Raw genomic sequence first — 72089 nt, forward strand, 5'->3', positions numbered from 1 at the left:
TAGTCTATTCAAAAAAGTTCTCCTTCCTTGTAGCTTCCCTATCACCTGGTCTTTTATTAATGCAAAACCATTGTTAGGTTTGCAATGCACCAGAGCATCCCATGTAGGACCACGTTACAGTCTTCCCTCACTGGGCCTGGAATATTGTTCATAACTATTCTGATGTTATGGGTTATAGTCAGTAATTCATCTTTTATACAGGGAGTTTCCAAGCTCAGGAGGGCTGAGGGACACTCCCTGCTATCCTCCTTCAGTTCAGTACCAAGATTACATATGAAGTGATGCTGGAGGCCTTCAGGAGTACAGTTATAGCGCTTAAAAGGTCAAGTGGGGCCTGGGGTCAACTGCTGTATCTGGAACCCTGTTTTTGAAGGATGTTTATTGAGCAAGGGCTGGATTTTTCAAATACGTATAATCTACATTTTATTACCAGTAATTTTCTATCATGTTTGATTTTATTCCAGCTAGGAAGTTTAAGGTTTTCATTGTACCATCAGTTATATCTTGCTGCAGAACATTTTTTTTTCTTTTATTTTTTTCTAGGACATTGTTCCATAGTGATTTATCTTATCTTTTCTATTGATAGTAGGCTTTTTGTGGAATGAGTTTTGACAATTCTTTTAATTTATAAGGACAAAAAGGATAATAATTTTTATTATTAATACTTGTTTTATTAATATTGTGATCAAAGACAAAAGTCTGAATAAGTGGTCAGAGTAATTAAGCTTTAGTCTTTTAGGAAAGCTAATGATTATAAAATATTATCGTGGCCTGCTTTCATTACTCTGTGTACTAGATCACAGGAATTTATTGTTTGTTTCAAGTATTGTACCCATAAACATCTCTCCAAGCCCAGCACAGAGACCCTAATGATCACCACTTTATTTGTTTCTATGCATCAGCATTTTTAGATACCACTTCTACTAATACCATTTAGTATTTTTCTGACTAATTTCACTAAGCCCAATTCCCTCAAATGTCATCCAAATTTGCAAATTCAGTAGAATTTTCTACTTTCACTAGTTTGAATATTGTGTCTTATACCACACTGTGTTTAACCCATTAATCCTTTGATGGTCTTTTAGTTTGCTTCTGTATCTTGTACCCAGATATGTACAATTCCTTTTCGTATGTACCCAGAAATGAAGTAACTGAGTTAGACAGTAGTTATAGTTTTAATTTCTTTTAGAATGTCATGTTTATTATTTATGTGTACATAAACAGTAGTTCTATTCTTATTTTTGAGAACCTCACCTTTATGGATATGTATTAATATATATATGTGTATCAATTTCTATAGACAATATTTCTATTTTAATTTTTGAGAACATCTTATTTACATATAAATATACATATTTATATATACATTCATACACACACTCACATGCACACTGATTTGCTTTGACCAGAGTATACAAAAATACTCTTTCATATCTTCACCATTATTTTCCTTTTTATTTAAAATTGATATATCTTTAAGGTTTGTGGATTCTACCCAGTGTTGACTACTAAGTGGCATACTCCTATCAAATATTTTTTGCTTTTTTATCTGTACATTAGTCTGATGCAATATCAAAAGAGCAAATTCTTTTTTTTTTTTTTGCTTTTTGGGTCACACCCAGCGATGCTCAGGGGTTACTCCTGGCTCATGCACTCAGGAATCACTCCTGGCGGTGCTCGGGGGACCATATGGGATGCTGGGAATAGAACCTGTCAGCCATGTTGGCTGCATGCAAGACAAACGCCCTACCCACTGTGCTATTGCTCCAGCCCCAAAAGAGCAAATTCTTAGCTACTGTTTTGACCTAAGAGTGACAACAATCCACAAAGGAAGCCCATACATGAATATCAGTCCAGCCTAGTAACCTAGACTGAAAAGTGATTCTGGTGAATTCTGGTGAAAAGGGTAAAGTGATTCTGGTGCAATTATCACAGAATACCTTGTTTCTTCATTAAGTAGTGCCTTCAGCTAGATCAGAACCACTTGTTGGCCTCTTAGGTTTACAACTGACCATAGACAGAAACACTAGCTAGATCATCTCTGATCTGGAGCTCAGCCTCTATCCCAGCCACTTTGGCAACTACAAAGTCGTTACTGAAGAGCCCGAGGAGCTGAAAAATGAGAAATGGAAATTACCTATTGACCTCGACAGTCTGGAAATTGTGCACATCTGTGCACGTCCTTGTTCACTACTCTTTTTCCAGTGAAGTTTTAGTAATGGATATTAACTTGTAGGGAAATTCTTTGCATTCTTCATACCTATTCCCACAGATCTCTCAATTTACCACCTTTTCAGAGTGGTGGGTGAGGTGGGGATGCTCTCTTAGTCTGTGCTCTGGGTATCCTGTGGTGCCTGGGATGCAATTCAGAATAGGCTGCATGGAGGACAAGCTCCTTAACTTTGTGCTGTCTCTCTAGCCTAAGATTATAGCATCTTAAACCTTCCTCCTTTCTCCTTCCAGACATCTTTTAGACTAATCTAGTTATTTGTCATTTACATTAATTTTTAGGGTGCTATAAGAGAATATCACACTGCATGACTTAAAAAGCATAAATTCAATTTTCTCCAAATTTTCCTAGCCTAAGAATAAAGTGCCAGATCATCTCCTTTTTTTAAATGCTTTCTTTGGGGTTTCTTCCATTATATCCTACATGACTTTTTGTCTCTGTGTATGTTCTTCTAGTGTCTCTTCCTCTTTTGATAATGTCTCAACAGCTTTGGTTTAGGATGCTGGCTTAAGACCTAATTTATAAAGAAGACTATATTCTAATGTAGTGGAATTTTAATTTACACAATTGGGAGGGGTAGAAATCCACCATCAATACTTCTTGATGAGTTCAGATATTTTCTCTTTTTGTTTTTTTTAAATTTTTTTCCTTAATTTCTTTTTTGTAATTTTTTTGTATTTTTCCCAGTCATGGGACACTTCTCCCCATCACACAAAATAGAATACTATAAGTCAAATGCAAAGATTTATGCATCAAGACATTTACTTACGAATCTCTTGGGCCTCTTTGAAATGGTCCCATGGTATAGCTGTTAATGCTTTTTCTGCTTGTACTACACAGTATGAATCTACCTAGAATGAAATTTAGACATTTTCTTCCTGTGTTAACTATATTATATATGTAATTCTGGTGTCACAGGTATGAACTAAAACAGAGGCTATGGCTATGTCAGTTGCCACTGACATGGGAATATGAGCCATCTTAACAAAGGAATTGCACTGATCTTCTGATACTTTTTTTAAAACTTCTGATCACAGATGTATGATCTATCAGACAATATCTGCTGCCTGGTCTACCAAAGTTTATGCTCTGATGAGTCTTACAATACATACCTTTGCAATGGATAATTATAATTATCTGATCACTAGATGTTTCATGGTCATAGAATAATTCATACCAAGTTAATTCAGAGCCACCTACTTCAAATATCTCTCTAATCACTTCAATTCTGTTTTATTATGTTTCATGATATCTGATATTGTTCCTTTGAACATAGATATCACTTGTAAAGGACAGCTTTGGGTTAGTAAAACATACTGGAAGAGATCTTGAATTATTTTATTTTTTATTTTATGTAGAAACAGTTTATAATAGACACTAATTTAAAATTAAAAGTAATGACTTGTTTTAAAGGTTACTCTCTAATTCATCTACATCTGTCATGATTCTGTTTTATGATTGATCTACTAGTCATAAGAAAATGTAAGAATTTTATTAAATTATTAAGTCATCAATATACTGCATACCTCTTGCATGATTGCAAGGCTAAATCAACCTCAGGTTGATTCATTAGGCTATAAAGCTAAGAATCCTTGTATGAGGAAATAACAGAGCAGATGCTTGGTATTGACTTATAACCACGTTGTAAATAGCTGAATAGATGCTGTCCTCTTGGGAGATTAGTATTTAATCTTTTACAGGAAATTTCAATGCATTCTCCTTCAGAACAAGTCCACGGTTGTAAAATACAAAAGTAGAATACTTCCGACAGAGAAATATTCTATTGGAGATTGCTCCTTCTGAAGACTTTGATAATTGAAATGCATTTTCCTGAATAAAATGTTTCAGGACTGCTTCAAAATAGGCAATGAAAATTCATATCAAATGAGTTCTGGCAGAGGGCTGGGTAAAACTTGTCAGCAACAACTGTTAAGATCTGATCAAAATTTACAAATTTTGATAATTCTTAAGATTTTATAATTCTTAAAAGAGTTTTTTTTTAATTTATTTATTGAATCACTGTGGGAAAAGTTATAAAGCTTTCAGGTTTAGGTCTCGGTCATGAAAAGATCAAACACATTTCCCTTTACCAATACTTATTTTTCACCAGGAAGAACCCCAATAAACCCCCATCTCCCAACCCTCCCAATGCCTGTGAGGCAGATGATTTCTAGTTAACACTCTAGCTACTTTGACTAGATTCATTGTTTTGATAAAGGATGCACCATTATTATTTAGAGTTTACACTCCCAAATCATACATGCTGAAAAGGCATTGTGAAATAATTTGCTTTCTACAACTGGGTTCAAGAATTAAATGATGTCACACAGCCACTCCGCTATTGTGGCAGCAGGGTTTTGGATTTCTCCTATTTTACTTTTTAACCCTGGAAGTATTTCTGCTGAGAGTCAGATAATTAAGAGATTGGTTTCTGTGCTCTGGAGCCATGGCCGTGCCGGAGAGCTTCTCGTGGGGGGCAACTGGTGACCTCGGTAGAGCATGAAGGACTAGCCGGGAACGCCCCCTTTCCCATGAGGTTTTAGTCACCCCAGCACGACCAGCTCATACCTGGTTTTCCACAAAGCTCCCAAGCAGCTGCCATCTTTCTTTCCAGAAGGAAGAAAGTGGAAGGGACCAACACCATTTCCCCTCCGGGCAGGCATAGTGGCATGGATTAACGCATAGTCTGTTCACTTTTCTGCTGCAAGCTGCTGGGCTCTGCATTAAGTCCTTGTGCTTCTGGCGCCATGGCCGTGCCGGAGAGCCGCTCATGGGGGGCCTTAAAAGAGTTTTTAAGAAAAATTCTTAATGAGGCTGGAGCGATAGCACAGCAGTTAGAGCCTTTGCCTTGCAAGTGGCCAACCCAAGTTTGATTCCCAGCATCACATACTGTCCCCCAAGCACCACCAGGAGTAATTCCTGAGTGCATGAGCCAGGAGTAACCACTGTGCATTGTTGGGTGTGACCCAAAATGCTAAAAGGAAAAAAAATCTTAAAAGAGAGCAGCATTTCTCTTAAACTGCAATAAGCCTCTTTGCTTTTTCAGAAAAGTATATTTTGTTGTAGAGGATACATATTAATCAAAACACTCAATCTGATCAGTGATAATAGTTCTCTAGATGTTCATAACCCAGTTTGTGCTTCTATGTAGTATTTCCTAGTCCCCTTGATATGTTTCATCTAACAGAAAAGCAAAATAACAAATTAGGATAAATAAGTAAACATATAACTGAAATTAATAAAACCAAAAGAAACGGAAGAAAGCAAAAGCACTATCTTCGATTTGGAGAGAAGTTTTCAAATGAAAAGAACTTCCATTTTAAAAAGTTGGAGTTAGAAAGTTAAACTCAAGTTACTGTCATTTTTGAGTAGACTTTTACATCATTATAAAGATAATGGTTCCTATTCTCACATTACAATATTCTTTTGGGGAAAAAAAGCAGTAGCTTCATAGGATGTTACACTATCTATGCTTTCTGATAAAACTCTACAGTTCTCTTCCAAAAAGGCATGGAAAAGTTGAAGGCCAGCTGCAGTCCTGGATACAAAGAATATAGGGCAGATATAATGAAAAATAAGCATGTAAATCTGTCATAGGAGCTGACACATTTCACACATTTCAGTGAAGAATAATAGCAGAACATACACACACACACACACACAAATATATATATGGCAGAACCTGCCCATGTTCCATGTTCCAGTCTTAAAATATTTTATATGTAGAAGATAACCACTTGTTTCATGGATGTAAGCAGAATATCATCAATATATCTGAAATTTTTATAAAATGGTTAGTTTTATTGTCCCTGATGAACGCAGAAGTGATTAATTTCAAGAATTAATATATATTTTTAAACCTTTTTATTTAGTCACTGTGAAACTACAAAGTTATTCAAGATTTGTGTTTCAGACATACCAATGTTTAACACCGATTTCTTCACCAGTGTCCAGGTCTATCTCCAAATACTCCAGTCCTCAAGTCCATTTGCCTCTCACCCTCCAGATTGCTTCTACAATAGACCCATATATGTGCTTTTGCACCATGTTTAACCTTGCTGTTCCTGATAGGGTTTCATGCATAATACTTTACCACCATCACCTCCATCTCCCAGTTGAATGCTCCCCTCCACTATGATAAATTATATTCTTATATTTATAATATATTCTCCTCTAACAGACAGATATCTAATATTTGCACAGAAATTTGATACTTTTAGCACATCTTATTTCTTCAAATACTCTCCTAATTATTATGTGTGGCATGTGGACAGTTATTTTTGTCACTGTTATTTTAATAAGATTTACTGTAGCAAGAGAATTTAAGAAATCATTAAATAACAACAGCAGGGTCCTGAGTGATTTGTGTGAAGTGGGGATTCACCTCAGCCACCCAGGATGACAGGGAAATCTAGGACTGTGAGCCTGGCTCCTTGCAGGAAATGAAAGTCAGTTCTAGACTTACCCAGGTCTTTCAGGTTCTTGCTTTCCTTCAGAAAAGAATTTCAGAAGACAATCAGTGAAGTGTAAGAGATTTTATTTGGCAGTTTTGAGAGAGGAGAGAAGGGGGTGGGGGGGGAGAGAGAGAGAGAGAGAGAGAGAGAGAGAGAGAGAGAGAGAGAGCATATTCAAAAGAGAACAGGGGCTTTCGTCAAGCCATAGAGAATTCCAGTGGCGTATACACCCCAGCATTAGATATGGAGCTACACATCTCAAGAGGAGATATGTGGATGACACGTGTACTCAGGAACCACAAGCAACACATGGGCTGGGGTAGAATATACTTGTGCTTCCTTTGTTCAAGTTGGCTTTAGAGGGTTTCTCCAAAGCTTCCCCACATGGGGCTTTCTACCTATATAGGAATCTGTTGCTAGTGGTTGCCAAGGGGGTAGAAATTGGTAGTAGCTGATGGCCTTTGACATTTCTTTTCAAGCCTTTGTTCCTGATAGAACTTCTCTTAGAGGAGGTCCAGTCTTCTATGGGACTCAGGTAAAGACCTTATCAAGCCTTAGTTCCTGTGTCCAGAAGGTGGGTTTTTGCAGCCTTGGGGCTATTCTTTTTTTTTTTTTAATTCCCCAAACAACTGATTGCCATGGTGTCCCTTCCTTATCTACCTTCCTACCTGCTCCAATAATTGCAGCTATTGTGCATATGTATATAAGTGTACATGATTTCAAAATCTTGATCTGGTAACAATACTGTGTATGACAATTTAAATATGTTTATTCATTGAAATAGAGATGTCAGAATTCAACAACTGGATGGATATTTTGAGTGCAGCCTAAAAGAAAGTAGTTTTCCAAAGAGTATAACGTGAAACCTAAATAATAAGTGAAAACTCTAGTTTATGTTTTTAGAAGAGACTTTTCAAGAAACAAAATTAAAGAAATATACTAAATTGGATGTAAGTATGTTTCCCATTAGGGTAACGGATCCAAAATAAATAAGTACATTAAATCTCATTTTCATATTCATTGAGCATGTTTCGTAAAAAAGAGAAGAAAACGTAAGTAAGCATTAAAACGAGATTGTCCAGGAATGCTACGAATACACTGTAGCACTATAGCAGAGACTTGTTGTCATTGTTTTTGACGTATCGAATTTTCCACAGGGAGCTTGCCAGAGTCTGCTGTGCAGGTGGGATATTCTCAGTAGCTTGCCAGGCTCTCCAAAAGGGATGGAAGAATCGAACCCAGGTCAGTCACGTGCAAGGCAAACACCCTAGTCATTGTGCTATCGCTCCAGCCCGCTATGAACACAAAGGAATGTAAATGGTGCTAAGAATGGGTGTAAAGTCTATGACTACGGAAGCATAACCCCCCATGAGCAATGAAGCTGAGTAAGTCAGCACTAAAAACTTTATATGATCCCTGAAAAGACAAACTTACGTTAGTGCTATACCGTGTTTCTCTCATTCTGGCAAGTTTCTTTTCCTTTGACTTACTTTTTGATAAACTTTTTTATCTCCTAACTCCTGCTCCGCCATCAGCGAGGACTGCCACCGGCTGGGCCTTCAGGCAGTGACTTGGGGCATCCAAGCACCTTGACCTGGACTGAAATAATATCAGCAGGATAACCAAGATGGACTTTGCTGGACTCAAGAATCTCCAAGTCTTGCATCTGAAAGACAACCAGGTCAGAATCATCAAGAGAGGCGCATTCCAGGATCTGAAGCAGCTGGAGCGAATATAAAAATTAGAAATTTTTAAGTATGTGGGACTACTCACCAGGCTTTTTTCACTCTGGGTGCCCCAGAGGAGGATGGGTGAGAGCCCTCCCCGCCCCAAGGGACTCAGCCCGGCAACCAACCTCCACTACCCAACCACGGCCATGCTCCAGGTGACTGTCCACACAGTCGGCCAGCCTCATGCCTGAGTGAACATATTCCTGGACCATGTGGCCACAACTCCCTACCCATGTTCCATAATTACCACACCGTATTTGATGGGGTTCAGACAGGGGTTCAATCATAGAGGGAAATATATATATATATATATATATATCAGAGACCCCCTGCAAACTTTGTTATGCCATAACAATAACAGGTCTCATTTCCCTGACCCTGAAAGAGTCTCCAATCATTGGGAAAGATAAATAAGGAGAGGCTGCTAAAATCTTAGGACTGGGACAAATGGAGACGTAACTGGCAGTGCTCGAGTAAATCAATGAACAATGGGTTGACAGTGATACAGTGATATAGTGATCTCCCAACTTTGAGTTTGGACATCCTTATTACTTGATATTTTGATTCTTGAATATGTTGAAGAACCTGGAAACCATGGAATAATACAGAGATCTACCATCACTGTTCCTGCACCAATTATTGTAAATAATAATATTACTAAGAATCTATTGACAAGAATACAGTAATTTTACTTTATTTTGTTAATATGGTGAACTTAAATTTATTAATATATCTTTTGTGAAAACTTTTAAAGGCTTAACTGATTTACACATTTATTTATTCTTATCTAGCCACCATAGTTATTGATCCACAGCAGATATGTTTCTTTTACACCCCCTTTTTATCTCTTACGAGATTATTTTCTAACCATGCTCAGGAGTCATTTGATTTCAAGGTTCTGTCACATTTTTCAAGTTGTGGCAGGAAAATGCATTAGTAGAGCTGTAAATGTGATCACATCTTCTGTTACAAACTCCATCATTTGGTGAGATAATCATCAGTTTCACCATCTTAGTGGTCCATGTGTATCTCAGTCATTTTCCATAGAAGAAGGCAGCTATATAGGGGAGGTGTCTTTGGTAATCAGTTTTTAGGATGTAATAAAACCAAGATGGGATTTGAAGAAGGTTAATCTGTCACTAGTCTTAAGGTAGTCAAAAATCTTTATAGGGAACCACCTTTGTGGACAAAAGAACTGAGATCTCATAAGACTCTGGCACCAGCATAAGCTCAGAGAAAGCTGCCCACCCCAACTGCGCACTGCCCAGAGACACTTTAGCAGCAACAAAGGATTGTGATTAGATCATGAAGGTGGACACAAAAAGTTTCAAATTCTTCCCGCCATAGCAATGGATTCTTAGCTTCATAGAAACCATCTTATAGGGAAGTTTGTGAGAAAACCTCTAAAACCAACACTGCAATGTCAAGTGGTATATCCCAACTTCAGTTCTGGCCCACACCTCCATCTGAGTTGTATCCTTTCAGGCCTTCCTCCTGGAGAAGTTCCTATTCTCTCTTCAATGTGTTGCTCTCTCTTCCCTTTCTCACAGTCTCAAAACAAAACTGTGTGGCATCACCACTCTAAGTCTCTTTTAGAAATGTTTTTTTTGGGTCATACCTGGCGATGCACAGAGCTTACTCCTGGCTCTGCACTCAAGAATTACTCCTTGAGGTGCTCAGAGGACCATATGGGATGCTGGGAATCAAACCCAGGTCGGCCGTGTGCAAGGCAAATGCCCTATCCACTGTTCTATTGTCCATCCCTCCATTAGAAATTCTTTTCTCTGAAATATTTTTCCTTGGATCTGATCTAGGTGGGTCCCATGGTGGCTCATGGGAATTGAAGAGAATAGAAAGACAGTCAATCACCTTCTCCCACTCCTCCTCTGCCACCTAGGACCTGCTGGGAAGTCTAGAACTGGTAAAATCTGCGATAAGCCCCCGCTAAGCATGGCCCAGTGTACCGCCAACCCCACTGGGTGGCCGTCAAGACACATCTGAAGTCCACTTCATCTTCCAGGCACGTGAGTTGATCTCTATCACCTGATTTCTTGGGGAGTTACGGATTCAGGTTGGAGCAAGTATTTTCTCTTTGCAGGAAAGGAGAAACCAATCCCAAGCTTTACCCAAGGTTTTTGGAGTTCTTGTCTCTCCTTGCAGAAAAGAATTTCAGGAGTCAACAAGTGGTGAAGTAAAACATAATTTATTTGTAGGTTTCTGAAGGGAAGGATGGAGAGAAATTGGGAGAGGGTAGAGTAAACCAGTCAAGGAAGAGTGTAGGCTTTCCCAAAGACAGAGAACCCCTGAATGACCTTTAAGACGGGCTTTTCTAAGCATATTCTTAGGGATGCCTTACTCTGGAGTTTTCTGATAGAGGGTTGATCAGGTATTGTATCAAAGCAACAGCTTTGAAGTTTCTGGTGAGTCTCTTTCAAGTTCTTAATTGTGTCTCTGTCTCTGCTGAGGTTTGTCATCTCTGGAGGGGTCCCGCCTCCTCAGGGTCTGGACTGGAGACGGGTGAGGTTTTATCAGACCTTAGTTCTTATTTTCTGCAAGATTGGCTTTCCCGTTCAGGGCACAGACTGAGTTTTTATTTCATCTATGGAATCTTTTATTTGTGACATTTCTGCTCTCATTTCTTCCCGTAATTTCTCAATTGTTTCAGTATTGACATTCTTCAAAGAAATGGAGCAAACGCTCCTGAAATTCATATGGAACAATAAGCCACCACGAAGAGCTAAAGCAATTCTTGGGGAAAAAAATGGAAGGAATTGTTAGGGTTCGAGCTCAGAACAGCCTCACCTGTCAAGGAAAACTCTGAGAGACCAAGTCCATGCAAAAGCAAGAGGTTTATTTGAGCATGCTCAGGCTCACAGCATGACCACAAACCGTCAGTGACTGAGAGCCCCGAGCCTCTTCAAAGGGGGCTTTTTATAGGGCATCTTCCTGCACATTTCAGAAAAGCCCGCGCACAAATCACCCAATACATTTGAATTATCACATTAGATGCTGCACGCAGGCAGCCAATCATTTTGCAACAAGCCATCAGCACCAGCCACTCTCTTCCAGGCCATCCAACCGGGCAGTCAATTAGGCCTTTTCGGGCTTTATGGCGCTATTAGGTGAATTCCAGGGCAAGAAAATACCTCATTAGGCCTTCTCCAACATTGTGGCCTTATCTGGCGAATTCCAGGGGCAAGGAGGAGATGGGGGTACCTGGTGTTCTCAGCCTGCTGCAGCTGCAGGGCAGGATATGGGCTGGGACTTGCTTTGCTAGGGCAATTGTCATGGGGCTATCTTTCAGAATCAACCTCCCTAACTTCAAACTCTACTACAAAGCAGTAATAATTAAAACAACATGGTACTGGAACAAAGGCAGAGCCACATACCAATGGAACAGGGTTGAATATACTGACATCTACCCCCAAACATACAATCATCTAATCTTTGATAAGGGAGCAAGAATTGTGAGGTGGAGCAAGGAATACCTTTTTACCAAATTGTGCTGGCAAAACTGGACAGCTACGTGCAAAAAATGGGCTCAGATCTCTGCCTAATACCATGTAAAAAAGTAAGATCAAAATGGATTAAAGACCTCAACATGAAACCGGAATCCATAAGGTACATTGAAGACAAGGTTGTCAAAACCCTCCATGACATTGAAGCTAACAGTATCTTCAAAGATATCACGCCACTGGCCAAGCAAGTGAAAACAGAGATATACAAATGGGACTATCTTAAACTAAGAATCGTCTGCACTTCAAAAGAAACAGTGACCAAATTACAAAGACAGTCTACAGAATGGGAAACGATATTCTCTGAATACACATCCGACAAGGGTTTTATATCAAGGATATACAAAGTACTGGTTGAACTCCACAAGAAGAAAACATCCAACTCCATCAAAAAATGGGGCGACAAAATGAACAGAAACTTTCTCAAAGCAGAAATTCGAATGCCTAAAAGGCACATGAAAAAATGCTCTACATCGTATTAATCATCAGGGAGATGTAGATCAAAACAACAATGAGATACCATCTCACACCACATCCAAAAGAACAAAAACAACCGGTGTTGACGCAGATGTGGCAAGAAAGGGACCCTCCTTCACTCCTGGTGGGAATGCCGACTGGTTCAGCCCTTTTGGAAAACAGTATGGGCAATTCTCAAAAAATTAGAAATAGAGCTCTCATTTGACCCAGCAATACCACTCCTGGGAATATATCCCAGAGAGGCAAAAAAGTATAGTTGAAGTGACATTTGCACTTGTTTTTCATTGTAGCACTGTTTACAATAGCCAGGATCTGGAAAAAACCTGAGTGCCCGAGAACAGATGACTGCTTAAAGAAACTTTGGTACATCTACACAATGGAGCACTATGTAGCTGATAGAAAAGATGAATTTATGAAATTTACATACAAGTGGTACTACATGGAAAGTATCATGCTAAGTAATATGAGTCAGAAAGAGAGGGTTAGACATAGAAAGATTGCATTCATCTGGGGAACATAAAGAAAAAAATAGGAGACTAACACCCAAGAGTGGCCGGGATTAGTACCAGGAGGTTTGCTCCATGCCTTGGAGGCCAACCACACATGCTAGGGGAAAAGGGAGCTCAGATAGAGAATGGAGCACTAAATAAAGGGTGTTGGTAGGATCCTCCCAGGATGGGAGATGCACGGTGAAAGTAGACTATAGACCAAACATGATTGCCACTCAATGCCTCTTTTGAAAACCACAGCACCCAAAAGGAGAGAGAGAACAAAAGGGAATGCCCTGCCACAGAGTAAAGGTAGGATGGGGGAATGGGGATGGGGGGGATACTGGGATCAATGGTGGTGGAGATGGGGCACTGGTGGAGGGATGGGTACTCGATCATTGTATAACTGAAACCCAAGCACAGACATTTGTAAGTCTACAACTGTACCTCATGATGTGTCCCTAATAAATTTCTTTTTAAAAAGGGTCATATTCAGTAAAATAAGTCAGTAGAAGGCAAAAAAAATTATTTTGGCTTTCCCAACTTTGGGTCAATTACTTCCCAGGAAATCTTCTGCCATTGACTTGGGAGTGACCTTCCCTATCTGCATGCTGGTCTACATCAGATTCATTTTTGCTTTGAATCTGGAATTCTGTATCAAAAAAGTGCTCCTGGATCCTGAGAGAGGCTTTTGTTTCAAAGATCTTTATGCCTCTGGGTTATATAACTTATGTAAAGAATAAAATTATTTTTTAAAATCCTGTGATAACTCAACTATAAAAATGAAGCTTTTTATTTAAATGTCAATTTCAATAAATACCCTATTAGAAATAGCTTTGTAGGATGATAAGCAGATTATGCTCTGTTCCTTGTTCTTGGATGTTTCAGTTGTGAATACCAGAGAAAAGAAGCAAAGCCAAAATGCTATGGGGCATTCCTGCATGAGTGCAATGGAAAAGAGAAGCCAGCACCAGAGATCTGAGAACCATCTGTAGAGATAGTCAGCAAAAGCAGAAGACTAGCCCTCCAGCTGTGCTTGTCCTAGTGTTACAAGATAAGCTATGTAAATGGGATGACTTACAATAAGAGATGAGGAGCTGAGGTCCATTGTTGAAATAAAAGCAACTGAAGATGAAGTGCAAAGCTTTAAACCAAGGCTATAAGTACCTAATGGCTCTGTTCTTAAACTAGCTACATTTCAAGCTGGGTGACATGATAGTTTCCACAGGGCACTCTCATAGCAATAAAAATACTAGCTTTAAAAATCGAATGTCCAGTAAATCATATATATATATATATATATATATATATATATATATTTTGCTCGAGCGGGCCCAGTAACGTCTCCATTGGAGCTTTGTTGTTACTGTGTCTGGCATATCGAATACTCTCGGTAGCTATCCAAAAACTCTGGTAAAGATAAAGCATGTCCCTAGTTAAATCTAAAATGTTAATTGCTGGGTCAAAAAGATTGCACAGCAGATTAGGTGTCCGTCTTGCACACAGCTGACCTAAATTCTATTTGAAAACCAAGGCCCAGGGTCCCCCAAGTATTTGCCAGGATTGATCCCTGAGCCCAGCGCCAGGAGTAAGTCTTGAGCACAGCTGAATACGACCACAAACAAACCAAAATGAATTTCTCTAGTGCCAACATTTAAAAAGACATTGGAAGTGTCATGACCTCTGCTCAGAAACAAAATTCATCCAACGAAAGTAAGAAATACAATTAACTTTATGGAACCAATGACATAAGTTCCACAGGTGACTTATGTGAAGTGGGAAGGACAGACAAGTGAACCTCAAAGTGATCTGCTGCTTTCACTCAACCTAACTCTGTCACTCTGGGAATGTCTGGGGAATCGGGACTGAGAAAAGTTTGCTGTGAGCTTGCTCCTTGCAGGAAAGGCAAGTCAGTCCTAGACCTCACCTAGACCTATAAGTTCTTTCCTTTGTTGCAGAAAAGAATTTCAGGAAAAAATAAGTAGGGAAATAAAAATAATAATTCTGGAGATGACAAACATTGAATTAAAAAAACACCACCACTACCACCACCACCACCAGCAACAAAACATGTTTTATTTAGAAGTTCCAAGGAAGGGAAGGGAGAGACAAAGAGAAAGAGAGAGAGAGAAGGAAAGTGTTGGTTATAGAGCAATAGAGGGGGACTGGGAGAAAAGGTGGCAGGAGAAAAATTGGGGTCACTGGTAGTAGGAAATGGACACTGGTGGAGGCAGGGATGTTGGATCATTCTATGACTGAAATCCGATCATGAAATGCTTTGTAACTGTGCATCTCACGGTGACTCACTTGTAGTACTGTCCTACATTGTTCACCGATTTGCTCGAGCAGGCCCAGTAACATCTCCATTGTGAGACTTGCTGTTACTGTGTTTGGCATATCTAATACGTCACGGGTAGCTCGCCAGGCTTTTGCTGCGTGGGTGAGATACGTTAGCTTGCCAGGCTCTCCGAGAGGGGTACAGGAATCAATCCCTGGTCGGCAGGGTCGGTCGGATGTAAAGCAAATGCGCTACCCACTGTGCTATCGCTCCAGCCCACTGTGACTCAATAAAAATAAATAAATAAAAGAAAGATTGACAGAAAAATATAATATGATTATTGTTATAATTATCCAACATGAATATGATCATGCTGCCAATGGGTTCCCTGGTGACTTATGTGAAGTGAGGATGAGGCAGCAACAGCCTGGAGAAGGGAATCTGCTGCTTTCTCCTGATGCACCTCTGCCACCCAAGAAATGCCTGGGAGGGGGGGAACCTAGGACTGATGACCTGCGATGAACATGGCAATGGCCTCCCATCCCAACAACTCTACCAAACAGCCATCAAGCTACTCCCGAAACCCACTTTTCTGCAAGATACAATCCTTACCACCGACTTCTTGAGCAGCTTTGGACTCAGATTGGAGCTAGGAATTGCTCTTTGCAGGAAGGAGAGGTCAGTCGTAGACCTTATCCAGGCAGCTTGAATCCTTAATTTTTCTCATAGAGAAGAATTTCAGGGGGAAATGAGTAATGGAGTAAAAACATTTTATTTAAATGTTTTGAGGAGAGGCTGGAGCAATAGCACAGTGGGTAAGACGTTTGCCTTGCATGCAGCTGACCTGGGTTCGATTCCCAGCATCCCATATGATCCCCTGAGCACTGCCAGTGGTAATTCTTGCATGCAGAGCCAGGACTAACACCCTTGCATTGCCAGGTGTGACCCAAAAAGAAAAGAAAAGGTTTTGAGGAAGGGTGAAAAGGGAGAGAAAAGAGAGTAAGGCACTCAAATGAGAGCAAAGGCTCCTTCAAAGGCCGAGAGAGATGAGAGACTTTGGTGGCCTTTTAGTCTGGCTTTTTGCAATTCACAGTGCTTTAATAAAATAAACAAATGGAAAAAATAAACAATGAGCTTGTCTATGGATATTCTTCGGGTTGCCTTGTTTTGGAGTTACCTTTTTTTATATAAATAAGTGACTGTTGACCCATTATTGTCATTAAGGAAGAGTTTGGGAATTTTTGAAGATCCTCCTCATGTGCTTGTCACAGTCTTTTATCTCTGCTAAAGTTTGTCCTCTTTGTAGTGGATCCAACCTTCTCAAGTCTCAAGTGACACCAGGTAAAGGTCTTAGCAGGGTTTCATCCTTGTTCACAAAGTGATTTTTTGTGCACCCTTGGGGCTATTGGTTTTATTAGTTTCCAGGAATTCATTGCAGTGTGAGTTTGGGAGGTAGGCAATTAGAGTGTGTGTGTGTGTGGGGGGGGGAGAGGTGGGGTATATTCCCTGTATACCCGCCTAGTTGCCTCAATCTTAATACAATTATGAAATTAGTTCTAGATGGGGCCTGGCATGAAGTCCACTAGGAGCCTCTTTTAATGTCTGCAATATGCCCAAATAATGATGTAATGTGCTCAAATAATGAAAGGTGATAAAGTTGTACTTTGTAAAATGCACATCTTTTTTCTAGTTCTGTATGTTGCTGTAGCATCCCTATTTCAATAAATACTTACTCTCTTCATGGTCATTTTCTGCATTATAGATATCTAGAATCTTAGATACAGGACATAGCCAGTAGCTCTGTAATATTCCTTAAGCTATAATCCTCTTTTAAGCTGAGTGAAAATTCTGAATCCATCTCTCCATAAAAATATGTTTTCATGCTAAAGGAAGTATACGAACAATATTACAATATTCATGAACCCCTAGGGAAGTCAAAGACAAAAATGCATGTTTCCAGGAAGATATGTTTTAACACATATTTGCATTGAAGACAGATATGTAGGGGGCTCTGGTAATGAGGTTTTGTAAAATAATAAAATTAAAAACTTGCTTAGCCCTGAAGCAACCAAAAGGCATAAGACTACATATGTTTGAGATGAAAATTCTGACTTATTCAGAGATGAAAATAATGAAAACTACCCAGGTGCAGAAACTGAGGCATAGTCAGAAAAGGTTAAGCCATAGGAGAATCTAAAAGTCCTTATAAGACTATAACAGCATTGTCAAGAGTTCAAGGTTTCCCTGTTTGATGTTCAAACATTCAAGTTAACATTAATGACAATACCTAGGTTAACTTAAACGAATGTAGAGAATTTCAGACCAAGACACTTTAGATAATTGTATATAACACTCTCCCAAAAGCCATTTTCTGTTCCAATTCTCCTCTGGAGAAGCCTATGTTTTCTCTTAAACATATGCCCCACATGAATGTCTCCCTTTTACCCCATCTCGTTTCTCTGAATAAACATCTTAAAAAAAGTTTGACTCCACTATCTTATTGCTTTCTGTGATTTTTTTTCTGTAAAACAAGTCAAAGTCTGTGCTTAACTTAGGACTGATTCTCCATTTCCTGCAAAGAAAATATGCTATATAAAATATGAAACGATGTGTAAAAGGAAAAGAATAAATTGTACTTAAATATAACAGAGAGCCCCTCTCGGAGAGCCCGGCAAGCTATCGAAAGTATATTCAATATGCCATGCACAGTAACAACAAGTCTCAAAATGGAGATGTTACTGGGCCCTCTCAAGTAAATCGATGAACAATGGGAGGACAGTATAACAGAGATCAGCAAATTAAAACCCACAGATCAAATTTAGCCCTTTACTCTGCTATATGCCCCTCAATCTAACAATAATTTCACTTATTTAAATAGTTTAAAAGATAAAAAACTTTATTATATATGAAAATATATAAAATTTAAATTCAAGTATCTATACTTGAATGTTTGTAAACTTAACATTTACAAATATGACCAAACTCAGCTTTTTGAAAGTGTTTGTTCTCTAGCAGCTATTGCTCTGTATGAAAAGTTAAGTTATTGATGATTCAAAAAAATTTAAAAAATAAAAATTAAAAAAGCATACAATGTACAGGCCTTAAATATTTGCTACTTGGTCTGTTAAATAAAAAGCCTAATGAACTCTGATTAAGACTATATAGAAATTTAAGTAAGAGCAGATTCAAATTATAGGACAGTTGTCCACACAGAGCAGGACACAGTCATACAATGAATTTAAAGCATTTGAATCAGTGGGTTTGCTTTTAATTACAGGTCTCAGGAAGAAAAGACACCTATTAAGATCCCTATTTCACATGAAAGCAGTTTCTGAATTTCCCATGAGATTCAGGGGAAAATCCCAGTGATATCTTGCCACTGGCACTGGGCATTTCAATATTAGGGCAAGGCCATGTGGGACTGCTTGGGCAGTGATACTCAGGGGCCTTCATGATTGCCACTGCAGAGCTCAGGATACCAAGCAATGCATTGATCAAACTCAGGGCCTTTTGCTTGTAAGATATACATTCCTGGCATCTGAGCTTTCACCACATCCCTTATGCCAGGTATTTTCAACTACCAAGCTACTTTCTGTCCCTAAGAATCCATTTTATGGATTTTGCATATTGACAAAATCATGGGGTGCCAGGGATCCAGCACACGTTGGCTATGTGGACGGCAAGCACTTTGCCCATTTTTGTTTGTTTTTGCTATTTAACCTGCCTTTTTTACTTGCTTTGTGTTTTTAACCTGATCTTTTTTTAACCTACTTTTTTTGTTTTTACTGTTTTACCCTGGACTGGAGTGATAGCACAGCTGTAGGGCGTTTGCCTTGCGTGCAGCCAGCCCAGCTGAGCCGGGTTCAATTCTTCTGCTCCTCTCGGAGAGCCTGGCAAGTTACCAAGAGTATCTTGCCCGCACGACAAAGCCTGAAAAGCTACCCGTGGCGTATTAAATACGCCAAACACGGTAAAAACAAGTCTCAAAATTGAGACATTACTGGGCTCACTCGAGCAAATCGATGAACAACAGGAGGACTATTTTACCTGCTTTTCTACTATTTCCCCCACCCCATTTTCCCATTTCTTGGTGTCCTCTTTTATTCCTTTTATTAGTGACTTATTTATTCCTTTTATTAGTGATCTCTCTCACCCTTCCCTGTGTAAGCTTACTTATGTGGACAACATCTTCAGTTATGATGAATTTGGCCATTTGTTGTCCCTTTGAACTTGGAATCGAACCCAGGTCGGCCACATGCAAGGCAAAAGCCCTACCTGCTGTGCTATCTCTCCAGCCCCGTGTAATCCCATCAGCAGCCAAGACCCAGAGACTATAAAAACCAGCTCCCGGAAGAAAACAGTGCAGTCTCCTGCCCCCACGCCTGGCTGTCCTCGCCGGGGCCCCTTGGAGGGGAGCGGGTTGAGCTTTCCTCCCCGCCCCGACCAGGGCTCCGGCAGCCGAAGACCTCCAGGACCAGCCACCACCATGCTGAGACCACTCTCTGCACACCTGAAGGTACCGGCAGAGGGACAAAGCCACGCGGGTTCTGGGGCCAAGATCTCCAAGCCTACTTGTATTAGAGCCGAGCATCCTCCACCCAGATCCTCCAAATTCCAGTAGGCGGGGGTCACACCCACCACCTGGCCCCCTGGCGCCATGTAATCCCATCAACAGCCAAGACTCAGAGACTATAAAATCCAGCTCCCGGAGGAGACCAGTGCAGTCTCCTGCCTCTGCGCCTGGCTGTTCCTTGCTGGGGCCCCTTGGAGGGGAGCGGGTTGAGCTTTCCTCCCTGCCCCGACCAGGGCTCTGGCAGCCAAAGACCTCCAGGACCAACCACCACCATGCTGAGACCACTCTCTGCACACCTGAAGGCACCGGCAGAGGGACAATGTCACGCGGGTTCAGGGGCCGAGATCTCCAAGCCTACTCGGATTTGGGCCGAGCATCCTCCACCCAGATCCTCCAAATTCCAGTAGGCGGGGGTCACACCCACCAACTGGCCCCCTGGCGCCGTGTAATCCCATCAGCGGCCAAGACTCAGAGACTATAAAAACCAGCTCCTGGACATCTTATTATGACATCTCATTCCTAATTTGACAAACTGGCAGGCTACCGAATGTAGCCTGCCCACACGGCAGAGTCTGGCAAACTCCCCGTGGCGTACCCAATATGCCAAATACCAGTAACAATGATGGGTCTCATTCTCCTAAAGAGCCTTGAATATAATCTCAGGGCTAGGATGAAGGAGACGTTACTGGGGCCTGCTCGAGGCAATCGACGACTCGACGAATAACAGTGACTTATAGATAAATCTTTTACATTTATTTTGTTGGTTTCTAGATGCTTGATGTTTTTGGAAACTTTTAAATGAAATTGTCATTTTTTGTTCCATTACTAGGTTTCTTTTTCTTTTTCAAAAATCTCATTTGTGGGAGATCTCTCTATCTCCATTTCTGTCATCTGAACATAGGCAAAGATTAACTATTTTTCCATCAATTTGGATCCCTTTGATTTCTTTTGCGGGGGGAGTTACACCCAGAGATGCTTAGGGGTTGCTCCTGGCCCTGCATTCAGAAATCACTCCTGGCAGTGCTTGAGGGACCACAGAAGATGCTGGGAATTGAACCAAGGTCAGCCACGTACAAGGCTAATGCCTTCCCTGCTGTGCTACCACTCTAGTCTGGAACTGTCTTTATTTCTTTTTTCTAGTCTGCTATTTGCTTATAGAAATGCAACTTTTTGTGTGTATTGATTTTGTAAACTGCTGTTTGCTGTATTGGTGTGTTTATGCCATGTTGCTGTATTTTAGATTTTTTAAGGAAGTTTCTCTCTCGGAGAGCCCGGCAAGCTACCAGTAGTGTCCCTACTGTGTGGCAAAGTCTGGCAAGCTCCCTGTGACGTATTTGATATGCCAAACGCAGTAACAATTCTCACAATGGAGATGTTACTTGTGCCTGCTCGAGCAAATCCATTAACAACAGGATAACAGTGCTAGAGTGCTACATAAAATAGGGGGCATTTATTAAAATATGGGGCCTTTTCATTTACCATCATAATTTCAAAGTCCCTCCAAGACTAGTCCATTCATTTTATGTTTCAGTATCACATTCTCTTCATTTATTTGTTAACTGATAGGTAGATAATAAATTTTACTTATTTTAAGCTAATTTTGTAAAGCTTCTATTAGCATTTTTTTGGATAAACAAGGGGCCTTAATTCTCTTAAATATATACAACTTGAAATAGAATATAAGGGTTATGTGTTAATTTTATTATTTTAATTCTATAATTGAGGACCTGCCAAAATATTAAAAAGTATATGTATAGTTTTATTTTTTCAATTTGAGTTATAGTTGGTGGTGGTCATGGATTACTCTTGGCCATACTCAAGAGACTCTATGGTGTTGCATTCAAATCTGAACTTCCTGCATGCAAAACAAGCTCTCCAGTGCATTGACTAATCTCTGCAGCAAATACTTCTTTTGATTAATGAATAAATACCAGCACATACCTCATGTCACTCACCATTAGATGTGGCTTTTTAACACAGATTAAAAACACAAAATCAACATATTAATATGGTATAGTACATTCATTGATTCTTAAAAATGAAACAATCTTGGAGTTTTATGTTTAATTTTATTTGATTTTACTATATAATAGTTTTGTATATTACTAACATCAATTTATTATTTATTGAAGATACCTACATATCTCTATATAAATATTTGTATCTAGAAGTAATATTGATCTCTAGTTTTCTGGTACTGAGTTACACTAGACTAATACTATTAGGAAAGATATCAGCAATTCATCTAGTAATGCCTCTGACTTTTCTCTGTAGGTGATTATAGGAATAGTAATTCAACTTCCTGTTGCTGAAAAGTAGACATTCCAATTTTTCTTTTTATTCTTGAATTAGTTTTGATAATCTGTGCACTATTATTATTTTTTTCATATTATATTCATTAAGTGGCCTGAGTGATAGCATAGCCAGTAGGGCATTTGCCTTGCATGCGGCCAACCTGGGTTCGATCCCTCCTTCCCTCTTGGAGAACCCCGCAAGCTATGGAGAGTATTCTGCCCACACAGCAAAGCCTGGCAAGCTACCCGTGACGTATTCGACATGCTAAAAACAGTAACAATAAGTCTCACAATGGAGACGTTACTGGTGCCTGCTTGAGCAAATCAATGAACAAAGAAAGCACAGTTCTACAGTGCTATATTCAGTAAGCAGTTTGTTAACGTGTAATTGTTCATAACATTCCCTTTTAATAAATTAGATCTTAAGGATGTATAGTGTTTTCTCTCCCCTTTCATTTTGATCAGTTTTTATGATGTTTGTCATTTATAAAATTTATTCAGAAGAGTTTTATTCATTCCATTCATTAATATTTTTATCCATCTCCTTATTTTTTAATCTTTTCTATGTTTCCTCCTCATTGCTTTGAGTTTTGCATATTTTTGTAGATTCTTAATTTGGGGGTTTATAATATTTATTTGAAATTTTAATTGTTTTAACTAAGAGTTTGCACTACAAATCCACTTCTCAGCACTGTTTTTTTGTTTTAACTAACTTTTTTAAATACAAAGTATTATCTACCTAATACTTTCTATCTTTTTACTATCCTTTCTTTGATTTGTAACTAGTTTCTCATTGATTTTCATTTTTATTACTCTTGGTCAATTATATGATTATTAATTAAGCATTTAAAATTACACAATAACATTTTGTGAATTTAATGAAACTATTTTTAAAAGTTTCTTTTAAAACTTTAAATTTAAAACTAGTTTTTATTGCATGCACAAAGCTGTCAGAGTGGAGACACTATAATGAAGGATATAAGTAGGCACTAATTTCAGATAGGTTTGAATAATTGAGAGAGATACTTAAAAGAAAAACATACATCTTTTTATTGTTAAGTCATAAGAGGTATCAAAATTGGTAGCAAACTAAATTACAGGTTCAGAATTAACTACAAGGAGCGTCAAAAGAAGTGAAAATTCGACTAAGCACAAGGCAATATGAATTATTGAATACGGGAAGGACAAGGATGTGAAGAACATTGAGCAGGTGTGAAGATACTAGGGAAGAGGATCTGGTGAAATTTTGATCATAGACAAGCACCTAGATAAAAAAAATCACGGGAGTAGATTCCTAAATCTCTCTATGTACTTGAGTCATCTTTGCCACTGGTGCTATCTCTGTCATCCTCTTCTTCCTTGGCTTCTTTTCCCTCATCCTAGATCAGCTCCAGCTGGTCTTTTCCCCCCTTCTTCATTATCATCATCAGCGAGTAGGTCTCCTCAACAGAGTCATCTGGACCCCACTCAGACTCCATCTTCTCATTAGTCTCACCTTTCTTCAGAGAACTTCTGCACCCCTTCTGATTTATCGTTCTTTATCTCTACTGCTTGTTTGTTTGCTCTGTTCCTTTTCAGTTTTTCCAGGTCTCCAGTAGAGAATCCACTTTTTGGTTTATCTGGGACAACTCCTCAATATCCTGCATATCATCTCCTTTCAACTTTCCAGCCTTGGAAGATCCTCGCTGGCCGCTCTTAGTCATAAAGTCACATTTTCTTCTTCATGGATGTTTTCTCATATAACCTGATACACTGGCGTTCTGAGGGGACTACAATCCCAGGTATTGGGGGAGGAGGAGGAACACGTGCTGGGTAACTATGCATCCTGTCATAATAATACCGCTGAAATTTAGTCCAAATCAAAAGAGGAGCTGTGTAGAGGGGGCGGAGGACTGTGTTGTGGTACTGATATGTCCATCTTAGCTGCAGATCCTTTCATATCTGCTTTCCTCTGTTCCCTTTGGCTCTGCAGCCAGATGAATGTCTAAACCTTGGCCTGTAATCATACTGCCTTCCTCTCTGGCTATAGCACCACGAGCATTTCTCTCATGAATGTATTGTACAAAGGCAAAGCCCTTATGAACGAATCAGTCAACAATTTTTCCATATTTTGATGCCTCCACATCAGATCTCTTGACCATTAGTGTTTTCAGTTTCTCAACAAATAACACATGGGAGTTCATGGAGTGAGGGTCTGTTTTGTGGGTAACATCACAGGCCATTATCTCTGATTCTTCAGTTCCTCATGAAGTCAGAAAGAATGTAGCTGAATATAAAAAAAAATCTCATTCAAGCAAAATTCCACTAACTTAAATAATACAAGTTATTTGTAACCAAAGAGGGAGGGAGAAAAAATTAAATTCAGCTGCTGGAGGTGAGATGTTGTCTCAACCACTCAGTATTCATCTCTTCACAAAATTTGAGAGACTTTTTTTTTCTTTTTGAGTCACACCGGCATTGCACAGGGCTTACTCTTGGTTCATGCACTCAGGAATTACTTCTGGCAGTGCTCGGGGGACCATATGGGATGCTGGGAATCAAACCCCATTTGGCTGCGTGCAAGGCATATGTCCTACCGACTGCTCTATTGCTCCAGTCCTTGAGAGATTTTTAAAGTAGTTTTTTACATACTGTTTTTTTATGGTGCATAGTTTTTTATGATTTTCTTTTTATTTGTCATGCAACATTTTTGCTATTCATTAAGTGGATCAATGCAGAGGTAATGAACATTTTTAATATTGCTTAATCTACTTTGTAACATGTATGTATATATAGATAGATATAGATTTCACAAACATGTTCTCATGTCCTTAGCAAATTGTACTCGCTATTACAGAAAAGAATAACAATTTTAATCTGGTCTATAATGATTCTTACTTCATATATCATAAGGATAAATTTTGACTCAAGTTTTTTATATGTACTTTGTCTTTAGATTAAATGACACATCCTAAGTTAGCAAGATATATCACAAAAATGTTCTTTAGTTTTTTATTTATTCTATTTATATACTTTGATTTTTACTGAAAAGGATAAAGACTTCACCTACAGAAATAAAATCATTTCCTAAGGTGACTTCTCTTCAGTGTTTTGTGTAAAATGCCAGTATATTTGGAGAAAATACATTGTGTTCTTTTTTCTTCTGATATCTCGGAAATGCCATTTAAAATATCTCCCCTTTTTGTTATCCTCTTCTATTTCCACATATCACTCCTGCATTTTTAGTGTTTCTATGTACAATACAATTGACTCTATATAATGTCTTTACAAAATAAAGCCTTTCATAATTTGATGACTCCATGAGAATAAATTGAGACAAATGTTGTGTTATTTTTGTTTTTCTAGGGTTGAGTTTTCAAGAATGTGCTTGTTATTAAGCCAAGACATGGTACTTGCTTCTCAAAAGCTAATTACTTGAGAAATAAACGTTGGAACAAGGAAACAGAAAAACAAACAAGCAAAAAAAATGTTGATGTTCTTGTTAGCAGCCTGAAAAGATAGTGTCCTTGTACTTTCAACTGTCCTGCTCTCAGATTTGGAGTTAAAAAGGGGTTATGCAGGGCATTTTAGAGAAACAAGTTAGAAAAATGGTTGTAGGTTCCTTGGAGAAAGTGATTCTGTCTGGAGGCAGTCTAGCTGGCGTGAGTGGGTCAATGATTTAATAAACTCCCATGGGATTGGAGTTGGTTTCTTGAAAAACCAACATTTTTCTTGGGGGTATATGGCAACCCTTAGGAATCATGCTGGTGTCTCGTCTTCCACCCCGCATCTACAGATCTACAGTGACCTGCTTTCACGTCCAGCATGCAGTGACCAAGAACTTCTTGTAGAATAGTAAGGCAGGCAATGATCTAAAGGAAATGAGAGTTTGTACAAAGTACACATGCAAGAAGCACTTTTGACCATATTGAGTCTAATTCTTGTTAAAATGCATACATACATATACATACTAAAGTACTTAGGGGCTATGGAGGCAAAGGAACCACATTATTGTCCATCAAGTATGGATGAAAGAAATGGAAATCATCAAATCTGTCGGGCATCAGCAAGTGTAAGAGGAAAATGGAATATTTATGAACATCTAAAGTAAGACACATGAGGGTTTTTTTTTTTTTAGGTTGACTATTGGAATAGAACAGTATGGTGAGAATTAAAGATTAAATGAAAAATTCAGTAAGCAACATAATAGAGCTTTTTCTAAGGCTGAGTTTTACTACAAATCCTCTTTTGGTGACTATTAATCTTGTAATAACTCTCATGTAGCAAAATATTCATATTCTCATTTATTTTCTCTTTTAAATAAATACAGTTACAAAGTTGTTCATGATTGGGTTTCAGTCATAGAATGTTCCAATGCCTGTATACTTCACCAGTGTGCATTTCCCATGATCAATGTCCCTAGTTTCACTCCCCTGCTACCTTCACTCCACCTACTTCTATGAGAGAAAAAAGAAAAGTACTCTCATTTATTACTTTTAGTAAAATATTTTGTCATATCCAGTGCTATATGACTATCATTATCAGCTCATATAGACTCATAAATACTTTGTTTTTTTTCCCACCAATTATTTATTTAGTGAGATCTCTATGGTAATTTAACTGTGGCTTAGGTAAAATAACTTAGTTCAGAGAAATTGTCAAATGCTGCAAATCAATACCTCTCTCTCTCTGGAAACCTGCTGAAACAATCACACTTATGAAACTGTATAAAATTTTTTAAAATTAATTTTTCTTAAGAAGAACAAATAGTCTTGGTGCTCTAAATGGATATTAATGAATTTAAATAAATACCAGCATAACAAGAGTCAATTTTAATAGAAATTATCTGTGAAATTTGTAAATATCCTTTGCAGAATTCATGGTGAATGAGCACAACAGCATCATAGTAAAAAAATGTGGCTTTTGATATTGTCAGTTACCTTCTTCATGCATTGGACCCTGTGCACCGGGCAGAGTGAAACTCATATAGCAGGGGACAGGAAGAGTAAGAGACCTGTTGCTATGGCTACAGCCCACAGAGCAAAGATACTTCTGCTTGTGCTGCTAAATAACGACTGAGAAACACCCCAGACACCTGCTGCTAATCTTGTATGCAGTTCCCAAGCACCAGAAACTAGCCAGAACTCTCTGTAACTTATTTTGCTGCCACAACACTGAGTAATTAACATCTATACAGTGAACCAGAGTAAGACCTTTTGGGAGCCAGCAGCTGACAGTATCAAGAGCCACAAAATAGAGAAATGTTTGAATTTTTGGAAGGGATTGGTTGGAGAGGGCATACCCTGCTTCAGGGTTCAGGAACTATCCTGGGCTCTGGGCTTAGGAGTAACCCTGGCTGTGCTCCAGGGGTTACATGTTGCCAGTGTTTGAAGCTGGGTTTGACTATTTGCAAGTACAAGCACATTACACCTCCTATACTATCTCTCTCACCTGCTTGCTTCATTTCTGTCTGTCTCTCCACAGTCACTTAAGTGTCAGGGGATAAAACTCAACTATGGAGCCTTGCAGATAGGTTTGAATTTCACACAGTCTGAGGCAACATCCCTACAGAGCATTGGTTGAGCAATATTCGGATATTCAGTGTCTTTATTTTCAGCTTCTCTGTGCATGAATCATGGTCAGTGCATAGTTTATGCTATAGTTTAATTTGATGTTTCTGATTTAGAGGTACTCACCCATTAGCTTCTCATCCTGTCCTTGGCCATTCTTGCTGAAAAGCCGCCATAGGGGCCAGAGAGATAATACATCGGTTAAGGTGCTTGCCTTGTGTGCAACCAACCAGTTTTTTATATCTCGCACTGCATATGGTCCCCTGAGCATCAATAGTATTGATCACCAAGCAAAGAAAGAGAACTTGGGTACAGCTGGGTATGGTCCCCAAACCAGCAAAATAAAACAAAGAAATTCAGTCATTTCTGTTGCCCAACTCTACCATTTATTTCCCATCCACATGTTCCATGTCCTCTTCAGAAGAGTCATTGCAGAGTCTCTACCCAGCAGTGCTCAGGGATTACTCCTTTCTCTGCGCTCAAGGTCACTTCTGGTGAGCTTAGGGGATCATATAGGGTGCCGTGGATAGAACCAGTTCTATCATTTGCAAGACACATGCCCAACTCACCTTTCTCATATGTTGTCACTCAACATGATTGAGACAAGTGGAGTTTTTTTTTTTTTTTTTTTTGCTTTTTGGGTCACACCGGCAATGCACAGGGGTTATTCCTGGCTCTGCACTCAAGAATCACTCCTGGTGGCGCTCAGGGGACCATATGGGATGCTGGGAATTGAACTCAGGTCGGCTGCGTGCAAGGCAAACGCCCTACCCGCTGTGCTATTGCTCCAGCCCCACAAGTGGAGTTTTTATCTGCAACTTATGCAGCATCTCTTGGACTTGCCCAGACAAGTACCAGCACATGAGCCCAGAAAGAGAATAAATGTTTAATTCTCACTTCCAGATTGGCTGGCGATCACCCTGAGAGCTAATGAAATTAATTGAAGAAGGAGCACTGGAGGAGGAGCACAGGGTCCTATAAAGAACCCAAATAAAAGATACCTCTGAGACCACCCTGGGTCAAACTTTTGTCATGTCTGTCTCAGCAGGCCTGTTTAACCTCTGCCACCAAGAAGGGCACTGTGGGAAATGGTACCCAATAGATACCTGTTGGGTTTTGCCTGCTGTGGAGGGAATTCACCTACTGGAAGCTTCCCAAGCTCCAAAAACACAGAGGCAAAGTTTTCTAGCCCAGGTAGAGGGAAAATGATAAGGCACTGGGCTTCTGATAGCTTCCAGAGAGCTTCAAAACTACAGATGGGAACTGGAGTGCTATAAATCTCTTCTCTCTCAACATAACAGTGGTCTGTTTAGTTTTACAAATGACCAGAACCCAGACAAATCTGTGGCTTCTGGTGAGCACAGGCACCCTGTCCATCTGTAGCACAGAAACAAATAATGCTTTTCCTGAGGGACGTTGCCAGCTTCTTCCTAAGTGTCACTCCTTCCTCTCACTTGAGCCCAGTCACTTGGAAACATACTATTTGAGATCTTTCATGTCGATTCTGAGCACTCCTTACTGCAAAGGGGCACCGTCACCTCCAGTTTCTTAGGACAGTTTCTTCTCCACGAGTATGGTCAGCATGTCCTCCACAGCCCCATGTCATCTTGGGAGAATGTTTATGCCCCAATTTTTGGAGTTAAAACTTATGTAGCAGGGCTCACTCACCACTCACCAGGAGGATCACAAACTCTCTACAGGGTCCAATTCCAAGTCCATTCCAAGTCCTTCTCTCTATTCATGTAGCCATCAAGTTTGCTGAGATCCTGAGTTGAATACATCATTCCCAGGAGAAAACGGTGGATAAGTCCCTCACATCAGGCATCTGGAAACTCTAACTCAGACATCTCTTTCTCAATGGAGATAGGAAGGCAGACTCCAGCACCAATGGCAAGGTCAGGGAACACCAATTCCAAATCTGCATAGGCCTAAACTACTTCTTCAAATCCTCTGGCTAAGAACCTGAGTTTGACCTCAACTTCATCCTTCTCAGTAACACATCCCCACTTTCAATCTGCGTATACTCTTGTGTAGAGACCTCTTACCCAAGTGATATTCCCCAGGGTTCTATTGTCATTCTCAGCATACCTTAGTATTTCAAGATACCTAACATCTTTATCCTGGTCTTAAAACCCAGTGTGTCTCCCCAGAGTCCTGGAATTCCAAGAGAGTATTTGTCCAACCATCTCAGAAACAGACACACTCTCCAATAATTCCTCTTCTAAGAAAAAGGAGGGGTGCCTCCATTACCTTGGGAGAAGGTATGTTCTCCTCTTTTCATGAAGTAGCTGCAGAAGATGGACTTTTGGAGCATTTAGATCACCATGTCCTAAAGGTTAATAAGAGGCAAGATTGTGCCAGATGACATGTTTCCTGTATAGAACCCAATCAGTAAGACTACAACCATAGCTAAGTTTGGGAAGGAGATCAAGGAAGAAAATATAAGAGAATGAACACTGGATACGAAGTTTCCATTTTCTGGCCCAACACACCTACCTGGATGGATTGCAGAAACTAAAGATAGCTTGCATACATGATAGATTGGGAATAAAGAAGAAAGCAATAAGACAAAAGCATTAGACACCAGCTGATTCTCAGACCTGGGCATCAGGTAACAAGTATTTTGAAGATTCAAACAGCATTGGAACAAGGCATATTGGACCAGGCAGCATGAGTCCAGGACTTGACATGACCAGGACTTGACAAAATTGAATGAGACATAGGCTTCATACATGAGATGGAAAGATGTCTGAATTTCATGTGTCGAAAGGATAAGACCTAGACTTCAGACAGGGATGACATAAGAACTGAACTTCATGCTTGGATGGATTTAGAGCTGGATTCCTAGGCTGGGCATTCCAGAGAGGGCTGTTTGAGGCAGGGGTATGTGGAACTGGAACAAGGAGGGATTTGACTATAATGTTTATAGGCCAAGGTAGAAGTCCACCCTAATATGCTATTAAATAAAGTACTGAAATATCCCAAACCATCTTGGTTCTATGTATTAATCTATGCACATTTCCCAAGGACCTAAGAGCTAGCTGAATCTCACTATTACAAATTCTTTTGGTTCCTTTAGTCATGAGGCAGTTTTTAGTTCTAATCTTTAAGATATCCTACAAGGAGCATTTCTCTATGCTCAAAAGAAGGTCATTGAAATTGTAATTTAGGCTAAAAATATAGGGAAATAAAGTAAAAGTAGAAAATTGTTCTTCATGACAATTTGAATAAACCATATGTTAAATAAATAAAAATGTAGCACTCTTCTTAATGCCAGTAGATAAAAAATTATATTTATATAGTATGAATGTTTCATTGATCAATTTCTGAGCTCCTGAGCTGTTTATTCATTTACAAGGAGAACTCATTTATTTGCCAAGCATAATTTTATCCTTGATATCATTTTCAATAGACATTATTTTTCTTATAAATCTTTAAGAATCATAACTGAAATCATAATCTTGAGTAACTTTTACTGAGATCTATGAGTATTTTAATACTCTCACTAATATACATCAAATGATTTATTTAATTCTTTTCACTTGTCAGCTGTAGCAACTTATCTCATTAAAAGCAATGTATTCTCTATTCCAGTAAGTAAGTGAGTAAGTAAGTAAAGGCCCTCCCGTTGATCATCGATTTGCTCGAGCAGGCCCAGTAACGTCTCCATTGGAGACTTTGTTGTTACTGTGTCTGGCATATCGAATACTCTCGGTAGCTTGCCGGGCTCTCCGAGAGGGGCGGAGGAATCGAACTCGGGTCGGCCATGTTGGCTGCATGCAAGGCAGACACCCTACCCGCTGTGCTATCGCTCCAGTAATATTTATAATTGTGACAAATATCTGTGTTGTTTTATAAAGATTATACGAAATCTTTCCTGTGTAGGCAATGATTTTGTTCATAAACTAATAGAAAGAGTATTGTTGAGAGTTCAAGTTAATTCTTTTTTTCTTACTCTTTCTGGGACAGAAATGGATATCTCATTATACCTGGAATTAAATCTGCAGTCTGAGGTGCAGACAACATAGTACAGCAGGTAGGAAGTTTGCTCTCCATGAGCTGACTCAAATTCAATTTCGAACACTGCCCATAATTTCCAGAGCTCCAACTAAGAATGATCCCTGAGCACAGAGTCAGAAGCATACCCTGAGCACAGCTGGGTGTGGTCCAAAGTCAGATAGATAAAAACATTATATATATACATATATATACACACACATATTTCTATGTACATGCAAACATAAATGGGAATGTGAGTTTACAAAACTAGAGTCTGTCGTGAACAAGCCTTATATATAAAACTAAATAAAGTTAATCTCAATTAATTTATGTTATTCTTTTCAAGTCAAGATCTAGCTCTCATTATCATTCTAGCAAAATTAACTCACTTTCTACCTTTTTTTAACTCTTTCTCGTGCCACTCTCTCGGGTCTTTTCTGAACCACATTGCTACCTTATTCTACGTTTACGAAGGTCTTACAGTCTGCTTGCAGTGAAGTACCTTGTCAACTCTCTGCCATAGAAAATGGACTTTGTAATTAAGAACTCATTTAGTTTTTGTTTCAGGGTCACACTTGGTCAGGTGAGGGCAAAGCAAGAACCTTACCCACTGAACTATTTCTCTGTCCCTTCATCACTAAGAATTTAAGACCAGAAAGTTTTGACTTTATAAGGGAACTTTGTACCTAGAGGCAGACTTGCAGCTCTTCATTTACTTCACAGTTTCCAAGTAGATATCTCTATTATTGCCAAAAACTCTACCGTTAGACAGGGAGTTTGCATGAAGTACAGGTGTTTATGAATCACATATGTTGACCCTGGTGACATTTGTGACCCTGCATGACACTCTGAGGACTTCGTGGTTTAAGTCTGGTGATTCTGGACACTCAGGACTAAATAGTGCCCCACACTCTGCTCTTGCTATTGCTTTGTCAGTGTAACTGGAAGTAGCACAGTTCATGGTGGTCTGAGCACTTCTTGGCCTTACTCCTGGTCCTTCACTGAGAGATCACGCCTGGCAAGGTTAGGAGACCAAATGTAGTAATGGGGATGGAATACGATTTGGTCTTATGAAAGATAAGTGCTTCCCCCCCTGATTATCTCTAGCCAAAAGAGGGAATATATTGAAAATATCTTTGAGAGTCTATCGTTTTGATATTTTAGAAAAAAGGTATTTTTGACATTAGACAGTAGGAAGTTATTCTAGCAAAATTAACTTACTTTGTACCTTTTTTAAAATATAATTTTTGAAGTAAATAGGATAAAACTAAATTAGAGAAGAGAGTACATAAAAATCCCATGCCTACTATTTTATTCTTTATTACCTAAAGTAAACATATTTCTAACAGATATGTCATTAGGCACACATATATACATCCAGCATTTTTGCCTCTATATACATCTCAATTTTCCATCAAATGTAAAAATGCTAGGACTGATTTTTCAATAATCTAAACTACTACCAAATATTTTGGAAAATTTCTAGAATGCACTGTGATATGATTAAGCAAAAATGCCCATATATTGTAGTTTGAAAATTTGCATGCCATACAATGAGATCTATTTAAATTGAAAACATTTCAGTAACTTTTGTCATGAAAAGGAATGTGTACAGTTATTTCAAAATAGTGTCACTGATCATTTTCTTTTGAGTTAAATATATAAATATATCTACTGGGATGTTATAGTTACTCAATTTAGATATTTTTGTGAGAATCAAAAAGCATATACCTGGGATTAAGTAGTTTCACTTAAAGTTCTTCTTACACATGAATATAAATCGCTATTAATTTTAAGTTTTAGTATTACACATATAAAAAAGTATGAGTTTATTATTTCACAAAAATAATATAGTGAATAGGTTAATTTTATCTTAACAAATGATAACATGGATCCTGGATTATCAACAAGTGTAATTAAACACATTCTATCAGGTCAAGATAAAAAAATCACTGTCATATTTTATCAAACAGTAAGTGACTTTATTTGGAATAACTTCTTGTTGACATGACAACATTAACATGATAAAGTATCACTTGGCTCAGAAAAATACTTTGCAAACGGCATCATTTATGTTAACTCTGGTATATAGGTTAGCTCTGGTATATAGGTTAGCTCTGGTTCCCTCTTCACTTTTCCTGTGTGTGTGTGTGTGTGTGTGTGTGTGTGTGTGTGTGTGTGTAGTGACCCTGCATGACGAACTGAGGTCTTCAGGGTTTAAGCCTGGTGATTCTGGGCACCCAGGACTCTCTCTCTCTCTCTCTCTCTCTCTCTCTCTCTATATATATATATATATATATATATATATATATATATATCGCTCCAGCCCGATTATATATATATATATAATCGGGCTGGAGCGATAGCACAGCGGTAAGGTGTTTGCCTTGCGCTTGGCCAGCCCAGCCAAGCTGTGTTCGATTCCTCCACCCCTCTCGGAGAGGCTGGCAACCTACCGAGAGTATCTTTGCCCGCACAGTAGAGCCTGGCAAGCTACTCGAGAAGTATTCAATATGCCAAACAGTAACAATGAGTCTCACAATGGAGATGGTACTGGGCCCACTCGAGCAAATCAATGAACAACAGAAGGACAGTGCTATAGTGATATATATATATATATATATATATATATATATATATATATATATAAACCTCAACAGATGCTTCTAGTTAGACTTACTCTACACTAACTGCATTCAACATCAAACATTTGCTCTTCAATTAGACACATTCTGCCTCAGAGTCTCTTTGGTGCTGCAGGTTTCTAATTTGCGTGCGCGCACACACACACACACACACACACACACGTACACACCACATGAGAACGCAAGGCTATTCATGCTCTTGAGCTGTCTTTAAAGCCATGAAGGTTGATGGGGCTTCTGTGGCCTCAACAACACATGTTTATATTGATTTTCCAACCTCCTTGACTATCTCTTTCTGCCACTCTCTCAGGTCTGTTCTGTACCATTCTGCTACCTTATTCTACCTTTACAAAGTTCTTACAGTCTGCTTGCAGTGAAGTACCTTGTCAACTCTCTAAAACGGACATTCATTTTGGGATCTGGAATAAAACACTAGTGCTGAGATTAAGTGGTACCTCAATTGAATGTTGGTAAAACTGTCACAAGTGAGAGACTAGATGCAGTGAAGTGAGAAAAAGTGGCATTGGGCGATGTAGAAAATATACATTTTAAACAGTAGACGTTCAATGAGAATGACATGAAATCTGAAGTCTGCCTGCTGCTTGGAAGTCTTGCCAGCCTCTGGTTAGAGGATGGTATTAAATGAGACCAAAGAACCCTGAAACTTATAATGTTCTATGATAAATAGCTGAGGGCATTTCTTTCCCTAGAGCAATGAGGAACACTCAATTAGTAGGGTGAGTGAAGCGGTCACTATCACTTTTCGGAGGTGGTTTAGTTTTGACTCTCTGTAAGTGAAGTTGTATGGAATGTCCCATAGCGAGAGTGAGGGCAAGAGATAGGCAGAAATGGACATGATAGAGGTGGAATATACACATTATATAGTATTTGATATAACTTCTGCAATAAAATAATTAACACTCAGAGCCAAGATAAGACTTTTCCTCCAAACGTACACAAGTTTCTCTTTTCTCAGACAACACTGATTTTTCCTGTCTTTGAACACTGCATGAGTGAAATCATGTAGTATGTACTGTTCTGCGTTAAAATACTTTCTCACTCATCTTGGCTGTAATTTGTTCATTTCAACTATTTTATACTAAGGCGTTGTATAAATGCATTTCAATGTCTTACTGGGTCTATTTGATGATGAATATAAACAATATTGTTTGGAATTCTAATATATCTAGGATAGTTATTATTTTTGCAATTACTGTCCATATGCAGCATTTTATGTAACATATTTACATAGAAATAGTAGAGCTTTCTGATAAAATGTAGGATGTCCATAAAATAAAGTAAATGACAATAAATATTTTATTATTGATACATAGCAAATGTTTCTTGCATGTACTTACAATAAAGAATATTTAGTGTTTGGGACTGGAGACATAGTACAACAGTTAGGGTTGTTGTCTTGTACGTGATAGACTCGGCTTCTGATCCTCAATACTCCTTAGGATCACCATCAGAAGTGATCAATATCTGGAGTGATGCCTGAAGACAAAGCCAGGAGGAATCCCTGAGCACTTCCTGGCATGACAAAATACTTTATGTATTTCATATTTCTTATGAAATTTTATATTTCATATCTCTCTAAATTTCATATTTCACTAAGTTTCATTTATCTTTACTAAATTTGGAAATTATAAATAAAACAAAAGTGAAAAAAATTTTCTCTTGTGAAGAAGATACCTATTAAATTTTGTTGTGGAAGTTATTATTTTGTTTGCTTTTTGGTGAGAGGGGCACACTGGCAATTGGTCAGGGATTACTCCTGGCTGTGCTTTTAAGGATCACTTCTGGGGCAACTCAGGGGACATTATGTTGTCTGAGATAGAACTTGGGTCAACCATATGGAAGTCAAGTACCTTACTCACATTACTATCTCTCAGGCCTTCATAAACCTTTTACATTGATATTTCTTGAATTAGAATTTTACTTGAATTGCAAAGTTTAGTTGATTTTGAAGTCTTTATTTTCTAAAGAGTTATGCAGTTAAATTGAGAACAGCGCAGAGTCTCCTGCCTCCGCGCCTGGCTGTCCTCACCGGATCCCTTGGAGGAGGGTGGGTTGAGTTTCCCTTCGCACCTCGAGCAGAGCCCCAGCAGCTGAAGACCTCCAGTTCCAGCCACAGCCATGCTTAAGACAACTCTGCACACGTTCGGACGAGCCTCACACATGACGGAACCAGCAGAGGAACCCAGGTGTGCAGAATCCAGGGCGTAGATCTCTAAGACTGCTCGGATTGGGGCTGGGCCTCCTCCACTGAGATCCTCCATCTTCCAGTATGTAGGCATTACACCCACCAACTGACCCTGGTGCCATGTAATCTCATCAACAGTCAAGACCCAGAGACTATAAAACCCTGCTCCTGGAAGTGTGCAGCTGCATTTGCGGACGCACAACCTCTTATTTTCTAATTCTTACTCTGGAAAACCTGGCAGGCTACCAAAAGTATCCTGCTCACATGACAGAGTCTGGAAAACTCCCTGTGGCATATTCAATATGCCAAAAATCAATAACAATGATGGGTCTCATTCTCCTGACCCTGAAAGAGCCTCAAATGAGGAATTTCTTAAAATATCAGGGCTAGGACGAAGGAGATGTTAATAGGGCCTGCTCGAGGCAATCAATGAACAACAGGATGACAGTGATACAGTGATGTTGTCCTACTGTGGGTTTGGTAGGTAAAGGTAAGGTAAAGGCCCTCCCGTTGATCATCGATTTGCTCGAGTGAGCCCAGTAACGTCTCCATTGGAGACTTTATTGTTACTGTGTTTGGCATATCGAATGCATCACAGGTGGTTTGCCAGGCTTTGCTGTGTGGGCGAGATACTCTCGGTAGCTTGCTGGGCTCTCCGAGAGGGGCGGAGGAATTGAACTCGGGTTGGCCATGTTGGTTGCATGCAAGGCAAACGCCCTACCGCTGTGCTATCGCTCCAGCCAGTGGGTTTGGTAAACAATGAATAAAATATGTATTTTAAATGGTTCAGCATTAGAATGCCATATGATTTTTAGGAAGATGTTGCACTTCAAAGTATTCAGTGCTCAAGCCTTAAATTTTGTATACTTCTATATATTAGATCATTAATTTTTCTGATATATTTTAGTTTTATTGTATAAAAGTAAAAGTAAAGGCCCTCCCGTTGATCATCGATTTGCTCGAGCGGGCCCAGTAACGTCTCCATTGGAGACTTTGTTGTTACTGTGTCTGGCATATCGAATACGTCACGGGGAGCTTGCCAGGCTCTGCCGTGCAGGCGAGATACTCTCGGTAGCTTGCCGGGCTCTCCGAGAGGGGCAGAGGAATCGAACTCGGGTCGGCCATGTTGGCTGCGTGCAAGGCAAACGCCCTACCGCTGTGCTATCGCTTATATTGTATAGTCCTAGAAAAAAATGATTGATTGATTTTTGAGGGGAGTACACATGAAGGTGCTCATGGCTTACTGCTGGCTCTGTGCTCAGGAATCACTCCTTTGGAGCTTGGAGAAACACATGTATCGTCAGGAATGGAAACCGGCTCAACTGAATGCAAGACAACTTACTACCCATTGTACTGGCTCCCTGGCCCCCAGAAACATTTTATATTGGACTCATACAAAGTATTTAATATTTAGTTTGCATTTAAATAGTTAAGGTTTTGTAATAGTTTATGTAATTAATATGTAAATGTTTACCCCTCTTTTCTAATATAGCTTTATTATTCAATATGTATTTTATTCTTTTTATTCAGATAATTGGTATATATAGAGGCTCTTGAGGGGAATTGTAGCCAGGGCAGTTTAAAAATTTCATTTTATTCCTTCGAATTACTGCTTATGTTCAATTCCTTATATCTTTTTATGGGTATCTGTGAACAATTTACTGATCAAATGTGTAAAACAGTATTCATGAAATATACACAAATGTTTTGATAAATGATATCTCAGTGAAAACTAAATTAAAAACTAATAAAAAATAAATACAACTTACTTCATCCAAACACACATTCATGATGAAATCCCAACCATATAATTTTAACAACTGTAATTTTTTAATTAATTAATCAAAGTTATTTTTTCACTTCTCTGGTAGATCTATTAAGAAAGAATTTTGCATAGTATATTCATCGCTTATATATGTTTATATATTTATGTATGTAATAAATTACAATGCCTGCCTCAATGCATGGTATAGGTAATTAATGAATATTAATAAATAATATATGTTGTTCATCAATAACTCCGTACAGAAATTTTAATATTTTTAATATTAACGAGTTCAAAATTGGTCCTCAGATCCATATGAGATATTGCATTGATAACCATTCCTTAGAAATGTAATTACCAAGCCTCAGCTTTTGTGTAATAGCATTTAACAATTTTTCAGTGCTAGAAAAACATCAAGTGATTTCTTTGAATTTAGTAGATAAAGACAAGTAAATTAGAGAAAATTATGTACACAATAGGAGAAACTTGTCTTTAGACTTATTTCTTAAGTATTTAAAGCACAGAAGCACATGAGCACAGAAAAAGGATTACCACTTTTTTGCTCACTGTCAGAATGCAGAACAGACTTGGTTTGACCCTACGAGACAACTGTAATCAGACATCCGAATTTTTATGAGAGCAATCCTATAGAATATTTGTAATGAAAGCAAACATGACAGTAACTTTCTACAGAAAATATTTTTAAATACTTTTGGAAAAAAATTAGGAGCATTATACATACTCTGAGTTGTCTTATTAGTTGATAAGGACATCTTGTTTACATCAGATCCAGATAGCAGGAATTATAAATGAGTAACCATATAATCAGCTCTTAGATAGACCTATGAGCAATGTTCTGATTGCTACATTTTTCCCAAAGATGAAAGAACCTTTGCTTTTGCAAAATGAATTGACAAACTCTTATCAGAGTGTGCCTGAAAACTGAGTATAGCTAATCATCCTTCTCAACATTAGACATTTCCACCACAAACTATTAGAAAGACATACTAGTCTCCAGTGTCCTTTGTGAATCACAACTACAAATGCAGTATTTTGTGGTGTGAAGAAATTAATTAATTTCTTAAATATAAGAATATTTTGCATACATTTTATAGCACATATTATGCACCCTTACTGTTTTTAAGGAAGAATTGTAGTTCATGAAAACTTAACCTACAAACAGCAGTCGTGGTGAATATATGAACCAAAGAAAATTAGATATATATAATGTAAAGCTATTTTCTCATTTCTAAGAAAGATTCTAGATTATTCAATTTCTTTCTTTACGATTTTATTTGAACTTAATGATGTCATGGTCCAAGTTTTCTATTGAAGCATTTTGTTGTTGTTGTTTATAAAATAATATAACACAAATAACTGGCCTTCCTATTGCCTTCCTCTCTTTCTTTGCACTTAGACATTTAAAGTCATGTATCAGTAGTCATGTTGGTAGATGCAGATATGGTAAAGCAACGTACCATTTTAATTTACATGACAAATGTTTATTGCTCTTACATAAAGTCAATAACATCCAAACTGGTGAATAAGTGCCATTGACCCAAATCAATTTCTTTAAATTGCATAAAAATTTATTACTACTCATAACTTTATATTTCTCTAGATACTATGTAAATCTTTGAAGACAATTAGCAAATCCAATAGCACTTGTATGCCTATGAATTTCTAATGCTCCTTCACATGCCATTTTTCTTCCGTGTTGTAAAAATAATTCCTTTAAATGTCCCTTCAATATTCAAACCTTTTAACTTTTAGCATTAATGACAACTATATTCGACATAAATTACATATTAATTTTCATGGTCTATGAATCATACAGCAGTATGAATGATTTTTGGCTGTTTTAAAGACCTCCCAGTCATAATAAAAGGGCCTTCCACACTGCCATTGATTGAATATGTAGGGAAACAAACTTTTTAGAGAATATAAAAGCCTTTGAGGAAAAGAGATAGCATGAAGCTGAAGGATTAATTCTTATAGGGCATGAGAGAACATTAAATGCCAAAGAGGAGTAGAAAATTTTAACAGTAAATGTACTACGTTGCATAGTCAGAAATGGTATATATTTCACTCATTCAGGAATATTTATGGGAAGGTGTCTTCACCAGATCATGACTACTTATTAGCAAAAATTTATAGCAAGAGTTATTGGTTTAAAAATATTATAAATGCTGATTGAACATTAGTTAAAGAAAGCGACAAATACCAATCACATTTTATAACCAATCATTAATCATTAATCTAATGGCTGTTTGATAGGTATTTCTCTTTGCAACAGAGGTCTTCCCTGAATTTCTCAGAAAGAACTGTGGTCACCATTTGCATTTAATGATAATAACAGAATTTCATCTTCAACAATGTGGAGTTAGACTTAAAGATTGATATTGAGTAATTGCTAAGCTTGAGAGAATATAAAAACTTGCCTCATACCATCACTTTCATCTGTTTTTTGGCTAAAAGTATATATATATATATATATATATATATACATTAAAATATGTGGGGCTGGTCAGATAGCAAAATTAATGAACTGCATGCTTTCTATGGGGGAGGCATGGTTTTGATACCTGATTACTCATAGAATCTCATGGACACCAAATGGCTGCTGAGAATGTAGCCATCACAGCACAGAACTGGGAGAAGTTCAGTGACAGGCCTTACCTCAAAGAAACAACAAAATGTGTGTGTGTGTGTGTGTGTGTGTGTTCACGTGCACTTGTGTGTAGAGAAGGAATAAATAATTGGTGAATTAGCTGCTATGGGTTATAAAAGAAAGTAATAGTAATGGGATATTTTGGGCCATAAATGTCCCCATAAATAGTTTTGCGTTAAAATAGTGAATATCTATAGTTTTTTAATTGTTGCTTTCTTTTGTTTTAAATTTAAAAAAACCTTTAAAGACATCCTTATAACTGTAGTACTTAAAACTACACATATTTGGGAAGATGGGAAAAAGAGTTAACATGCTGAATGGAAACAATAATTGGAATGGATGGGATGATAATGTTATTTCTTTTTTTTTCTAGGTTTGGGGAAATTATATAGTATTATTCACTTCAAATCAGTATCTTCTCAGCGAGCTATGGTGTGTAAACTCAAAAAAGGACAGCAGTGGTGGTCTATCTCTCCCGATGCCTACGTTCGGTAGTCTCACACCAGTTGCCCCACCCCAGGAAAGTCAATGGCGATGGGCAGGCGAAGGAGGAACGAGGGCCAAACTGGTTGATGTCAGTTGCAGTTTATTCCAATCCCATCTCCATTCTCCTCTGATATGCCTCCAGCTTCTTCCTTCCACATGCTGCTTCATTCTCCTCAATCCTCCTTCATTCTCCATCTGGCTCTGGAATCTGGGTCCCTTTCTCCTTCTCCTTCTGGAGTCTGAATCCTGATTCCCAATTCCCTTTCTCCTCTTGATTCCCTTTCTCCCCTTGCTCTGGGGTCTGGATTCCCAGACTACTCTTCCAGTGTAGTTAAATTCCAAAATCATGAGGGGTTGGGGCTTATACATAGGTGTGGTCACAACCAATAGGGGTAAAGTTCTTTCTCTCCGGGAAAGCCGCTTCTAGAACAGATACTCTCTCAGCAGGACGACCCACACTAGAGTGGAATCTCCTGGGTGCGTTTCTCCTCTCCTTGGCCGACCTGAGTTCGATTCCTCCACCCCTCTCGGAGAGTCCGGTAAGCTACCTAGAGTATTCAATATGCCAGACACAGTAACAACAAAGTCTCCAATGGAGACGTTACTGGGCCCGCTCAAGCAAATATAAATCATTTTGTATGAATACAGTAAGAAATACCTTAAGCTTATAGAATTGCTCTCCGAGGTCCAACTCAATCTCAGATCACTTGAACACTTGATCACTTGACATCCCCTTGCTTATTAATTTGCTCGAGCGGGTGCCAGTAATGTCTCCATTCTTTCCTGTCGCATGCTAGTGTAGCCCAATGGCATCTGCTCATTCTAGGACACAAAGAGCCTCAAACCGAACATTCAGGGTCTTGACAAAGAAGTATGACCATCTTGTAGAGAGCCAAGTGATCTTATGACATCCTGTGGAATCCAGTCAGTAATGGCTCTAATCCAGAGGTCGTCTCCAAATCTCATTATGTGTCCAGCCCATCTGATTTTCGACACCTTGTCAAACGAGACAGCATCCCTGATTCTTGACCATCAAAGGAGGTCAGAACTCCAGATTTTTTCTCTCATTTGAGTGAAACGTGATACTCCAAGCATAACTCTTTGGATTCCTCTTCAGGAGACCCGAATAGCGTTCTCATCCTGTTTTTGTAGGGCCCAGGTGTCTGAGGCATATGTTAGTGCTGGAAGAACAGTGGAATAGAAGACATGTGCCCATATCCAGAGGTTCTTCATCCTCTTAGCTATTTCTTTGACACTCTTGAAGGCGTTCCAAGCCACTCTCCTCTCCCTGCGTGATGCAGGTGCCAGGGCATTCGTCATGTTGACTTCTCAACCTAGGTACACATATCTGTTGCATTCGGAGATGTTTGTTCCGTTGAGAGCGAATGAACGTCAGGAATGAAACTGTTTCTTATAAACATTGTCTTTGTGAGATTCAGTTGTAGTCCGACATTTTCACACTTATGGTCAAAGTTGGCAAGCATTTGTGCTGCTTGGCTAATGTTTGGTGTTATTAGAATGATGTCACCAGCAAAGAGGTGATGGTGTAATTGCAGACTGTCTATCTTCACTCCCATTCCTTCCTACTCCAGTCGTCACATGACATTTTTGAGGGTGGCACTGAAGAGTTTCGGTGAAATGGTATCACCCTGCCAAACCCCTCTCTTGACGTCAGTGATCACCTCCCTATAGAATGGTGAGATTCTGGTAGTGAATCCGCAATACAGCTCATGGAGGATCCTGATGTACTGAGTTTGAATGCCCTGTTAGGCTAGGGCTTTGATGAGCACTTCAATCTCAACAGAATCAAAGGCCTTCTTTAAATCAATAAACATTAGACAGAGCGGCATCTTGAATTCCCGAGAAACATCAATGAGCTTGGCTATAGTGTGGATATGATAAATCATGCTGAATCCTTTTTGGAATCCAGCTTGCTCGCATGGTCGTCCTTCATCTAGTGTTCAATCCTATTCAGGATGACTTGAGTGAACAGCTTGTAGACGAGATAAAACAGGCAGATCAGGTGATAGTTGCCAATGTCATGGATGTCTGCCTTCTTGTACGGTAGTACAGTCTTGCTGGTTTTCCACTGGGATGGAACCTTGCATTCAGACAGGTAGCGTGTGAAGAGCCGAGCCAATGTATTGATGAGTACTGATGGAAGGTTCTTCAGGTGTTCGAATCTGACCTTGTCTGGGCCTGGTGCTGTTCAGTACTTTACCGATGAACTGGCATGTTGGATTTTGGAAGGAAGAACGTAGGGAACGACATAACCATCCTGTGGAATTTGGTATATGGGCAGGTGCATGTAGCTATTGAAGAGATCCGAGAAGTCATGGATAATCTTCTCCATTGCCCTTCTGGAAGATGTGATAGATCATCAAGATGTTGGAGGCCAGTCATCTTGGTCTTGTCATTGGCGAAGGAAAGCCGGGCATTGCGAATGCTCTTCCCAGCTTCTGCCGCATCTGCCAGCACTGCTGCTCTTCTCGCATTGAAGTCTTCCTTGATCGCTTCTCTGCACTGCTTTGTGAGCTTAGACATTCGCTTGTGGTTGCCTGAGGCCTGTGCCAAGACACATTGGTGAATGAGCTCAAGAGTTTTCGAAGACAGGCGTCTTTCTGTGGCTATCTCTTTCTGCAATCCTCACACAATCATTGAGGTTCTGAACCAGTTGATCATATTCCTCATCAATGTTGTCAAGGACGGCATCTTCCCATGTTGCTGCAATAGTGCCAAAGAGCTCCCAATTGGTGGTCGTTCTAGGAGTTCTCTTCTTAAACTTTGCAGCCCTCTCTCCCTGCTCTGTGAAGTAGAATTTTGCACAAAGAAGATGGTGGTCCGATCCTGTTTGGAATTTTGGGACAACAGCAACATTGGTCAGGCAAAATATAATGAATATAATGTGGTCAATTTCGTTGTGGAACTGTTCACTGGGAGACTCCTATATCCAACATTTAGATTTGGACTTCTGGAACTGAGAGTTACCATGGATGGTCTTGGTCGACATGATGAACTCAATCAGTCTCTCACCCTGTTCTTTCTATGTTAGGCCATGGATGCATTCAATGCCAGTGTACATGCATTGAAAGTTCAGACAGTCATTTTAGTCTTTTTTGTTTTGGCAGTCTACTTCAACCTTGAAATTTTATCAGCCTCTCCTTCCTCATCCTTCTTAATGCTGCCATATTGGTTCCTCTTTCAGGGTCAGGGGAATGTCACACATTGTATTTACTGGTTTTGGCATATTGAATATGCCACAGATAGCTTGCCAGTCTTTGCCGTGTGGGCGGAATATTTGCATTAGCTTTCCAGGCTCTCTGAGAGGGATAGAGGCTTTCAGGGTAGCCTCTAATTGTCCTTTCAGGTGTTCGTATGGTTCTAGCCATATTTGAACACTATCAAATATGGTGCGGCAACTTCGAAGATGGGTATTAAGTGTTTTATGATGTGTCGCAAAATGGCCACACAGCGCTGAAAGTGTCCTGGAGTGTCACAGTGGCTGGGTAGTGTAGGGAGTGGAGGTAGTGGAGGTCTGCCCTATGAGGTATTTATCTGGTACCGATAGGGTGGGTGGGTCATCTATGTGTAATCCCTGGGTAGCGGGAGGTTGGTGGAAGCAGAGAGGGCAGGGTAGGGTGGGGCTTCTGGTTTTTAATTCCTTGGTTCTGGAGATCGGTGAGAGCAGGCAGCAGATCTCTGTTCCCGGGTCCTGTTACGCCTGGAGTCCAAGGTCACAATATTCTGCTTACCTGGTTCTGTGGGGCCTCACTTGTGTGTGAGTCTTGACCCAAGCATTAGGAAAGTGTCCTGGAGCATGGCGGTGGCTGGGTAGTGAAGGAAGAGGAGGTAGTCTGCCTCTGCTCCTGTCAGAGACCTGGCAAGCTACCGAGAGTACCTGCCCGCATGCAGAGCCTGGAAAGTTACCTTTGGTGTATTCGATATGCCAATAACAGTAACAATAACAGGATTCACTCCCCTGACCATGAAAGAGCCTCCAATACAGCATCGTTGGGAAGGATGAGTAAGGAGAGGCTGCTAAAATCTCAGTGCTGGGATGAATGGAGTCGTTACTTGCACCTGCTCGAACAGATCGATGAACTATGTGACAGTAGTGATGCAGTGATTTTATTTTATATTGAATTTTTGGCACACCTAGCTATGCTGGGATCTTGCTCCTTGATTTGTGCACAAGGATTGATCCAAGAGGAAGCTGTGGTACCATATGTGGTGCCAGAGACTGGGCCTGAGCTGGCGGCTCTGAGGCAAGTGCCTTCCACATTGTACTTTTGCCGTCTCCCATGTTCGGCAAATTTTAAATTTGCCTTTTTCAATATGTGACTGTGTATAATGTCCTACTCTGTTATACAATGATTTGAAAATTAAAAAAAATATTTATTGGTTCAAGGATTATTTCTTTTGATACCAGCTACAGGGAGAAAATATTTGGATCTTAGGCTCTCTCATAATTTTGTCAAATGCAGTACTGCTAAAGGGGAATAAATAGGTATTACTAGGTAATACCATAAAAGGTGAAGCTAATACCTTGTTCGAGGCTATGAATCTCAAGAGGACAAGATGTTCCATTAAAAACATATCAATAGTGAGGTGATATCATATTGTTGCTTTGATTTACAGTTCCCTGAAAATCAGTGGTGATGAACACTATTTCTAATGCCTATTGGCCATTTCTATGACCTCTTTAAGGAAATGTTAGTTGATTTCTCTTTATTGATGAGGTTGTTTATGTTGTGGTGGTGTTACTTGTTAAGGTTTCAAAGTGTTTTATGCATTTTAAGAGATTAGCATTTTGTGTGATGTATGGTGGCTAGAATTTTCTTATAAAAGTTAAATACCAGATGATTTTGCACATATGCAGTGTACAGAAGCAAAGAAAACTATTAGTCAATCCCAAATAGAATCAATCCTGAGACATGACCTATCGAACATGAGTAGAGTGGGTAATGTAATAGGGAAGACACTATGGGACAACAATTGAGGATCTGGAAATTCTGGCAGAGGGATTACTATAGTACTCTACACTATAAAATAATAATTACAATATTGTAAATGATGATACCTCAATATACATTAATAGTTGCATAGATTCAAAAGTTAAGTGTGGAAAATGCATAAGATTCCAGGTCTGTGTGTAAAAAAAATTAACTTCCTAAAGAAACAGAAAAAAATAATTGAATAATGCAACAGCTCATATAATACATAGTATATTTTTATTGAGCTAATACTAGAATATTTCCATTAATTCTGTCATAGAGCATCAATTTCTATGTACTTTCTTTGATAATACATCACAATGCAGATTTTTGTAAATTATGTAGCTCTTCAACTTATTAGATGCGCTTACAGTTGTAGCATTAAAATTAACTCGGTGGTAATGAATACAAATTAAAAAGAATTAGATATTTGAGAGAAGAAAACCAAAAACTTGACAGCCAAGAACGTCTACATATTTTATTTCTTTATTTCTGTGTGAAACCTTTTCTGTTTTAGAAGCATTTTCTTCAAGTCACTGAAACTGATCTAAAATAATTCAAACCCTCATGCCTGTAAGGTTTTAATGTAGAATCTTCTATTATCTATCTGTCGGGTGGTGATCGACAGTGAAAAATGTGTTTTGAATTGATCATTTTCCTCCTTCATATTCTTTTCATTCTTTAAGTCACTTGCATCAATATAAATGCCACTGTTGATTATTTTATATGTTTAGAATTCCTGGTAGAAATACATAGTACAGACAAAGACAAAAATCACCAAATAATTAAAGATAATTTTATTCAGACTAGTGCAATAGGAGAAACAGACATATCTGATCAGTTTCATAAGAGAGTGTTTTCCCTTCAGAATTTTTTTTGCCAGCAGGTTAAATAAATGAAAATTAGGTGTTCTAGAGTTATTCTATAATCTCAGTCAATAATTTATGCAGAGAATGCTTATCTCTCTTCACATATAGTTTTTGGAAGATAAGTACTTCTAATCTTAATTATTTATAAGACCAAGAAAAAGACTTTAGGGGCTGTAGTAATAGTAGAGCAGGTAGGCCATTTCCCTTGAACGCAGCCAATCAGGGTTTGATTCCCAGTATCTCATATGGTCCCCTGGGCACCACCAGGGGTAATTCCTGAGTGCAGAGCCAGGAGTAACCACTGAGCATCGGTGGGTGTGACCCAAAAAGCAAAAAGAAAAAAAAAGATAAAAATAGACTTTACACAGAGATGAAACGGATACTAATATCTGGGTACCAATGATAGACATTGTTATTGGTAAAAGGGCAAATGACTGGTTATGTAAGTACTCATAAAACAACAGAAAATTACATTGCATTATTTTCTTCATTATTCTGTTTTCATCTTGGCTTTGCAAAGCTAAATTAAAGACTGGACTTTTCCCAAATAGCAGGTAAGGCGTTTGCCTTGCACACGGCCAACCCGGTTGGCCCAGGTTCGATTCCTCTGCCCCTCTCAGAGAGCCTGGAAAGCTACCAAGAGTATCTTGCCCATACGGCAAAGCCTGGCAAGCTACGCTGGACATATTCAATATGCCAAACACAGTAACAAGTCTCACAATGGAGACATTACTGGGCTCACTCGAGCAAATTGATGAACAACAGGAGGACAGTGCTACAGTGCTACAGCACATTCATACTCATGTTTACATATAGAAATAAATTTATAGATATATAGCACAGCGGTAGGGCATTTGCCTTGCACGCAGCCAACATGGCCGACCCGAGTTCGATTCCTCTGCCCCTCTCTGAGAGCCCGGCAAGCTACCGAGAGTATCTCGCCCACACGGCAGAGCCTGGCAAGCTCCCTGTGACGTATTTGATATGCCAAACACAGTAACAACAAAGTCTCCAATGGAGACGTTACTGGGCCCACTCGAGCAAATCGAAGATCAACGGGAGGGCCTTTACTTTACTTTTACATATACATATTTACATATCTAATACATAATTATTTTTGTTAAAATAGTGTTATTTTTTGAACACAATTATTTAATTTGATCTTGCATATGAAGCTAGGCTAAATGTCTTTATAAATCAAAGTCTTTCTCTTCAAAATAAGTGAATTGTTAGAGTATGAAAATTATGAACTACTGGGAAATAAGAATACTTTAGAATTAAATATTGCTCAAATGTAACTGTATTTCATATTTTCAATTTTTTATTTCTAACACAAGAAATGATACTTATGCTTTAAATAAAAGGTTTAAAATCATGTTTCACTTTAATATGCAACAAGTAAGCATCATTAAAAATAAATATCTGTATATCCATATTAAGTTCACCACTAATAGTGTGCTTCTGTCCCTCAAAAATCACAGTTTTACACAGTTAACTTATGTTGTCCTTTCTCTTTGGTAACTTATAATCTTCTCTTTCAGAATTAAAATTTATTTTTTATTTTGTTAATTAATTTTTTTAGTAGCACATGAGTGAAATCATGTGATATTCATTTCCCTATGTTTCACCTATTTCACTAAGCATAATGCCCTTTAATTTTATTCAAGTTGTTGCAAATAGCAATATTTCAACTTTATTTTAACAGTCAAGTACCAATGTATGTCCAAATCACACAGTCATTATGAAATCAGCTATTAATGTACACTTAGGTAGTTTCCAGGGCTTAGCTATTGCCAATAATGATGCAATAAACATGAGGGTGCACACTGGCATATTCTTTTGTATTAATATGTCTTGCATTCTTTGAGTATATTCTTTTGTATTAATATGTCTTGCATTCTTTGAGTATTTACCCAGAAGTAGATAAGTGGATGACATGGAATTTGTATTGTATTTTTAATTTTTAGCACACTCCATGTTTCTTTAAATTCATGTGGGTGAACTTATGTATTTCTCCCAGTTTACAAAGGTTTCCTTCTCTCGGCATCCTCTTCAGCACTTGTCATTTCTTGTAGATTGAATGATTGTTCTTCTCACAGTAACAAATGATGGTATTTTTGAATTACATTTCTCTAAAACTAAGAGATGATGAACATCTCTTCTCATCATATTAATAAAAGAAAAGATAAAAATCATGTGAAATCAATCGATGCAGAGAAAGCTTTGGAAAAGATCAAACATCCATTCATGATAAAAACCATCAATGAAATAGAAGTAGAAGGAACCTTTCTCAAGATAATAATGATCATCTATAACAAACCCACAGTCAGTATCATTCTTATTCGTGAAAAATTAAAAGCATTCTCTCTGAAATCAGATACAAGTTAAGGATGTCCATTGTCTCCACTTTTATTCAACATAGTGTTAGAAGTTTTGACTACAGTAATCAGGCAAGTAAAACAAATAAAAGGGAATCAAACTAGAAAATAATTTATCACAATTTGAAGATTATATGATGATAGACAAAGAAGAACATGAAGAGTTAACAAAAAAGCTCCTAGAAACAGTGAACCAATACAGCAAAGTGTCCAGTTACAAAGTCAATATACAAAAATAAATAGCATTCTTGTATACAAAAAATGAATCAGAAGAAAGTGATCAAAGCACCTATCCCATTTAAAATAGTATCCCAAAACATAAAATGTCTAGGAATCAACTTTTAAAAAGACATGGGAGATCTATATCATGATAACTTAAAATTACTTAAAGAGATAAATGTAAATCTTAGTAAATGGAAAAAATATTCCATGATCATGAATCAGAATAATCAACACTGTTAAAATGACTTATCCTACCTAAGCTGTAATATAGATTCAATACAATCACCATCCAAAATCAGACTACCATCCAAATTCAGACTACATTTTGCCAGATCCTAGAAAGGCCAATAATTAAATTTGTATAGAAGCACAGAAGAAAACAAATACCCAAAGCCATACTGAAAAAATAAGAAACTGGAATATATTTCATTACCTGTTTTGGAACTTCATTACACAGCCATAGTGATCAAAACTGCTTGGTACCCTAATAAAGATAGGCTCTCTGAAAAATGGGTCAGAATTAAGTACCCAATGGTATGGTATAAACATATATATATATATATATATATATATATATATAGCTAATTTTTTATAAAGGAGCTGAAAACATAAAATTAAGTAATGAGAGTCTTTTCAACAAATGGTGTTGGACAAACTTGATAACTAGTGAAAAGAAACTAAAGCTGGATCCATATAGTATACCTTACACAAAAGTAAACTCAAAGTGGATCAAAGAACTGGGGATCTAACCAGAAACGATAAGGCTCATTGAACAAAGTATAAGAAGAATTCTCCAAGATTTGGCCTTTAAAGGTATGTTCAATGGTCTGATACCACTGGCAAAAATAACAATATCAAAAATAAGAAAATGGAAATACATGAAATTAAAGAACTTTCGCAGGTCAAAGAATTATGGACAAAAACTACAAGACAGTTAATGAGTGGGGAAAAAATACTTGCATTCAACATGTCAGATAAAAGTTTAATATCCAGATATATATATTACTCACAAATATCAACAACAATGATAAGAAATTAAAAATACTATCAAAATGGGGAGAAGAAATGAACAGATACTTCTCAGAGGAAGATAAATAGATAATGAGAAGTCAAATGAAAAATTGCTTAAATCACTTATCATCAGAGAAACCCAAATTAAGATAACGAAGGGATATTATCTCACACCAGTGAGAATGGGACATATGAAAAATCGTAGGAAAAATCTATGTTGGTGGGGGTGTGGTGAAAAAAGTAACTCTCGTCTACTGCTCCTAGGAATATTGTCTGGCTTAGCCTCTGCAGGAAACGGTATGGAGAGTTCTCTTTGAACTTAGAATTGAGCTGTCACATGACTCGGCAGGAGTCTCTGTGTCACTCTCTTCCTGGAGCTTTGTTTTATAGTCTCTGGAGCTTGGCCATTGATGGGATTACATGGCCCAGGGGCAGTCTGTGGGTGTGACTGCAGAGCTCCTGGAAAACAGGGGGTCTGGGTGGAGGAGGCCCAGCCCCTATACGAGCAGGCTTGGAGATCTCAGTCCCGGGTTCCGCACACCTGGGTTCCTCTGCTGGTTGCATGAGGCTCGTCCAAGTGTGTGGAGATTGGCCTTGAGCATGCTGTGGCTGGGTTCCAGAGGTCTTTGTTTGCTGGGGCTCTGCTCGTGGTGGGGAGGGAAACTCAACCTGCCCCCGTCTGGGGGCCCCGATGAAGACAGCCAGGCACAGGGACAGGAGACTCTGTGTCGCTCTCTTCTGGGAGCTTGGTTTTATATTCTCTGGCTGTTTTCACCGGGGTCCCTCGGAGGGGTCAGGTTGAGTTTCCCTCCCCACCCCTAGCAGAGCCCCTAAGACCTCTGGAATCCAGACACAGCCATACTCATCACATGCTCGGATGAGCTTCATGCATGAGAGAACTGGCAGATGAACTCAAGTGTGCAGGACCTGGGGCTGAGATCTCCAAGCATGCTTTGATCAGGACTGGGCCTCCTCCACCAAGAACCCCCATTTTCCAGTAGCGTGGCAGTCATACCCACAAACTCCTCCCGGCAGTGTAATCCCATCAATGACCAAGATCCAGAGACTATAAAATCAAGTTCCCAGAAGCACGAGGCCTCATTCAGGGCTGCAGGACATTTTATTGTCTAGTTGTCCCACTCAGAGAAACTGGCACGCTACCAAGAGTATCCTGCCTGCACGACAGAGCCTGGCAAGCTCCCGTAGCGTATTCAATATATCAAATACAGTAACAATGATGGGGCTCATTCCCCTGACCCGGAAAGAGCCTCTAATATGGGACCATTGAATGACGAGTAAAAAGAGGCTGCTAAAATCTCAGGGCTAGGACAAATGGAGACGTTACTGGCAACCGCTCAATCAAATTGATGAACAACAGGATGACAGTGATACAGTGATGTCTCAGCAATTCCACTTCGGGTCATCTATGCACAACACATAAAAACACTCATTCAGAAGGAAGAATGCATACCGTTATTCACTGCTGCAAATAGTATGAAATAGAATCAACTAGGTGTCCAATGACAGATGAATGTATTATGAAGTTGTGTATGTGTACACAACAGAAAACTTTGCACTTACAAGAAATGACGAAAGCATGCAATTTGCTGCAATCTGTTTGGAACTTAAAGATACTATGTTGAAACTACTGGACTTTGTAATGTGCCTGCCTGTCAATGAAACAGGCAGGGATTTGAATGGGCATAGGGATGGAGATAGCCTATGGAAACATTGGTAATAGGCAGTTTGCAATGGTGGTGAGGTTGGTGTTGAAATATGGTATGTCTAAAAACCAAATTATCAACAACTTGGTAAATCATTGTTCTTTACTTAAAATTTAAAATAAAAAAGATAAACATAAGTTTAAAAATTCATAAATTAATAGAGAAATTAGTAGAATAAGTTCCAAACATCAGATCAGATATAAGTATAGACTTCAAATTGAAATCAATTTATCACTAAGACTGAAGCTAAAATTAATGACTCAAACACGAGTAGTCTGAAAAATAATGTAAGTGATATACAATGAATATTTAACCAATAATGATAAAAGTAATTAATATAAGTTGTTAAAACAAGGACCATAGATTCTACAAACTATTCTAAAATAGTTTTAATATTTAATAGCGATATTAAAAGGTAAGTTGAATTCAGTTAATAGTAGCATTAAATGTAAAATTGCTTTTAATTTATTTTTCATTTGACAGAAGGATCGGTAAAGCGTAGAAGCAATAGTGGGCCATCCACATTTAGTAATGTGAAGAGCATTGCTCTTAAAACAATAGTTCTTTCTCGTGCTACTCTCTGCCTTTGTTGACTCTGTTAGGTACCAGATTTTTTTTCTCTATTTTTTTTTTTTTTAGTGAGACAGCATGAGGTACAGTTGTAGACTTACAAATTTTTGTGCTTGGGTTTCAATTATGCAATGTTCAAATACACATCCCTCCGCCAGTGCCATTTCCCACCACCACGAATCCCACTATCCCTCCCACTCCCCATCCGCCCCGTCCCTTTTTTAAATAGTTCAACATTATCATTTTATACTTAAGAGTGGTGTAACACCAAGACCATAAATAAGTTCCAGGTTTCCTCCACCATTATCCCAAGATTCCCCCAACTCTGTGCATACTTAGATCATAGTTTGATTTACCTTATCTTGGGGTTGTTCTCATCGGAAACTTGCTTTCTTCTTTATACTCTGCATATGAACGAGACCTAATGGTGCTTGCCATTTTCTTTTTGACTCACTTTTGCCTAATATCACCACCTCTGAGAATATATAATCACCCATGAAATGTGAGTAAATGGAAAGTAGCACTGCAGCACTGTCCTTTCGAGCAGGCACCAGTAACATCTTCATGTGAGACTTGTTTCTGTTTTTGGCGTATCAAATATATCGAGGGCAGCTTGTCAGAGGGCGGGATACTCTTGGTAGCTTGCCGGGCTTTCCTCGAGGGACAGAGGAATTGATCCCAGGTCTGCCACGTGCAAGGCAAATGCCCTATTCGCTGTGCTATTGCTCCAACCCAAATGAAAGGTAAACAAAAAAGGAAGGAGGGAAGGAAGGAAGGAAGGAAGGAAGGAAGGAAGGAAGGAAGGAAGGAAGGAAGGAAGGAAGGAAGGAAGTGATTGCACAATTTGTTAGAACAATGAGGGCCTTATGCCAAATCTCCCAGAATACATCTGTGAACTTCTGCTCAGAAAATTAGAAGTTTCTCTTCACTATCCTTCCAAAAGTCCTGAAGTATTTTTTCAGGGAATCTTAGTTGAAATCATTGCACAAAGGGAATTCTGAGAAATGTAGTTTTTCTTCATAAGCAGAGATGAATTTCAATTGATCACAGAAGTCCAGGATAGTGCACATACTGTAGACTTAGTGAATATGCACACCATTATACCCAGGACATTTCAGGCTACAGTGTCAGTGCCATTCTTTGCTTGACGTATCAGAATAATTCCTTTTAGGTAATGTCACAACTTTCATTTCCTAGAAGAGGAGATATCAAATCACAAGTCACCTTATTTGTACTTAAAAGATGTTCATTTCTTTTTATTGTTCAGTCACTATAGCTTACTCACTATTGCTCTCTCTAAATACATATGGTTATGTATTTAATAGGGCTAGAGCAATAGCACAGAGGTAGGGCGTTTGCCTTGCAAGCGGCCAATATGGCCAACCTGATTCCTCTGCCCCTCTTGGAGAGTCCAGCAAGCTACCGAGAGTATCTCGCCAGAACAGCAAAGCCTGGCAAGCTCCCCGTGACGTATTCAATATGCCAAACACAGTAACAACAAGTCTCACAATGGAGATGTTACTGGGCCCACTCGAGCAAATAGATGAATAATGGGACGACCATGGACTGTGGATGTATTTAATAAATAAATAAATACGATTATATATAGGACATTCTGTAAGGCAGGAAAAGCATGCTATACCTAGTATAAAATGTATTTTGAGGGAATATAAATGTTGCCGTCACAAATATATAAGGATGCAAGATAATAAACTTATTATAACCTTCCAAGTTTGTCTAAATGAAATGGTGCATACTGGAAATTCTTGCCTGCCACCATTACTGGCAAGAGGATGCTAGTGAGATAAGGTCTTGATAGAGGAAGCAGATATTCTAATGCCCATACCTACCTCTGTTGCTGCTACCATAATCAATTTATCCAGAAGGACATGTAGAAAAATTTGAGGGTTCTGTAAAAAAGAGGGTATTAGAACATAACAAAATTGATTGTCATTGCTTCATGAATACTGAGAGATTGCTTTGCTGTGGTTATACATAATAAGATGTATTTCATTTATTGCTTCCCTAAATCTCTTATAATTGATCTATGAAATATATATTTTCCTACTCCATGGCACCTAACCAACATGTAAATTATGACTCATAAATCCCTATAATGGCTCTGGTCACTTACTCATGCAGAGGAAATGAACAATAAGACACAAATGTATCTCCACTCTCTTCATCACATGCTTTTAAGATTCTTCTGTTAGAAACTGCAATATTGCTAATTTATACCAAGATGTGGTTTAAGAATCAAATGCATTTTTCATTCATCTATTTACATGGGATTTTTTATGAAATTATGCAGTTGTGTTGAAAATGGAAGTACATTTTAGGAATATATACCTTAAGATTCCAACTTATGACAAAATGTAGTTGTGCTATATGGAATTCTTTGATTTTCATCTCAGATTTTGCACTTCCATTTGACTACGGAGTATTGTTTTAAACATTAAATTATAACTCAGTATGTTATAAAATACTAATTTATAATGTAAACCATAAGTCATGAGATAATTTAAAAGTAAAGTAAAGTAAAGGCCCTCCCGTTGATCATTGATTTGCTTGAGCGGGCCCAGTAACGTTCCCCATTGGAGACTATGTTGTTACTGTGTCTGGCATATCGAATACGTCATGGGGAGCTTGCCAGGCTCTGCCATGCAGGAGAGATACTCTCGGTAGCTTGCCGGACTCTCTGAGAGGGGCAGAGGAATCGAACTCAGGTTGGCCGTGTTGGCTGCATGTTAATGCCCTTAATGTGTTATTTTCAAATTTTATATGCAGTATTTCTTTTTTAGACTTATATATTTTAAAGTTTGTTTTTTCAAGTCACACTCCGCTATGTTCAGAGCTTACTCCTGGCTCTGAACTCAAGGATCACTCCTGGAAGTGCTAGGGAGACCATAGGAGATATTAGGGTTCCATTTTGGGTCAGCTACATGAAAAATAAGCACCTTCTGCACTGTATTATCTCTTCTTACTATAGTATATATGTTAAAAATTAGTTGGGTTATAAGTAAAGTGAAAAATTTGGTTTATATGTAGTGCGCTATAAGAACAATTCCTTCTATAGTTCCCTTGAAATATAGCTATAAAATATGTACAAAATAGCTATTTGAATTTTATGAAAGATAATCTTAAGTACATTGAGGAATAATACAAATTGAAAGAATGAGCCAAACTTTGGCAAACTTACCATATTTTTATCCCTTTGTATACCCTGATGTGGACTAATTTTAGTTTGTTCATAGGATAAGTGGTTTAGTTCTACCTCCAGGAGAGGGAAAATGCTATATTCAGAAAGAAATATGATAGGAAAAAATCTCATTTTTAACCTCTTTCCTTTGGATATAATAATTCAAATAAGTTTGTGCTATAATAAATAAAAATTTACACTACAATTTTAAATATTTATCTTTAAATAGATATTTTTAAAAGTGGGAACCACGCAGTCAAAAAGTCTAGGGTAGGGAAACTTTGTCTTTGAACAGAGGACAAGAAGATAGAACACATTTCTGCTGTAACCGAAAGTTTGTTCCCACACATCAAATGCCAAACAATGATAAATGAGAAAGAAAATTTCATAAATCATATTAATACAGAAGTATTGAGGGAATCTCATGGATAATAAAATTACAATATTTTGAAGAACTTAAATGAGATACACTAAATATGTTTTAACATAATGAAACAATAAGAAAAAATAGCAAATAAGTGAAGGAACGCATCATTTTTCCCCAAAGACCTTGAACTATACATAAATTCCAAGCGTAGAGGATACATACTGAAAACAACGAATGAAGAGGTAGGTAGATAGTACAGCAGACAGGTGCCATACCAGGTCAATCGTGGCATCCAATAGGGTCCCCATGTCCCTCCAACAGTGATCTCTAAGAACAAAGCCAGAAGTAAGCCCTAAGCACTGCTGGGTGTGGCCCCAAACTCAAAATGTATTAATTAATGAAATACATACAAACAATTAAATGAAATTTAAAATTCCCTGTAAAGTATAACAAGTACCGCAAAAGTTACTTTAAAAAATCAAGAAAATTGAATACGAAATTCCATTTATGACAAAATTGAAAGAGGAGAAATGTTTTAGAAAAAATGTCTAGAAGCCTATGTGAATAATTAAATTTTATTATAAAGGATGCATCTGATGCCAGCATACGTGCATTGAATGCATCTTTTATAATGAAATTTGATAATTCACATAGGCTTCTTCCGTGAGTGTGGAAAGGTCGGATAGCAGCTGAATCTCACGAAGACAATGTTTATGAGAAACGGTCTTGTTCCTGACATTCCATTGACTCTCAATGGAACAAACATCTCCAAATGCAACAGTTATGTGTATCTACGTTGAGAAGTCAACATGACGAATGACCTGTCACCTGGGTTGCGCAGGAGGAAGAGAGCGGCTTGGAACATCTTCAAGAGCATTGAAGAAATAGCTAAGAGGACGAAGAACCTCCAACTCTGGGCACAGCTCTTGGACTCCACCGTTCTTCCTGCATTAACATATGCTTCAGAGACCTGAGCCCTGTGAAAACAGGATGAGAACAATATTTGGGTCTCCCAATGAGCAATCCAAAGAGCTATGCTTGGAGTATCATGCTTCACTCAAGTGAGAGATAGAATTCAGAGTTCTGACCTCCGTCAACGATCGAAAATTAGGGATGCTGTCTCATTTGCCAAGGTGTCGAAAATCAGATGGGCTGGACATGTAAAGCAATTTGGAGACAACCGCTGGACTAGAGCCATTAAGAACTGGATTTGATGGGACGTCAAAAAATCGCTTGGCAACCCACCTACAAGATGGTCAAACTTCTTCGTCAAGACCCTAAATGATCGGATTGAGGCTCTTTGTGTCCCTGGAGTGAGTAGATGCCATTGGGCTACACTAGCATGTGACCAGAACAAATAGAGACGTTACTGGAGCTCGCTCGAGCAAATCAATGAGTAACAGGATGTCAAGTGATCAAGTGATTATAAAGCAACACATAAGAAAATATGTAAGCAGGTGCTGGAAAGGTGTATAACCCCTTATCCAATGGTTTCGTTGCTTGAAAACAGCAAGTAAAGGTCTAATTCTTGTACCAGTTACAGCCTCTGAACACTGCCAGGAGTAATCCTTGAATTCAGAGCAATAGTAAACCCTAAGCTCTGCTCGATATGTCCTAACTCCTCCAACTCCCCTAAAAGTAATAGTATAATGGGTGTACCAGAAGGCAAGATGAGAGAAGGAAAGAGAAAGTCAACTAAAAATTACTAATTATTGAGAACTCTCCAAATCTAAGGTGAGAACTAAGCAGAGATGTCCAGAAAGATGAGAGAACACCAACATTTTTAATGATAAATGCTATATCAGTACACTTATAATTACTCTATCGAAATCAATAATAAAGTAAAAGTATTGAATTCTTCTAAAGAAGGACCATGGAATCCACTGAGACACCAAATATAGCTATCATGAATTTTCTCATCAGAAACACTAAAGTCTATATGCCTGGAATGATATTCACAAATCTAACAGATAAAAACATCCAACTGAGAATTTTGTTATAAAAGTATCATCCAAATATTATGGATGAATAAAGGTTTTTCTAGATGAACCAAAATCTAATGAAATTTATACCATCACACCTGTACTACAAGAAATGATGAAAATACTTTTACCAAAATTTAAAAAAAGGACGACAATAAGTATTGTGATAAGAATTACACATTGAAATAACAAAACAAGTGGGTGGTAAGGAAAAGAATTTTCTTAGTTTAATAAGAATAAATTGACATTGGCACATAAACTATCTTAAATGCAGAAAGACTGATAAAATCAGTATGATAATAAAACCCTAAAACCTGGAAGACTGTTTGAAGAAAAATGAAGTTGTTGAGAGAATCAGTAGGAAAAAGTGAAGAAATCCTCTAAACGTTATCAAACTTCATTATAAAGGGGCACATAAAAAATAAGTCCCATTGGCTGCCAAGATACTTTACTCTGGGAATTGATCCCTTTCATTGCCATCATTATGCCAGCTTCCTTCACAATGGAACAGAGAAACAGTTTCTGATTTTCTATTGAAAATGTAATAGTGAAAGTCTGGTTCTATTGACATTAGAAGGGCCAATTGATCAATGACAGAGTATCATGTATAGAAAAGGAACTTTATTTACAAGTTGACCAGTTGAAAAAATATTCTGTAGGATTTAAGTTCATCATCTTCCAAATTGCCAATTAGTTGTTATTAAAGTTCATGTGTATGTGTTGTGCACGTGTGTGTGTGTGTGTGTGTGTGTGTGTGTGTGTGTGTGCTGGGGATTGAACCCAGGGTCCACACACCTGAGATCTCTTCCCGAACACTGAGGCATATTCCTCTGCCTAATAATGCTTTACCGTACCCACCGTTCTGGTTTTCAGTGCTTGATGGCTGACACCACAGCATAAGGCCCTGTATTAGTAGCTCTTGCTTCTGAAATGTGCGCTGAAAATAATCACTTGGCATTTGCTTTTTCAGTTTCATACCATACTATGGCATAACAAGCTCTGTTGAGAATATGTAGTTTTCATACATTCTTAAAGATGCTTTACAGAGGTACAGCCCGCCCCCAAGGGCCTGGGTTCCTCTCTGGGCACGCGCAGCTAGAAACAGCCCCGAGACAGCCGGTTTTCAACCCCTGAGCCGCGTGGGACGGGCACAGAGGCCCAGCTCTGGGCAACAAAGCTGAACGGCTCCAATTCCAACAGGTACAGCCCGCCCCCAAGGGCCTGGGTTCCTCTCTGGGCACGCGCAGCTAGAAACAGCCCCGAGACAGCCGGTTTTCAACCCCTGAGCCGCGTGGGACGGGCACAGAGGCCCAGCTCTGGGCAACAAAGCTGAACGGCTCCAATTCCAACAGGTACAGCCCGCCCCCAAGGGCCTGGGTTCCTCTCTGGGCACGAGCAGCTAGAAACAGCCCCGAGACAGCCGGTTTTCAACCCCTGAGCCGCGTGGGACGGGCACAGAGGCCCAGCTCTGGGCAACAAAGCTGAACGGCTCCAATTCCAACAGGTACAGCCTGCCCCCAAGGGCCTGGGTTCCTCTCTGGGCACGCGCAGCTAGAAACAGCCCCGAGACAGCCGGTTTTCAACCCCTGAGCCGCGTGGGACGGGCACAGAGGCCCAGCTCTGGGCAACAAAGCTGAACGGCTCCAATTCCAACAGGTACAGCCCGCCCCCAAGGGCCTGGGTTCCTCTCTGGGCACGCGCAGCTAGAAACAGCCCCGAGACAGCCGGTTTTCAACCCCTGAGCCGCGTGGGACGGGCACAGAGGCCCAGCTCTGGGCAACAAAGCTGAACGGCTCCAATTCCAACAGGTACAGCCCGCCCCCAAGGGCCTGGGTTCCTCTCTGGGCACGCGCAGCTAGAAACAGCCCCGAGACAGCCGGTTTTCAACCCCTGAGCCGCGTGGGACGGGCACAGAGGCCCAGCTCTGGGCAACAAAGCTGAACGGCTCCAATTCCAACAGGTACAGCCCGCCCCCAAGGGCCTGGGTTCCTCTCTGGGCACGCGCAGCTAGAAACAGCCCCGAGACAGCCGGTTTTCAACCCCTGAGCCGCGTGGGACGGGCACAGAGGCCCAGCTCTGGGCAACAAAGCTGAACGGCTCCAATTCCAAACAGGAGACATTCCCAACTCCTCGCCCAGTGCCAGGGACTCTTTCCGGAGCCGCGGCCGCGTCACACTACATATGCCATAGGAACCATAAGCTAACTTCTTAGATGGAAACTTCTCTATTTTAGCTCAGCCACTAGAAATACAGTTGCCAATAACTCATAAGCCTATCTTAACTCACACTGCATATCAAGCAGAATAGTAACACTGAACGTGAAGGACTAAACCACACCTCTCACAATGGTAAAGCAACGCAAAAGCCCACCAAACATTCATATTGAAGAGTCTAGCCCAGATGACACCAACAGTACTGTAGTGTTAGACAACCTCTCTGACAAGGAATTCAGAAGGGAGCTACTTAGGATGCTTAGGGAATTAAAAGAAACAATGGAAACCAATGCCAATAGAAGACAAGAGGATCTGAAGGCAGAAATGAGGAAAATGCAATCAGAAATGTCAGACCTGAAAAATCTCGTAGGCGAATTGAAAAGCTCAGTGGAAGGCCTCAGCAGCAGAGTAACAGCGGCTGAGAACAGAATCAGTGAGCTCGAAGATGAAGTTCAGAGACTCTCCCGAAAAGAGCAGAAAATGGAAAAGAGACTCACAATTCGGGAACAGATGGCAAGAGAAGATCGTGATGAAGCCAAGAGGGGTAACATAAGAATTATTGGAGTCCCAGAGGGACAGGAAGAAAACCTCGATGAAGAGGAAACTGTCAAAGACATCATTGCTACAACATTTCCAGAGCTGAAGAAAACTTGTGACCACATTCAGGAGGCCCGAAGGGTACCAGCTAGAAGAAATCCGAATAAAAATACCCCAAGACACATTCTGATCAAAATGACCAAAACCTTAGACAGAGACAAAATTCTGAAAACAGCAAGATCGAAGAAAGAAATCTCTTACAAAGGAGCATCCTTAAAATTCACAGCTGATTTTTCTGATGAAACCCTCATGGCCCGAAAACAGTGGTGGGACATAGTAAAAAAACTCAATGAAATAAATGCCTCCCCCAAAATACTTTTCCCAGCAAGACTCTCATTCATAATAGAAGGAACAACACACAGTTTCACAGACAAACAACAGCTCAGGAACTTCATAGACTCAAAACCATGGTTACAAGAACAACTAAATGGGCTACTTTAAGGCAAGAAAGGCCCCTCAAATACACCCAATTTTAACATAACAATGGGACAAAATCCCATAACAATAATCTCTCTCAATGTCAATGGGCTAAATGCACCAATTAAAAGACATAGAGTGGCAGGATGGATTAGAAAATTGAACCCAACATTCTGCTGCCTGCAAGAAACGCATCTCAATAGTCAAAGCAAACACAGACTCAGAGTCAAAGGCTGGAAAACAATCCTACAGGCAAACAGCTCCCATAAAAAAGCTGGGGTAGCCATCCTTATATCAGACCACATTGATTTCAGAGTGAGGAAGGTCATAAGAGACAGTGAAGGCCATTACTTATTGATCAGAGGATCTGTACAACAGGAAGAACTTACAATAATAAATGTATATGCACCTAATGAGAGACCAGCAAAGTACTTAAAACAACTACTCATAGATTTGGAAAAAGACATCAATAGCAACACAATACTAGTGGGAGACTTCAACACTGCTTTGTCACCTCTTGATAGATCAACCAGACTCAAGCTTAGCAAGGACATACTTCATTTGAGGGAAACAATGGAAGAAAGGGACTTAGTAGATATATACAGGACACTTCATCCACAAAAAGCTGAATACACATTCTTCTCAAGCGTACATGGAACATTCTCCAAGATAGACCACATGCTGAGCCACAAAACATGCCTCCATAAAATTAAGAAGGTAGAGATTGTATCAACAATCTTCTCAGACCATAATGCGCTGAAATTAGAAGTAAATCACACACAAAAACAGAAAACTAAATCAAACACCTGGAAATTAAACAGTGCACTATTGAACAACGAGTGGATTAGACAGGAAATCAAAGAGGAAATCAAAAGATTCCTAGAAACGAATGAAAATGAGAACACGAGTTACCAAAACTTATGGGACACAGCAAAGGCTGTGTTAAGAGGAAAGTTTATAGCTCTACAAGCATTCCTCAGGAAGGAGGAGCGAGCACACATAAGTAATCTAACCTCACAGCTTAAGAGCTTGGAGAAGGACCAAAAAAAGGAGCACAACCCGAACAGGAGAAAGGAAATAATAAAACTCAGAGCAGAGATTAATGAGATGGAAACCCAAAAAACAATCCGAAAGATCAATGAAACCAAGAGCTGGTTCTTTGAGAAAATTAACAAGATCGATAAGCCTCTAGCAAAACTCACAAAGAAAGGGAGAGAGAAAACCCTAATAAACCGAATCAGAAATGAAAAGGGGGTCATTACAACAGAAACCACAGAAATTCAGAGGATCCTCAGGGAGTACTTTGAGAAGCTTTATGCCACGGAACATCAAAACCTCGAGGAAATGGATAAATTCCTAGACTCCTACAGACTCCCAAGGCTGAACCAAGAAGACCTGGAATACCTGAACAGACCTATCACCATCAAGGAAATTGAAATGGTAATAAAAAGTCTCCCCAAGCACAAAAGTCCTGGCCCGGGTGGATTCACTAGTGAATTCTTCCAAATCTTTAAAGAGGACTTACTCCCAATACTCTTTAAGCTTTTCCACGAAATTGAAATATCAAAAACACTTCCAAACAGTTTCTACGAAGCAAATATCACACTGATACCAAAAGCAGACAGAGATACCACAAAGAAAGAGAATTACAGGCCGATATCCCTGATGAACACAGATGCAAAGATCCTCAACAAACTACTAGCAAATAGAATCCAACTACTCATCAAAAAGATCATACACCATGACCAAGTAGGATTCATCCCAGGGATGCAAGGATGGTTCAACATTCGGAAATCAATCAACATAATCCACCATATCAACAAAAGAAAAGATAAAAAGCATATGATCATATCAATAGATGCAGAGAAAGCATTTGATAAGATCCAGCACCCCTTTATGATGAAAACCCTAGCCAAAATGGGTATAGACGGGACCTTCCTCAACATAATTAAAGCCATCTACCACAAGCCTACAGCAAGCATCATCCTCAATGCGGAAAAACTGAGAGCCTTCCCTCTAAGATCAGGGACGAGACAGGGATGCCCACTCTCTCCACTGCTGTTCAATATAGTACTGGAAGTACTTGCAATAGCGATTAGGCAGGAAAAAGATATTAAGGGCATTCAGGTAGGAAAGGAAGAAATCAAGCTCTCACTATTCGCAGATGATATGATACTCTACTTAGAGAACCCAATAACTTCCACCAAAAAACTCTTAGAAACAATAGACTCGTATAGTAAAGTTGCAGGTTATAAAATCAATACCCAAAAGTCCATGGCTTTCCTATACGCAAACAGTGAGAGAGAAGAAAGCAACATGAAAAAAACAATCCCATTCACAATTGTGCCCCAGAAAATCAAGTACCTAGGAATCAGCTTAACTAAGGAAGTAAAGGACCTGTACAAAGAAAACTACAAAACGCTACTTCAGGAAATAAAAGAGGACATGAGGAAATGGAAAGATATCCCCTGCTCATGGGTCGGGAGACTTAACATTGTCAAAATGGCAATACTACCGAAAGCATTGTATAAATTCAATGCAATCCCTATAAGGATACCCATGACATTCTTCAAAGAAATGGAGCAAACACTCTTGAAATTTATATGGAACAATAAGCCCCCACGAATAGCTAAAGCAATTCTTGGGAAAAAGAAAATGGGAGGAATCAACCTCCCGAACTTCAAACTGTACTACAAAGCAGTAATAATTAAAACAGCATGGTACTGGAACAAAGGCAGAACTGCAGACCAATGGAACAGGGTTGAATACACTGACATTTCTCCTCAATCATATGCTCATCTAATCTTTGATAAAGGTGCAAGTAATGTGAAGTGGAGTAAGGAAAGCCTCTTTAATAAATTGTGTTGGCATCACTGGACGGCTACATGCAAAAAAATAGGCTCAGAACTCTGCCTAACACCATGTACAAAAGTAAGATCAAAATGGATTAAAGACCTCAACATCAGACCAGAAACCATAAGGTACATTGAAGACAAAGTTGGCAAAACCCTCCATGACATTGAAGCTAATGGTATCTTCAAAGATGCCACGCCACTGGCCGAGCAAGTGAAAACAGAGATAGATAAATGGGACTATCTTAAACTAAGAAGCTTCTGCACCTCCAAAGAAACAGTGACCAAAATACAAAGACAGTCTACAGAATGGGAAAGGATATTCACCGAATACACATCTGACAAGGGGTTGATATCCAGGATATACAAAATACTGGTTAAACTCCACAAGAAGAAAACATCCAACCCCATCCAAAAATGGGGCAATGAAATGAACAGAAACTTTCTCAAAGAAGAAATCCGAATGGCAAAAAAGCACATGAGAAAATGCTCTACATCATTAATCATCAGGGAGATGCAGATCAAAACCACAATGAGATACCATCTCACACCTCAGAGACTGGCCCAAATTCAAAAGAACAAAAGCAACCGATGCTGGCGTGGATGTGGCGAGAAAGGGACACTCCTTCACTGTTGGTGGGAATGTCCACTGGTTCAGCCCTTCTGGAAAACAGTATGGACGATTCTCAAAAAATTAGAAATTGAGCTCCCATTTGACCCAGCAATACCACTCCTGGGAATATATCCCAGAGAGGCAAAAATGTATAGTCGAAGTGACATCTGTACTTGTTTGTTCATTGCAGCCCTCTTTACAATAGCCAGAAACTGGAAGAAACCTGAATGTCCAAGAACAGATGACTGGTTAAAGAAACTTTGGTACATCTACACAATGGAGTACTATGTAGCTCTTAGAAAAGATGAAGTCATGAAATTTACATACAAGTGGTACAATATGGAAAGTATCATGCTAAGCGAAATGAGTCAGAAAGAGAGGGATAGACATAGAAAGATTGCATTCATCTGGGGGATATAAAGTAACAAAGTATGAGATTAATACCCAAGAATAGCTGAGATCAGCACCAGGAGGATTACTCCATAACTTGGAGTCCAGCCGGGTATCCTAGAGGAAAGGGCTATTCAGATAGAGAGGGGAGCACCAAATAAAGGATGTTTGGAGGATCCTCCCAGGAGGGGAGATGCATGTCGAAAGTAGACTATGGACTGAACATGTTTGCCACTCAATGCCTCTTTTGCAGACCACAACACCCAAAAGGAGAGAGAGAACACAGGGGATTGCCCTGCCACAGAGACGGGGGGATGGGGGGATGGGGGTGGGAGGGATATTATCCATGGTGGTGGAAAATGGGCACTGGTGGAGGGATGGGTATCTGATCATTGTATAATTGAAACCAAAGCACAAAAAATTGTAAATCTACAACTTTAAAAAAAATAAAATAAAATAAAGGGGAAAAAAAAAGATGCTTTACAGTAAGATAGAATTCAATCTTTCAGATTAATCAGGAGTTTGCTTAGAATTATGAGATGACAAAATAAATAGAATAATACCCCCACAGAAACAGCAACTGAAAATTATCAGCAGCAAAGTGTGACTGAAACTTATATAATGATAAAATGAAAGGTTGCTTCAAAGTTACTTCAATATTTTCTCCGTTTCAAATGGAATATAAAAATGGCATATTTATCTAAAATGCCTTTATGACAGTCCAGAATCTAGCTAAGGACTTGAAGTACCAAAAAGTACAAAACCAAGAGTGATTGCATTGAAACTGATAAGAAGGATAATTTCACATTACTAATGTTGGTTTTCCTCCAAGCTATACAGTTTAGTGATTAGAGCTTTTGCCATGGGCCAAGGAACTTGTCTCTCTTGCCTTACTTAGTGACTAAGGTAATTCAAATATCTGTATACAACTTTGATAAAATAAGAGTCATCATGATTCTCTAAGGGCTGGAGCGATAGCACAGCGGTAGGGCGTTCGCCTTACAAGCGGCCAACATGGCCAACCCGAGTTCGATTCCTCCGCCCCTCTCGGAGAGCCCGGCAAGCTACCGAGAGTATTCAATATGCCAGACACAGTAACAACAAAGTCTCCAATGGAGACGTCACTGGGCCCGCTCGAGCAAATCGATGATCAACGGGAGGGCCTTTACCTTTACCTTTACCATTACCTATAGTTAAAATAAAACTGAAGAAGTTCAGTGCATAACAATTGAACACAAATAGCTGGTTAAACAAGTGAAGAAAACAACATGTAAACAAAAGAAAATGATTAATAAAACCCAAAACCAATCTGAAACTGAAGAATGTACTTAGAAGTGAAAAATTCAATAGAGGATGCAAACAACTGATATGATCAAGTAAAAGAAGCCTGTGGATGTAGGACAGTATCACTGATGACTAAAGTAAGTAAGTAAAGTAAAGGCCCTCCCGTTGATCATCGATTTGCTTGAGCGGGCCCACTAACGTCTCCATTGGAGACTTTGTTGTTACTGTGTCTGGCATATCGAATACTCTCGGTAGCTTGCCGGGCTCTCCGAGAGGGGCGGAGGAATCGAACTCGGGTCGGCCATGTTGACTGCGTGCAAGGCAAACGCCCTACCCGCTGTGCTATCGCTCAAAGAAAGCATAAATATTTGCACTATTATTAACCATATCAACTCAATAAAAGATGAGTAATCAGCAAGACATATAATTTTAAATCACCTACTTAAAATATGCCTCTTTTAGGAAAAATTATACTGCCACTAAATTGTGAATTATTTAAGGCTTGAGTCTCAAGCATCAGCAGTTCAAAAACATTATGGTTTTAGTATTAAAACAGACTTATAGATGAATGAAGAACAGAGATACCAAAGACAAACCCAAGCTTATATGATCAATTAATGTTCAGGAATACACAATGGGGAAATCATAGTCTTTTTAATAAATGATGCTGGGAAAACTAAACAAGTGTGTGCAAATGAATGCAACTGGACCACTCATATACCACACATAAGAATCAATGCAAAAAGGACTAAATATTGTATATGATACTTGACCACAAAACATGTGAAAGATAATATATAGTTTGCTCTGAGATAATGGGCTCAGTGGTTTTTAAAAGTCAACAACAAAAATGAAAAAAGCAATAAGTGGTACTAAATCAAATTGAAAACTTCTGCATGACAAAGAAAACCATAAACAAAATGAAAAGTCAATGCACCAAACAGGCAGAAATATTTGAAAATTAAATAACATAAAGAGCAATATCCAAAATATATAAAGAAATAATACAACCCAATTATGGAAAAACAAGCAATTCAGTGGAAAAGATGGACTGTAGAGACCAGAAAAATATTACAGTGGGTATATGCATTTGCCTTGCATGAAGCTGAGCCAGGTTCAACCCAGGCATCCTATACAGTCCTCTAAGTACCACCAGGAGGAATTCCTGAGCGCAAAACCAGGAGTAAGCCTTGATTAGTGCTGGGTGTGATCTAAACCCCACAAAATTAATTAATTATTTTTTTAAAAAAGGACAGTGGGGCAAGAGCAACATTACAGTGGGTAGGACACTTGCCTTGAATGCAACTTAGATGGGTTCAATTTTGGCAGACCAAATGTTCCTTTGAGCATGCCAGGAGTGATCCCTGAGTGCAGAGCCAGAAGTGAACCCTGAGTACTGCCAGATGTGGCACAAAAATAAAATTTCAAAAAAAAAAAGACTAAAAGAAGATATGCTCGTGACTAGAAAATACATGAAGAAAAACACTTGATATTGCTAATTTGGAAATTCCAAAACATGCAAAGACATATAATTTTGTACATTAGGACCATGTGCGCTTGTGGGTGCATGTGAGTGTGTGTGTGTGTGTGTGTGTGTGTGTGTGTGTGTGTGTGTGTGGGCAAGTGGGGAGAGAAATTCTTCTTGCATATTCTTATTGGTAATGTCAAATGGTGCAATTGTTGGAAACAGTATTATGGTTCATCATAAAACAAAAAAAATACCTGTTATACAGGAATCTGAGGCCTGCAGACAAAATAGTGAATCAATATTAAAGATATATAAGTGTTCTCATGTTTATTTCAGCATTAGCCCTTGCCAAAAATTCCAGATATGGCAACAATCTAAAGGCTCACTAACAGGTAAAAGGATATAGAACATTTGGCATATGTGTACAATGAACTATTTCTGAGTCATCAAAAAGAAAGTTGGAGAAAGAAGGAAATATTAACAAATGCAAAATGTATAATTTGGAGTATATGATTCTTTTTTATATAATTAGCCAAAGAATAATATCATTTATATGAAGAGTACCTATAGAATGGGAAATGCGAAGTTTCTATTCAAGAAAATTTTAGTTGAGCAGACCCAGGGATATAGAAGAGCTTGCCTTGGATATTGCCAAACCTGTTCCAGCCTTCTTTGAATAAATTCTTCTGAGCACCACCTGTAGTGAATACTGAGCAGCAAAGAGCCAGGGGAAAGCTCCGAGCACAAAGGGTATGACTACTTGCCACTAAAAGAACCCTTAGTCATGTGAGCGAAAGAACTTCTAAAGGTGTGCTTTAAAATATTGTTCCTAGGGCTCCGTTGCTCCTGATCGGTCATGATCCAAGAGGCACACAAACCAATCTCAGAATCCAGTGGCTTCTGGCAGAAATCCCTCTGGACTTAATTACTAAAATACCAGAAATTAAAAAAAAAAAGAGGCATCCTATGCTCTTCATTATTAGCAATAGAAAACAAATTATCTAATGAGGCCTTTTTGGCAGATCTGATAGTTGGGGGGAAATTCCAAATATTTTTGGGTCTTCTGTCAAAAAATTGAATGTAATCAAAATAGAGAGGCTTGGTGTGGGGGTATACTGGGGTTCCTGGTGTTGGAACATGTGCACTGGTGAAGGGATGAGTGTTTGATCTTGTATGACCAAGACTTAAACCTGAAAGCCTTGTACCTGTTCTTAATAATTAAATAAATAAATAATAAAATAAATAAAAAAATAAAAAGTGAGCATTAGAAAAATAAATAAAATGTTTTGCCTATAACTATCAATACTACATTGTGGGCTGGAGTGACAGCACAGCAGGCAAGGCATTTGCCTTGCACACAGCCAACATGGCCAACCCTGGTTCGTTTCCTCCACCTCTCTTGGAGAGTTCTGGCAAGCTACCGAGAGTACCTCCTCCACACGGCAAAGCCTGGCAAGCTTCCCGTGACGTATTCAATATGCCAAAAACAGTAACAAGTCTTGCAATTTGTTGTGAGACATTACTGGTGTCCGCTCGAGAAAATCAGTGAACAATGGGAGGACAGTGCTACAGTGCATACTTGACTTTTATTTTCATTGAAACACTGTGGAAGACGGTTACAAAGCTTTCATGTTTGAGTTTCAGTCATACAATTATAGGACACTCATCCCTCCACCAGTGCACATTTTCCACCACCAATATTCCCAGAATTCCCACCTTGCCCACCCACCCACTGCCTCTATGACAAAAAAATTCCCTCATACTCTCTTTCTATGAAAAATATGAAAAATTATGAAAAATATGGAACACTTCAGGAGTTTGAATGCATGTTTTATAATCCCATAATTTTAAATACTTATTTAAGTAAAGTACTCCAAGGTCAGTAAACATAAAGACAGTTGGGAAATTCTGATATTTTTTTAAATAAAAGTAAAATAAAATTGCACTGAGTAGAATACACATTCATGTTTACATCTTTCATCCTATGATTACCCCAGATCAAAATATTGTGATAATACTCTAAATTCCTTTTTTTCATAAACTGCATTAGAAATTTCTTCTTTATATCTGAAAAACAATATTAAATGTTTAAATTATTTTAAATAATGAGTTTCATATTTTTTTAAATTTTATAATCGAGTTATCAAGTTTAAAAACCTCATATTTGGGGGATTGAGGAAGCACTTTGGATCGTACCAAACTGTGTTACTGATGGTTTCCACAGGGCCCATGGTATCAAAGATTGAACTGGGATTAGTTAAATATAAGTAAAGTGCTTTAATGGTAACACTAGCTCTTTGGCCCCACAGAAAAACAAACAAGGAGACAAAGTTTAAAATTTATCTCTATATAATTTCTTTTTATTTTGAAAACGTAAAATTTACACTAAAATGTAATATTCGGTAAATTAAGAGGTGCTCATAAAATTTGAGTCTTTATAGTTGAATGTGTTAAAAAACAAACTTTCTTGTTTAGAGATTATTACTGCTACATGTCTAAATAGTACACATGGAAACTTTGGGGGCTCTCAAACAATATTCAGTGTATCCAGTGTTAGTCCTGTCACCAAGTAGGCCCAGGAATTCAATACTCAGGTGACTCTTGTTAACTGAGTCTCAATGATATTTTTCAAATGTTCAAAAAATACTACATATTGGGGCCACTGTAAGAATACAGCGAAAAGGGAGTTGACCTAATATGTGGACCACCCAGGTTCAGTCCTCCTACTTCGTATGGTTCTCTGAGTATTGTCAGGAATGATCTCTAAGTGCAAACTCAGCAGTAAGCCCTGACCACAGTCAGGTGTGCCACCGCCCCAAACAAATAAGCAAAATACTAAATATTATCAAAATAAAATAGTTACATTGACTTTAGAGGACATAGCAATTTATTTTTTATTTATCTTTTTTATTTTAATGCTATCAATTAATTTTTCAGGTCAAATTTTCCAGTCAAGAACTAACTGTCAAGAAGGGACAAAAGTATCATTCTTAGAGAATATATCTTCAATATTTCATCATCGAATATGAAATTGTGGGTCATTTATGACTATTATTGTATAGGCATATCTCTCCTTTTGATCAGAATATTTTTTTAAATTTTATTGAATCACCATGAGATAGTTACAAGCTTTCATGTTTGGGTTTCAATCACACAATAAACACACATTCATATCTCCACCAGTGCACATTCCCCACCACCAATATCCCCTGTATACCCCGCTTTGTCCACCCTCTCCCTGCCTCCATGGCAGACAATATTCCCCATAATTTTTCTCTACTTTTGGGCATTATGGTTTGCAATACAGACCCTGAGAGGTTATCATGTTTGGTCCTTTATCTACTTTCTGCACACATCTCCCATCCCGACCAATTCCTTCAGCCATCTTTTGCTTAGTGATCTCTTCTCTATTCCAGCTCCCTTCTCCCCTTTGTTCATGAGGCAGGCTTCCAGCTATGGAACAATCTATCTGTCCCATGTATCTACTATCCCAAGGAGTCAGCCTCATGTTATGTCGTTTTATACTCCACAAATGAGTGCAGTCATTCTCTGCATGTCCCTCTCTTTCTGACTCATTTC

The 72089-nt window shown here is 38.9% G+C and overlaps 1 pseudogene; it reads right to left on the minus strand.

Moving 5' to 3' along the window:
• Nucleotides 1-23343: 23343 nt before the first annotated feature.
• LOC130021636 (heterogeneous nuclear ribonucleoproteins C1/C2-like) lies at nt 23344-24261 on the minus strand (annotated as a pseudogene).
• Nucleotides 24262-72089: the final 47828 nt, after the last annotated feature.

Source organism: Sorex fumeus, unplaced genomic scaffold (assembly GCF_029834395.1).
Source record: "Sorex fumeus unplaced genomic scaffold, SorFum_2.1 ptg000018l, whole genome shotgun sequence".
Lineage (NCBI taxonomy): Eukaryota > Metazoa > Chordata > Mammalia > Eulipotyphla > Soricidae > Sorex > Sorex fumeus.